At 38.8% G+C, this 65,823-nt stretch overlaps 3 protein-coding genes across 3 annotated transcripts; 1 reads left to right on the forward strand and 2 right to left on the reverse strand.

Annotated features, from left to right (window-relative positions):
- Positions 1-3,741: 3,741 nt before the first annotated feature.
- LOC308689098 (sodium- and chloride-dependent GABA transporter 2-like) lies at positions 3,742-31,546 on the reverse strand. The gene is made up of 15 exons (XM_081362649.1): positions 31,259-31,546; positions 30,080-30,214; positions 29,061-29,201; positions 24,997-25,105; positions 24,162-24,224; positions 23,398-23,527; positions 23,002-23,136; positions 14,167-14,270; positions 13,943-14,067; positions 13,297-13,409; positions 13,066-13,197; positions 12,867-12,969; positions 11,608-11,708; positions 10,946-11,092; positions 3,742-4,489 (listed from the first exon to the last, which is right to left on the reverse strand). Exons 1-15 carry the CDS (start codon positions 31,455-31,457, stop codon positions 4,328-4,330), a joined length of 1,899 nt encoding a protein of 632 aa, XP_081218775.1. The 5' UTR covers positions 31,458-31,546; the 3' UTR covers positions 3,742-4,327.
- Positions 31,547-33,717: 2,171 nt separating this feature from the next.
- On the forward strand, positions 33,718-38,428 carry LOC308689567 (protein mono-ADP-ribosyltransferase PARP11-like). The gene is made up of 8 exons (XM_081363349.1): positions 33,718-33,882; positions 34,358-34,510; positions 34,623-34,743; positions 34,858-34,933; positions 35,051-35,123; positions 35,665-35,792; positions 36,034-36,185; positions 37,283-38,428. The coding sequence occupies exons 1-8, from the start codon at positions 33,832-33,834 to the stop codon at positions 37,597-37,599; spliced, it is 1,071 nt and encodes a 356-aa protein (XP_081219475.1). The 5' UTR covers positions 33,718-33,831; the 3' UTR covers positions 37,600-38,428.
- Positions 38,429-39,761: 1,333 nt separating this feature from the next.
- LOC308689982 (tripartite motif-containing protein 16-like) lies at positions 39,762-57,740 on the reverse strand. The gene is made up of 6 exons (XM_081364156.1): positions 57,027-57,740; positions 56,454-56,549; positions 56,142-56,375; positions 44,202-44,358; positions 44,038-44,097; positions 39,762-41,955 (listed from the first exon to the last, which is right to left on the reverse strand). The coding sequence occupies exons 1-6, from the start codon at positions 57,615-57,617 to the stop codon at positions 41,429-41,431; spliced, it is 1,665 nt and encodes a 554-aa protein (XP_081220282.1). The 5' UTR covers positions 57,618-57,740; the 3' UTR covers positions 39,762-41,428.
- Between the last annotated feature and the right edge of the window lie 8,083 nt (positions 57,741-65,823).

Here is a 65,823-nt window from a genome sequence, read left to right on the forward strand (position 1 = left end):
AAATACTGCATAATTAGACACAAATACTCATTGGGAAGACGATTTGTTTGCAGTGTTAGAGGTTGTGTACAACTTCTCATTGTGCATGTGTGGCCTGCAGATGCGTTAAATCAATGCAGAGGTTATTGAGCTGCATGGGTCCCTGGCATGCACAGATAGCAGGACAACTTTGAGGAATTTCATCTTTTAATACTGTGACAGGGGACATAAATCTACATCACAGGACCTGCAAAGAGAAGGAGAGCGTGTGTATTTGAGAGACAAGAGGGAGGGAATGAGAGATGCTCAGATGACAGTGTTGTGTGATTTGCCACTAACCCTGCAGCAATTTTGCACCTTCAGCAAATTGTCCCTCCTAAGAGCCTCATTGAGTGGAATTCCAATTTCTTGCTGCACTTTGAGATCAGGTCTCTTGTAGAAAATGTATGCTGTCTGGAAAGAGAATGATGCCCCCAAGTGTAGTTAATATGAATTTTTCACTGCAGATTGCGGTCATAAAAGTTGCATTAGGCGTACAAAACACAGAGATTACAGAGGATTTGGACAAAGATCCAGAGCGGTCAGTGCATTTTATAGTCTTATCGTTCCTGTATATTACGTAAGGAATAATTGACGAAAGGCCATTGAATTATTAGAAAAATAATGCACATCCGAGGTGGTAATGGGATCACGATGTGAAGCGAAGTGTTAAATGTCTTTAACTATTGTGCACACTGTAAAATGGTAGATCACTGTAAAAATAAAACACTTTGCAATTCTCTTACTTATAGTTTCCAAACGCTATATGGTGAAAAATTGTAATAGATCTAATGGGACATTTCATAATGGGACAGTAAAATAATGTTAAATGTATAGTCATGTATTTGTGTATGGCATTATAGTATACTAAAATAATTGCCTCAAAAACTATTTCCACGTGTTACTCTATAATGTTATGATAAAAAATAATATTTTACAGAGTCATTGTTACATATGAAGAGTTCAGATGCAAAAGCCTCTAAGTGCCATCTGAAATTTTCTTCTAGAATGATAATTTTTATAAAGCTTGTATATTTAAGTTTAGTAATTTCACTTAAATGACAATTAATAGGTAATTTGCATTGCCATTTAAGTGAAATTATTGAACTTAAATTTACGAGCTTGATAAAAATGATCATTCTAGAGGAACATTTCAGATGGCCCTTAGAGGCTTTGGCATCTGAACTCTTCATATGTTACATGTATACTAATAAATTATGCATAATTACATGCAACAAACCTAAACCAAACCAAAACCTAATCCTAACCCTATAGCAAGTACATATTGAGAGTGAGGAGTTGTCGTCACGGTATAGAGCCCCTCCCCTCGATCCGCCATGTTGGCAGGATTCCAGCGGCAAAACATCATTGTTTACGTGTGCTGTTAACTCGGTAGTAGAGGAGGTTTTCGCAATTCCGCACTGTTTTACCATGCCTGGAAGTAAAAACTGCTCCAGTGTTTGTCACAAGAAGCCAAGCGCCGACATTAGGCATTTCTCAATAGCAAGTACGCAAAGTTCGGACTTCAATGTCAAGTGCAGCTCAGGAGAATGACTCCCGAGGACGCGCGTCACTTAGCTCGCTCTGCTACTCCGGTTATCTCACTCTGTATGTACATTTTAGGGAACAATAAAACGAAATATGTTATAAAACACTACACTGCCTCTTTTCGTTTTCATTTAAAGAAATCTTAAACATTACACAAATGTGGTTCAGGCAACGCATATTTATTATATTCACTACATGTAACGTTAGCATATTTATAACAAAACTTTTTTTTTTTAAATTGTTATATTTAAATTGTTCTTTCCGTTTAAATTTTAAAAATATTAAACTTATTAATATGGTTCAGGCAATATATAATGTGCATTTGTACTCTGATCATCACTGTAATAAAAAAAAATAATAATAAAAAAACTAAACCCTGTCTCTTTTTGTTGAATTTCAGTTTTATCAATAATAGCCATTATAAAAGTAAGTAGCCTATAAGTAAAAAGTACAAGAAGCTATACAATAAGAAATAAAGCAAACGATTCAGTCAAACATACAAAGTCAGCGCTCTAGTCTAATATTACAACAACGGTAAAGTTAAATAGCCTAAATATAAAGTTATGAAATTTCACTTAGCCCTCAGTTTGGCCAGGGAACAAGATTCACAAGACCAAAGATCGCCCGTTAGGTCAACACAAGACGAATTATATGTTATCTTCTCTAAATACCGCTGTTTTGCGCTTAGTGTGAGCTTGTTCCTGTAAGGTCCCTTTTCTTTCGCTTTATCTTTTTGCATTGCTTTACTTTCTTCCTTTTCTTTTTCGTATTCGTAGATCAGTCTGTGTCCCGCTGAAATAATAAATAGCCTAATAATAATAGCCTAATAAATGCGCAAAAATGAAAGAGCTCTGGAATGTTTAGTCGCGCTTCTGTGTAGTTCTGAAGGCGTTGCCCCTGGCAACCGATAGCGTCTCCTTCCATCATGGCCGACAGGCTCAGACCCCGCCCAAATCAACCCAAGTCGGCACGTGACTCCTCACTCTCAATAGTTTATTAATATAACTCAGCACTTAAATGTATGATCACAGCGTCACGGTTGTTTTTGTTTCAGGTTCATGTTTCACCTTAAAATAAAAAGTAACCCTTTTTTACAGTCCTGTTCTACATGTGTATGTATTCAATAACTATGTACTAAACCTGATCATACCCCTAAATATTAAACAATATTAAGTCCAAGTAATATCAACTACATTGTTTTATAAAGTTACATCAACTAGCTATACTATCTTACGTAAGTACAATGAAGTTAAAGCCTAAGCACAGATACTGTAAAATAACCCATCATTTATTTTTAAAGAAAGATAGCGCAAGCACACTTTTTAAGCGATTTATTCTAAAAGAATCAAGAACATACATATTTAACAAACAGTGTCAAAATATAGGGCTAATAATTAACCATAAGAACTTGGTTAACTTGCAATGTCCAGAAACCATCCTAGACGCTCCACCCTTTGAGAGCCGCCTCCTATTGGTCCCCCAGAGTAAATTCCTCCATTAAGCCCCTCCCTTGTGCTATGACAGGCAGTGATACACCCCTAAGCCATCACATGACATTATCTGTTAATTGAATGTCCCTTCAGATTACATGGATGAGAGGCTCAAATGAGGAAAGCTAATGACTAACTGGAAGAAAAAGAGAGATTGAACTCCCAGTACAGGAAATATCATTAACAAATATTCAAGCAATATCTTGATTGTGCATCTGTATTAAAAACTGTTCTTATCAGTTAGTTAGTTGTAGTATTTGGAGGTGGTGTCCACTTATATAGTGTAATAACATAGTAGCAACAAAGAATAGATGGGAAAAAGTCCTAAATCAAAAAAAAAAAAAAAAAAAAAAAAAAAAATATATATATATATATATATATATATATATATATATATATATATATATATATATATATATATATATAAAGAATAATATGTTTTAATGCAACAGGATGAAATACATTTGAATTAAAGGAAACATTTCAAATATGTCAGATATTATATTAATTATAGAAATGGTATATAAAATGTTATAGTGCTTCAGTCACCAATATAATAACAGAGACAAATGAGAAAATGCATATACAAATATAACAAGATAACAATGTAAACAGATCAATTAGAACAAGATAAATTAACATATCTAGAATCTATGAACATGCAAATATGTCACTTAAAATTTCATATATAAAGTTGCAATAGCTAAAAAGTTTTGTACAGCATAAAATGGTAATTTTAAAACTTGAAATATATCAATAAATATATAACCCCAAACTTAGAATACTATGGAAATATTTATTTTTGGCACAGTATTTTTTAGCACTTTATTTACCAAACTATGGTAATATCTCCACTCCAATGTTGTATACTGAGGCTGAACATTATTCTTCAGAACAAGTGTTTTCTTTCTCAAAACATATATTTAATTGTTTTAAATTGCCTTGGCTACATGCAGTAACCCTCAGTTTGAACTCATGGAAACAGTTCTAGTTCTCCTAAAAACATCATCTTGAATAATAATAATTATAACATCAATACCCATAATTATGCATAATATCACAGTCAAATTTTCAGCTGAACCAAATTTTGTTCATTTGACATCCTGAGTGATATTTCATATGAAAAATCTATGCAATACAATTTGATAGTAAGTTTATATTTAAATTAACAAATTGTATTAAAGTCAAAAATATTATTTAATATGAATAAAATGTTATGGCTTTTTATAGTATAAAGTCTTATCTGTAAATAAAATCATCATTCTGCCTTCTCAAACTCCACTGGTGTGTTCTGTGTTTGCTTTCTCTGCTCCATCTTCCTGGATGTGTCGAGATCTCTGTGCTTTAATGATTACACGATTAAACAGTGTGAGGCGTGGACTGTTTGGTCGGAGCTGCTTCAGGTCACCAGAGGGGGTGATGATGTCACGACCCTGAGGAGATGGAAAGGAGATTGAACATTAATTTCCTTAAAAGGGCACTATTATATGGAAGCTTGTTTCCGCCACTGAATAATAAATAAATAATAATAATTGCGACTTTTTATCTCACAATTCTGACTTTTTTTCTCAGAATTGCGAGATATGAAGTCAGAATTGTGACTTTTTTTCTCAGAATTGTGAGAAATAAAGTCGCAATTCTGAGAAATAAAGTCACAATTGCGAGATATAAAGTCGCAACTCTGAGAAATAAAGTCGCAATTGGGAGATATAAAGTCAGAATTGCATGATATAAAGTCGCAATTGCGTGTTATATAGTCAGAATTGTGAGATATAAACTATTCTGTGGTAAAAAAAAAAAAAAGTCCGTCTTGGACTTTATATCTCACAATTGTGAGTTTATATCTCACAATTCTGAGAAAAGATGTCAGAATTGCGAGATATAAACTCGCAATTGCGTGTTATAAAGTCAGAATTGCGTGATATAAAGTCGCAATTGCGAGAAAAAAAGTCAGAATTCTGACTTTATAACACGCAATTCTGACTTTATATCTCGGAATTCTGACTTTATATCACGCAATTGCGACTTTAATTCACGCAATTCTGACTTTTTTATCTCGCAATTCTGACTTTATAACACGCAAATGCGACTTTATTTCATGCAATTCTGACTTTATATCACGCAATTCTGAGAAATAAAGTCAGAATTGGGCGATGTAAACTCGCAATTGTGAGATACAAAGTCGCAATTATCTTTTAAAATGTTTTATTCTGTGGCGGAAACAAGCTTCCAAACTATTATGCTTTTTCATTTTTTCAACTTTAGCTAGTGTGTAGTGTTGCTGTTTGAGCATAAAAAAGATCTGCAAGGTCTTTAAAGCTCAAAGTTCACTCCAAAGGGAGATATTTTATTTAACAAAATCCACTTTCCACGAACTACAACGAACGGCAACGAAAGTACTCGTATGATACACAGTAACTACGCTCGTTAAAATTACAAATTACTTACTTTTAGCTTCTGACCAAGGCTGTTTCTCAATACTGCTTTTACTTGATCTTAGTGCTGCATTCGATAGATCATAAAATACTCTTAGATTGACTACAGAATTTCTCTGGTATTCAGGGACAGGCATTAAGGTGGTTTAGATCGTACCTATCAGACTGTTACTGTTTTGCCTTTTTAAAAGGGAAATACCTAAGATAACGTCAGTAAATTATGGAGTGCCGCAAGGATCTGTGTTAGGCCCTCTGCTATTTTCAATATGCTGCCACTTGTTAATATTATAAGAAAATATGGAATTAGTTTCCACTGTTATGCCGATAATACTCATATGCCGATAATACATCTCATCTTATCTCATCACAACCAGATGAAATCTTTAAATTATCCAAGTTGACAGAGTGTGTAAAAGATATAAAATATTGAATGACCTGTCATGTTCTTCTATTCAGATAAGACTGAGGTATTACTTATTGGATCAAAAACCTGTACACAGAATCTCTTAGAATACAATTTGCATTTAGAAGGGTGTCCTGTAACTTCATCCTCTACAGTTAAAGACCTGGGTGTTATAGCAACTTGTTTTTTGAAAATCATATTTCAAAAACAGCCTTCTTCCACCTTAAGCTCTGGAACATGCTATCTGTTTCTGATGCAGAAAAGTTAAGTTCATGCATTTATGACTTCTAGACTAGATTACTGTAATGCATTACTAGCTGGTTGTCCTGCATCCTCAATAAATAAGCTACAATTAGTCCAAAATGAAGTAGCTAGAGTTCTTACTAGGTCAAGAAAATATGAACATATAACAACACCAATTTTATCATACCTATTAAGTTCCGTATCAATTACAAAGTATTGCTACTGACCTATAAGGCCCTAAATAGTTTAGCTTCTACTATCTTCTGGGCATCTTCTATCGCCCTACAATCCATCACACTCTTTAAGGTCACAAAACTCTGATCTTTTGGTTGTACTAAGACATTTACAAATCTCACATTTGGCTCCTAAACTCTGGAATAGCCTTACTGATAATGTTCGGGGCTTAGACTTACTCGCCCTGTTTAAATCTAGATTAAAGATGCATCTCATAACCTTATATTCCAGATATCGCAGATCAAATGCACATGATTATCTTTGCTTAATGTTATGAACAGAAGCTACGCTAATTATATTCCATTTGCTTTTCTGTTTTATCTTGGGATGCCCATTCTGAGGTAACTAGAGAGTATGTCAGCTCCAGTTTGGATCTCAACACCTGTGAAGAGACTGCGCCAACTCCAGCGAAGACTTTAGATGAAGCAAGCTATGAATCAACATGCACCAATGCTACATTTTTTTTTTTAACAAACATGTATTCATCACTTTAATGAGCTCATTGTTTCAGCCTTAAATTAATACATGTCCAGTCACCTAAAGGATTATTAGGAACACCATACTAATACTGTGTTTGACCCCCTTTCGCCTTCAGAACTGCCTTAATTCTACGTAGCATTGATTCAACAAGGTGCTGAAAGCATTCTTTAGAAATGTTGGCCCATATTGATAGGATAGCATCTTGCAGTTGATGGAGAATTGTGGGATACACATCCAGGGCACGAAGCTCCCGTTCCACCACATCCCAAAGATGCTCTATTGGGTTGAGATCTGGTGACTGTGGGGGCCATTTTAGTACAGTGAACTCATTGTCATGTTCAAGAAACCAATTTGAAATGATTCGAGCTTTGTGACATGGTGCATTATCCTGCTGGAAGTAGCCATCAGAGGATGGGTACATGGTGGTCATAAAGGGATGGACATGGTCAGAAACAATGCTCAGGTAGGCCATGGCATTTAAACGATGCCCAATTGGCACTAAGGGGCCTAAAGTGTGCCAAGAAAACATCCCCCACACCATTACACCACCACCACCAGCCTGCACAGTGGTAACAAGGCATGATGGATCCATGTTCTCATTCTGTTTACGCCAAATTCTGACTCTACCATCTGAATGTCTCAACAGAAATCGAGACTCATCAGACCAGGCAACATTTTTCCAGTCTTCAACTGTCCAATTTTGGTGAGCTTGTGCAAATTGTAGCCTCTTTTTCCTATTTGTAGTGGAGATGAGTGGTACCCGGTGGGGTCTTCTGCTGTTGTAGCCCATCCGCCTCAAGGTTGTGCGTGTTGTGGCTTCACAAATGCTTTGCTGCATACCTCGGTTGTAACGAGTGGTTATTTCAGTAAAAGTTGCTCTTCTATCAGCTTGAATCAGTTGGCCCATTCTCCTCTGACCTCTACTGGATGTTTTTCCCTTTTCACACCATTCTTTGTAAACCCTAGAAATGGTTGTGCGTGAAAATCCCAGTAATTGAGCAGATTGTGAAATACTCAGACCGGCCCGTCTGGCACCAACAACCATGCCACGCTCAAAATTGCTTAAATCACCTTTCTTTCCCATTCTGACATTCAGTTTGGAGTTCAGGAGATTGTCTTGACCAGGACCACACCCCTAAATGCATTGAAGCAACTGCCATGTGATTGGTTGATTAGATAATTACATTAATGAGAAATTGAACAGGTGTTCCTAATAATGCTTTAGGTGAGTGTACATTGTTTAAATTAATACATTATTGCAAACTCTGTGATTTGTATATGCACATTTCTAAAACGTATAACTTTGACATAGTCACCCTTTGATAACAGATCACTCTAAATTGTAATGTAGACACAGGCATTTTCTGTAACGCTGCTTTGAAATGATATGTATTGTGAAAAGCGCTATACAAATTAGGGCTGAACGATATGGACAAAATTTCATATCTCGATTTTCATGCCTGATATCTCGATATCGATACAATACGATATGACTACGTAAGAACTAAAAAAACAATACATTTAGAGTTTGTAAAATACACACTGATGTCTATGGAAGAGGTACTAATAATCCTTTCCATTATAATTCGACACGTTTTATTCATATCAGATACGCATTGTGTAACTTCAGTGTTTACTCTATTCTATTCCCAGTTCACCAGCCACTTACTTTTAAGTATTTCGGGAGAAGTGGATGAATTCACGTGTTGTAAACATAGAGGTTGTAAATCCAACAGATCCGATTCTCTGAACTGCGTCTGCGGCACAAACTAACACGGCGGCGCCCATCGCGCATACAGCTCAACTAACGCGATCGTTATAAAGGTGTTTAAACAACAATATACTTCCACTTGCATGTATTTGACAATCGGAATATCAGATATTTCATGCCATAGCTAACACATTTGTGAATATTCTGAATAAAAAAGGAAAATGACATAAAAGCAGATCATCATTCAGCGCTGTTGCTGCTGCTGTGTGTCACGTGACAAGCAATGACGCGTCACCATGGAAACGCCGCCCCCCTCCACGTCCCTGGTAGTGTGTGCGCGCTGGCTTTAGCCAAAGAGTATAGAAGGGCTTCTATACTCTTTGCTTTAGCGGTGCATTCAAGGGCACTCGTAAAACTGATGTTTGTTATGACTGCCAGAGTTGTATGCAGGGCGAGCGCGGAGAGGGGAAATCTATATCGTCTATATCGTTGCTTTTTTCGATAGTAATATCTTGAAAGTTCATATCTCGATATAGATACGATAACGATATATCGTTCAGCCCTAATACAAATAAGTGTAAATTGAAATGTGAATTGTATGAGAACAGAACTGAGCTGGACTATGACATAACTGTTTTCTCTAGAGCGGCTGTATAGATAAATGAACTAAATGAATAACATTTTACAACAGAAATGAACCATCACTAAGCTTACTTACAGTTTTTTTTTATTCGCTTTGGTACTATTTTCACAAGTTAGGTGTACATTTTCCAAACTCTTAGTCCTAATATCACAACAGATCATCAAAAGTGCACTTTTTTCAAACATTTCATTATGTTTTCAATTGTGTTAGTACAATACACAAAATCACAAAGTATCCTTTCCACAACACAAAATAAGTGTTTCATCTACATAAATGTTTCATTCACAGTGCCTTTCATAAAGCTCTTACTACCAAACTTTTGATTTGCATCTCTTCTTGTTCAGTTTAATACATTTGTCTATTATTTAATCAACATGATCTTAATGGTTAATCAATTAATCATTTGGTACACCTATAGATTTCAATAGATATTGATTCTATATACAGTTTCTATAGAACTTGTTTGCAATTTCTGATATGAAAAACCAAATGTAATGAATTATTTTTACATAAGTGATTTATAGATAATAACCTCCATCATGTTCAAAGTGTGTGAACACGTGTGTGTGTGTGTGTGTGTGTGTGTGTGTGTGTGTGTGTGTGTGTGTGTGTGTGTGTGTGTGTGTGTGTGTGTGTGAGAGAGAGAGAGAGAGAGAGAGAGAGAAAGATACAGAGAAATTTGCCATTTGTGCAAATACTGTAAAGCAGAATAGAGTATAAGGGAGAGGAGACAGTCAATGACTGTAAAACATTAGATTGATCAGAGATGCATCAGTAGAAGGGAGACAGATGGCATCAAATACAGCATTTTACATTACAGTATGAATGCCATGTGATACTGTAAACATGGTAGAGACATGGTAGTTAGATTACTGTAACTCAACCTTCATCTGTAAAGGTCCACTACAGTATATTCAGTCAAATAGTCAAAATCATTTACTGTATTCATTGCCAGCAAACTCTGTTCTAGCTCAGAACATCATGGCTGTGCTTCAGCACACCTTTTGATGACACACTGGATAGATACTATTACAAACATGGATAAAATTACATAAGTTAGGTTATGCACGTGTATTTTCTAATGTGGCATAGCCTGTATTACTGTAATTAATTCAGCAAAACGGTGATTTGAAATATGTATCTTGCATTGTTTGCTGTTGAATGAGCTGACTGTTAAAAGTACTAAATTGAAAGAAGATCATACTGTTGTGTTTCTGTGATTAAACCAAATGTTCTCATTACATATTACAATAATCTTGTGTTTGAAACAATGATTATCTGGACTGAAAACATGTGCAACTGACTGAAAGCATTACATCAGGTTTTGAAAGAATGACTAGCTGTGTTACTAGTGTGATCAGTTTGGATTTTTGTACTAAGAGTTTTGAAAATGTACACCTTACTTGTGAAAATAGTACCAAAGCGAATAAAAAAAACTGTAAGCTGGACTATTTTAGCAAAAATTGATGGTAAAGGGGTACCCTATGCGTTAAAAAGTGACATCAAGATGTCCTAACCTAGCATCCATATGTGACGAAGACGAGTGAGAATGAATCAATATCAGTACTTAAGAATAGAGAACAGATGCTGCGACAGATGGAATTAAATGAAATACATGGAAAAGGAGGAATGAATGAATGAATGAACGAACGAACGAACGAACGACTGGATTATGAACTGATGGGTTGAATGACTGGATTATGAACTGATGGGTTGGATTGATTGATGGCTTTTTCTTACCCTTCTTAAAGAGATGAACAGGAAGATTGGGATGCAGACCATAGGAATGACTGTGAGTAGAGGTGCAAGTTTGTAACTCCAGTGTGGCACAAATTGATCAACTGAAGACACAGATTTACTACCCAGCAGGCTATACAGCAGAGTAGACTGAGGGCAAAAAAGAAACACATTCCTGTACTTTCAAAATGTATACTGGATTCGATAAAGAACTTAATTCACAATGGTAAATCAACTATGTTGTATATGAATGTGCATATTAAACTGAATACTTCCTGAACATACTATATTCTGTAGTTAAAGTACCTTAAAAAGCCTGCATGATCTCTGCAAAACCAGCCTCAAAATGACCACTGAATATTTTTTTTTTTTTTTTTTTTTTAAATAGCTTTGGATAAAAGTGTTAGCTAAATTAGTAAATCTAAATGTATGTAGTTATAGATTGCCACTAGTCGTTTTAAAAGTGTGTTAAAAAAGATCTATAAAAATAAAAGAGACAGAAGACCAAAAAAAAAAAAAAAACTTCAAACAATGAAACATGAAATATTCAATGAAACGTGAAATAATCAATGGAAAATAATGAGAAAACTATCCAGATTTCGGGACAATAAACCAAAAATGTTACCAAAGAGTGAGACAGTACTAGAGACAAAATGTGAACTCACGGCACAGATGAGAGGGGTAATGAAGAGCCAGCAGTACTTCAGCACAGGGAATGGTGCGTATCCTATCATATCTTCAATGTTGTCGTAGAAACGGTTTGCACCTGCAAACCAGTCATTCTTGTGACATTTGTTTTTTCTTGTTTATTTTACACCCATTTCGAAAATGTATTTCTTATTGCAGTTATTACACAGTTTTAGTTTTGTGTGTGTGTGTTCCTTTTAAACCCATCATATACTCACCCTCATGTTGTTTCAAACCTGTATGAATTTCTTTCTTCTGCTGAACAGAAAGGAAGATATTTAGAAGAATGTCAGTAACCAGGCAGTTTCTGGGTCCCATTGACTTCCATAGTAGGAAAAAAATATACTATGGAAGTCAATGGGACCCAGAAACTGTCTGGTTACTGACATTCTTCTAAATATCTTCCTTTCTGTTCAGCAGAAGAAAGAAATTCATACAGGTTTAAAACAACATGAGGGTGGGTAAATGATGACAGAATTGTCATTTTAAAGTGAACTATTCCTTTGAGGACACAAAATGTCCACTTGGACATTTTTGGTCCCCATGAAGTAAACAGATTATAAATGATACTAAATTATGTTTTTTGAAAATGTAAAAATGCTGAAAGTTTTCTGTGATGGGTAGGTTTAAGGGTAGGGATAGGGTTAGCGGATAGAATATACAGTTTGAACAGGATAAACATCATTATGTCTATGGAAAGTGCCTATTAAACATGGAAACCCAACATGTGTGTGTGTGGGTTAAAAATATATACTCACTCAACTTAAACTACTCTGTAAAATTGTTTAAGAATATGTAAATGTTTAATAAACACTAACAATTGATACTTTGCACGTGACGTCAGTTGTACTGGCTGGCGGGCAAGAACGTCATTCTCTAGCAACGAAAACCAGTAAACTAATCACGGATCTTGCCAGGACGTTGCCAGTTTTAATATACAAAAGTTGGTGTTTTGAGGTGTACACGACATGCCAGATAGTTGTTGTGCGATTGGATGCACTAACCGCGTTTGTTGCCCGCCAGATATCACGTGACTGCAAAGTATCAATTGTAACACATTATGAATAGTCATAATACAATGCAATTGCATAGTAATAATTATATAGTGCATTATAATTGTATATATTTGATACTTGTAGTTCAATAAGAATGTTCAATAAGAATAATAATTAAACATACTTTACAGAGAATTGTACGTCAAATAGGTATTTCACAGGAAAGTGTTAATGTCTCCTACCATAGACCCATGCGACAACAATCGTTTCAAAGCAGGCGATAAAGAGCAAGTTAATTCCACTCAGGCCATAGTTGTTCATCACAGTGAACAAATGGATTCCTCCCTACAATATGGCACAAATAAAAGTTAGAGAATATCTATTTATCTGTCTATCTGTCTATCTGTCTATCTATCTATCTATCTATCTTCTTCTTTATACCTTTGTGATGAATGGCAGTCCTAGTAAGAAGCAGATGACGGCGATTCCCAACACCAAAAGCTTTCGCCGCTTCCTTAGAACTCCAGGAAACAGGTCTATGAGAGCTGTGGCTAAACTCTCCACACACACAAACTTTAAAAGACATAAATATAACACTTTACACTTGTGGTCAACCTTAAAGTCTAAAAAATGATATAATATATGTGCATAAGTGATGTTGAATAACTGTACCTGGCTGTCAAAGCCCAGCAGGAGGACCATAAAAAAGAAAAGAACAGACCAGAACTGAGGTCCGGGTAACAGAGAGAGGGCTCGAGGATATGCTATGAAAGTTAATTCAGCACCTGCAAGAAAAGAATCATAATAAAACATTTTTTTTTTAATTAATGTTTCATAACTTTGACTATTAATGCATGTTTTAATTAAAAAAAGAAAAAAAAAGCTTTTTTTTATCAGATTTTTTAAATTTAATTTTAACTAGAAATTACATCAATATGTTGTGTCCAAAATAACATTCAGACTATGCAAGCCACAAGTGTTGGTCTGAGATGCTCTCTTGTGGTCATCACCAACATAGCAAGAGACTATAATACACTAGGGTCTGGCTCACAATTGGATTTCCAATTCATCCCAAAAGTGTTCAGTGAGGTTCCGATCTGGGATTTGTGCAGGTCTTTTTTTTTTTATTTTTTTTTTTTATTAGATTCATTAATTCCATTTACACACACATAAATATATAGTAAGTCTTAAGTGATATGTCAATAAATATGCTAATGGATTTGAAGTATACTTAGTAAATGCATTTTAAGTAGATTTCAGTGTAGTTTTTTTTTTTTTTTTTTTTTTTTTTTTTTTACTAGGGTAATGCAGTGTATACCTGATGATACTACGTCTTCCATGGGTAGACCTAGCTGATGGGCCATGAACCCCAGAATAGAAAAGACCACAAACCCAGCAAAGATGCTAGTGCCGCTATTCAGAAAACAGAGTGCTATACAGTCCCTGTGGAACATAGAAAATACATTAATAAATGATGACTGTTATATGAATCAGGGAGTGAAATGGGTGGGGTGCTGAACATTAATGCAGGAGGTTACTGACTTGTAGCAGTCATTGTTGTATTTGTTATAACTGCCCAGTGCTGTAAGGACTCCTTGACACATGGCATATGAGAAAAACACCTGAGTGCCTGCATCACACCATACCTGCAGAAAAAGAGATGAAGAATGTATATAAGAGCAAATCTTGCAGTTTTAACACTGAAAAAATTGCTTTATGTGTACATGATTTACGCACACATCAAAATTTTTTTCTCCCAGTTAAGTTTCCCTTGAAAAAGTAGTACACTTTAGAATACTTGAAACGACTTATTACACTTGATACTTGATACTTATTACACTTATTACTTATAACTTATAAGTAGCTAGAAGTACATGTTAGCATGCTAATAATCTCACACACACACACACACACACGCACACGCACACGCACATTATAATAGAAAAAAAAAAGAAAAGAAAAAATATACAATTGCGGTAGTATTGTTAGGGTATGTTTGCGATCAGGATATTCATTTTTAATATAATTTGTATAGACTTGGAATGAGATTTTTTTTGTTCCTTTTTTGCTTTATAAGAATGAGAATGTGGAGGGTGGGGGGTGTACTTGATAAATAGGCTTAATTTGATGTATGCAAAATATAATTTATTGTTTTTAATTTAGATTTTGGAGTGAAATTTGCCCCAGGCATTTCTTTCTAAGATTCACATCAGATATTTACTGTAGACTGTTTTGTTTGCACCAATTTGAGCAAGGCACTCCTATATTGGGCCTCTAGTCTGCTGCACATCTGGTTATTATAAGCAGGGTTACAGGGTTGACATCCTTCAATTCGGTTTCGAAATGCAAGTGTTTATTAACTTTTCCAAGATTGTATATACATGATACCCTATCTGCCTATATATTTATACACACTTCCTGTGTGAGCACATTGTCTCTGACGAGTCAAGGGGGACAAAAGAAAGAAAATAAATCAACAGAACAAAAATAAAACAAATATTGCTAAATATTCAATAGTTTTTAAATAATCATTCATTATCACAACATTTTAATGTTTTACAGCACATGTGTCAAACTCAAGGCCCGCGGGCCAAATCCGGCCCGCCACATTATTTTATATGGCCCGCGAGAGCATATGGGTGTCTTAAAATTAGGGATGCAACGAAATTTAGGCTGCCGAAAATTTTCGGCCGAAAATAACATTTTCGGTTTTTTGGCTGAAAGATACTAAAAAGCCGCCGCGCCCCTCCGTGTTCGGCGATGGTTTGACTCTGGCTCAGCGTGTTTTATGACTTTGCGTGCGAGTCCGCTTCCGAAGATGCATAACTTCTAAGCGCGTTCCGCTGTGTGTGTGCGCTGTGCTCTCCGCTCCGTGTTCACAGCGCGTTCTGCTCAATGTTCCGCAAGCAACGTCCTCCGTGTGTGTGTGTGTGTGTGTTGCGAGCTCTGCTCACGCTCACCGGAAAGGCAAAGTCCGCTAAAAAAACGTGCCAACATGAAATTTATCTGGACTTGTTTCTTTTTGCAATAGCACTACTGTGCTGTAATGGTGTGTATAGCCGTGCTGGGCAACACTGGTAAAATTACACGAATCACGATCCTCTCGTTCTCCCTGCTCTGCTCATGCTCTGATAAAATATCTTTGTAGGACTATACTTTATTTTGACAATTGGTCAAAAAATAAATCTGTTAAATCTGATTCTGCTGCATAGAACTGATTGAAGAATAATATATTGATATTTTATATTATTTTAATATAATAATATATTTATTTAAATATATTAAATATATTACATAATATTTAATATAATATGTACCAGTATTATTCACCATTTGTATCACTCCGCTTGTCTGTGTTTGTGCCACTTGCATCATTAAGCCAGTAGGTGGCGACAAGTGACTGTCTTTATGAGTGAACAATTGAACTTTAAACTGATTAGTGCCAAAAACATTGATTAACTCAGGAAAGAAACAAGTAGCTGAAACCAATCTATAATGGTAATATAAAGTGCAAATTTGCCTCTGGACACAAAAAGATTGCACTGGGTTTTGATTGAAATGTAACATCTATGCAAAATAATCCTTGAAAGATTTCTTATTTAAGGCCATTCTTGTTTTGAATATGTGATTGTGTATTGTCAACAATAAGCAGAAACATTCTGCATTTCCATTTTGTAGTGTGGATCATTCATTGCAATATTTATCCTCATTCTCATTTTTAAGAATCTGTTATCTTGACAAATAATGTATGCTACTGCCCACTGACATGCTTTTAAAGCTATTGTTATCCAAATTTTTGGCCTTTAAACACCTTAAAATGCACATATGTAGGTCCGAGAAATCCAAATTTTCTCAGGGGAGCATGTCCCCGAACCCCCCTAACTACCTTACATTTGAATGAGTGTGTCTGTGTGGTAATGTGTGCTGGTGTGGCTATAGTATAATTTTTGAGCCAGTTTACCCCTGCATATACAATAATACATTATTCTCTGTATCAAATCATTATTACCCAGCCCCTCATGTTTCGGGCTCATCCCCTTATGTTTTTAAAACCTAGAAACACCCCTGCAAATGCATATACAATATTTGTAACTTAAATAAGTAACAATCAAATAAACAGACAATATATTAACATTTTAAAAGTCTTACAGTTACAACCGGCCCTTTGAGGGCAGCCATAATGCTGAAGTGGCCCTCAGTGAAAATGAGTTTGACACCCCTGTTTTACAGCAACACCAGTCGATGAAGTTTCATAGGAAGACATCTTTTTTATTGCCTCCTTTAAGCTTATTGTGTTCTCATTGAGGTCCCAAGCAGGGGGGAGATTGTGATTTCGAAGATAAACTCTGAAATCTGGTTGTGATTCTGGTGTATCTCGATTTTCTTCCAAAACAATGCTTTGAAGTGGCACTACATTCTAAAAAACGCTGAACTTTTTCAGTGAGTACAATTGCTAAATGTGTGTACTGGGTCAAACAAAAGACAAACTAGAACATACATATTTTTTAGGTGTTGTTGTTAATTAATAATTTGTGGAAAAAAAAGATCTTCTACAAAATATTCTTGGTTAAACTTTATTTTAAGGTGTCTTCGTTACAGTGTAATTATACATTTAAAGGTGGTATCAGTGATTTCAGGCCCAAAAATATTTTGATCACATTCATCTAATCTTTCCTAACGATCCGCTAGCTGCCCACCCCATAAGCATGCCGTCAAAAAAACGCGTCTCTGTAGGCAGCCTAGGCTCTGAGATCTGCACACAAAAACAAATGGTTTAGCCAAACACCCAAAACCAAAACAAATAGTGTTCCAACCAATCACTGACAGGGGGAGGGTGTTGTGAGGTTTTGAGCCAGCTTTTTCTTCAGCTCTGACTTCGCGTGCAGCTGTGCACGAGCACAAAACCTCACAACACCCTCCCCCTGTCGGTGATTGGTTGGAACACTATTTGTTTTGATTTTGAGTGTTTGGCTAAACCATTTGTTTTTGTGTGCAGATCTCAGAGCCTAGGCTGCCTACAGAGACGCGTTTTTTTGACGGCATGCTTATGGGGCGGGCAGCTAGCGGATCGTTAGGAAAGATTAGATGAATGTGATCAAAATATTTTTGGGCCTGAAATCACTGATACCACCTTTAAGTGCTGAGTAATATCAATTAATAACATGTACTTACCAGGGCTGGGTATTGACACAAATTTCACAATTCGATTCGATTTCGATTCACACGCTTGCAATTCGATTCGATTTCGATTCGATTCGTTTCAATATTGATTATTTTGGATATCAGGTACAATACATGGCAAATTTTCTCAAGGAAAACAAATTTATGGGAGTCAGTTGCAGCCTAGGCTTCATTAGCCTACTATAACATTGAAGGTAAAAATGTACTGATTTGTATACAAACACTTAAATTACACATTTATTTTTATAATAAAGATATATGAAATATAAACATTTAAATGGTGGCTGTCATAAAAACCTGCCAGATTTATTCAAACATGCATTAAAAATTGAAGAACATTAAAAATTATAATGAATATGTAATATGGTGCATATATTTAGCAAAATGCTCCTCTTTAGAGTTAATTTTTCTAGCTGACTAACGAGTTTATGGTCACTGGATATGGTTTTTCTGAGGTAAATGTGATGTGACATGACATTGTTTACAAGCTGATTTTCTGACGTCTTTCCACGGTTGAAACACTCACATGATACGGATTTCGATAAGTTGTACTCTACCTTTTAACACCCTTTCAGATGCTCATTCATGTTTATTTCGCGCTGTAACTGGTATTATTAAGGCGGAAGAGAAGATCATGTGCGCTCCGCACTGCTGCTTCTCTTGAGCTGAGCTGTGTCAGAGCGATCTCACGCCACAGCGCCAAAACGGTATTTATGTTTTTGAATTTCGTAAGAAAATGGAAGTAATTTGAAATCTGAGACTTTGTTTCATATCAATAGTAACAAAGCACAAAGATTATTGCGATTTATTGGATGGGATGCGTGCTACAATGTTACATTCATTCATCAACTGAAAACAGGATGACCAATCGATTCTTGGGATTTAAGAATCGATATCATTTCGTAAAAATGAGAATCGATATTTTTTACCCAGCCCTAGTACTTACTGTAGGGTTAAGATTATGGTTAGTTGCATGCAATTATGTATAATTTGGTTAGCATGTAACATGTAACAAAGATACTGTAAAATAAAGTGTTCTTATTCTTATCATTGTCACAGTCATTCATTCATTGTGCTATTCTGTTTAATTTCTAGTCATGGTTTTCTTTGTCTCTGTTAGTTAATTATTAGCTGTCATGGTTTCTGTTTACTGTCTCACCTGTTCCCTGTTCTGTTAATGATCTTCCTTTGTGTATTTAAGCCCTTAGTCTACCTCAGTTTTATTATTCTGCACTAACATTTATGGTTTACGTGCAGTGTTGTTACCCTTTGTGTTTTATTAAAGTATATTTTATCGAGTGTGTGTCTATGGAAAGTCCCCATAAAACATGAAAACGCAAGGTGTGTGTGTGTGTTCTAATTCTATTCCTATTCCCAAAATAATCTTTTTATGCCCATCTGCTAAAACATCAAATAGCATAAACATATATTCATATTAGACTCAAAAATGATTTCCGAAGTCCATCAGGCACAACTGTTGTGAGTGGCATGAGGAATACTGAACGGAGGACACACTAAAACAACAATTTGACTGTTACATAACCCAGAATTGAAGATTTGTTATCTGCTTCTTCACAACCTTATTTTTTCAGATGCCTTGTTGAATACAACAAACTTCCCTACTGTAATGCATATCCAGAACAAACCCCACGGGACAACCATGGCTCCCCTCCAAAACCAAAAGCACACCTCCCATGCATTCCATCGCCTTTGTGCTTCATTTTCTCATCAAACTTTATTTTGTTTGCAGTAAAAGCGAAGAAAATGCCTCTCTATGATAATAACTATTTATAATGAGAATGTTGTCACTTGCATTGTGAAAAGAATTCCTGTAGATACTTTCCAAAAACAAAAGATATTTTATATCTTTATAAGAGATATTTTGGTCTCCATGCGCATCTGTTTTCCCTTCTAGTTCTACAGACCCAGTGATAGCAGCTATGCCTGAGGATCACAGAAACAAACCTCCCTGTCTGAAACCATTACAAAATCATCACAGTCAACAACTTCTTAAGACCATTAATAGGTCATTTTCATGGAATCAATTACATGGATTCCGATCCAACCAAACCACCCTCATGAGCCAGATTTACACATTTGAACCAATGCTACATCAAAGAAACAGAATAGGATATACTTACAAGTCAACATAACAGTATACTGTTCCATGTGTACTGAAAGTGTACTGAAAGGTACATGACAGCTTATGACAAATTTCACTTGTGCTTTTTTTTTTTGGTATTTGGTGTCAGGGTTCTGCCACTTCTGTCTGTTTATTCTTGGTTTGGTGACACTGACACTCCTATTGTCTTGTCATGGTGATCCTGCGGTTCTGAGTTCACTCAGGCCGTGCATTCCTGCACTTCAGTCTAATTTGGTTTTGGTTCTGTGAGCATTCGCTTATTCTCCATGTGCTCTGGTCTCATTGTGTGCCAGTTCTTCTTTGAATGTGCCACTCAAGTCCGGTCTTGCACTGCCTGATCCTGTTTGCCTTGCACAGTCCTGCCTTGGGTTAGGGTCAGGATAAGGTTAGGGCAGTTAGGGTAAGCCCATTATGATCTGGTGGCCCCGATCCGGAACAGAGTTTTCAGGCTCTCGTCATCCAGGGTGCTGGTGAAGGCAATTTTTACAAACTCCCTTGAAAAACAAAACAAAAAAATCTTTGCTCTCCTGAGCAAGGATGATTATTCTAACCCCATCATCCATTACGGGCGGTCTGTAGTTCTGTTACGGGTTGCGAGTGCAGGCAGACGAAGACGATAAGGCTGAAGGCTCCAATGTAAAAGTTTAATCACAGATACTGTATACTTTCAAAGGCACAGACAGGCAGGGTATTCACTCAAAGCACGAGTATACAACAACAACTACAGACAAAGACTAACTGAACTGAAGGGAACTAAATACTAACACTGATGAACAGAAACAGGTGAGACAGATAATGATAATTAACAGGACACAGGTGATTTAACTGAACTGATAACAAGAAGCGGGAAAACTGAACAAGACAGACATGTGACTGGTGACAACAGAGGAACAACACAGAACAAGCGTAACAGCTGCCACAGCCAAACTTTTCCAATGAGCATTGTAATTGTGTGTAGCAGAAGAGAAGGCAAGAGTAGGCAAATTTTGGGACAAACTAAACGTCATAAAATTGGAACTACTTTGTCGCATAGCGTCCATCCAGGCTGTCAGTCAACTTGCCACAGTTAAAATCCTCATACAGACTCCTCATTTAATTTACACTACTTAATTTCTTCCAACCAACTATGAAAATGTGGGTCTTTCATGTAGAGAATTGTTCCAGTTTATTTTGCATAATGATGCATTTAACAGTTAATGGCCAAATGTTTCTCTCAGTGCTCAAGTTGAGACCAGCTCGCTCAAGACCGAGACCAAAAGAGGGTCTGAATAATTCAGAGAGTACAAATATGCTTTCATGTGGTAGGGAATGAACTGAATGAATGTTACAGGAACCTCTGCAGTACACAAACAGTGTGGTCCCATCCAGAGACACAATAGCACAGAGCAGATTATATACGCACGTCTGCATAAACTACAAAATGTATCCGCAGTGTTGCTTCCGAGTCCATGACAAGACCAAGACCATGAAAATATGCTCTTGGATTTGAGATGGTAACTCTGGCCCTCAAAATCAATTTAGCTCCAGCCTTAATAAAACACACCTGAACAAGCTAATCAAGTTCTTCAGGATTCCCAGGCTGCATTCCAGTCCACTTTTAGGGCGCTTTCACACTAGCACTTTTGGCGCGCACCCGGGTTCAAATGACGTCAGAGTTCGGTTCGTTTGAATGATGTGAAAGCTGTCTTCCGAACTCTGGTGCGCACCCGCGAACCGTATTCGAGTCCGCTTAAAAAGGTGGTCTGGGGTACGGTTCATGTGAACTCGGGTACGGTTCGCCGCTGATATGAACACAATCGAACCAAACAGCGGAAGTGAACCGCTATTGATGACGTATAATGTGGTGCGTGCCTGCGTGCGTGTGTGTTTAACAACTGTAAAAGGGTCTAACGTTATACACTTACCTTGACGAAAAGCGGGATTGACCAGAGAATGTCTAATGACGCACTGCAAGCAGAGAGATGATTTCTGCTTGCCTCCACAAAAATTGTCTTCGGCGGAACGGTCGGTCTTTGGAACAATTTTAATACTTTTGATACTACAGACGCAAGTGTGTTTCTGTATCTTTTATTTGAAAACAAAACCAAAGGTTCGAGAGAAAAAAAAAAAAGAACAAATGTGAAGCGAAGCAAATCTATCCATTTTGACGCCTTTTCATAACGGTTACCAAGCAACACGAGTATGCGCCAGCTGCAGCTTGATGACGCAAGCGTACCGCGGTTCAGATACAAATAATAATGTGAACACAGTCCATGGGGGGCAGGGGGAGGGGGGAGCAATCGAACTCGGGTTCAGAACAGGCAATCGAACCAAGTTTGAAAGCACCTTTAGACACGCACTTGCGAACTTCCCTAAGCACTTCCCCTCGGGGGAATCCCTGCTGCCATTTTGAAGTGCGTTCCACTTCGTGAAGTGAACGAGGGAAGTTTATATGGACAGACCCTCGCTCCCTAGATTTTGAACGAGGGAGCGAGTCTACTTAATACTGTATGTACACTTCAGGCCGCTCTATATACCACAATGCAACATGCTTGTGACGTCAACGCATATTGCGTTTAATTTACCCCACCACAAACAACTCTATGATATATTAATTATAAAAACAAAACAAAAAAACAACTCAAACACACCTATATACATATAGAATGCTGCATGAAACAATTTCGTAAGGGGAAAAAACTAATAAATAAATCAACCCCATAGTGGATTCTAAGTGATCAAGGGCTTAGCACGTTCCATTTCACATCCGAGTGAATGAGACAGAGGGAAGTTAGCGAGTGAAGGGCATGACAATTTTGGACTGGAACGCAGCCCTAGAAAGCTACAGACAGGTGAGTTTGATTAGGCAAACCCTGCAGGACATTGATTTTGAGGGCCAGAGTTGCCCAGTCCTGCATTAGAGTGTGCATGGATCTGCACTTCGAAAACCTTCTTGGGTATCTTTGGGGTATCATTTCAACATACCATAATTTGTGACATACTAATTCTAATCTCGGACACTATTTAGGGTGGATAGCATGTGGATACGGATGCAGGAATTGTGTTCCACTTACATCAGGACTGGAGAGTTTACTGATGTCAGGATACAGGTAATATGAAATCCCAGTTGCAGCCCCTGGCAGAGTCACTCCTCTGATGCAAAGGATGAACAGCATTAAGTAGGGGAACGTAGCAGTGAAGTACACAACCTGTGAAACATTGACACACGTAAGTGTTCTGGGCTGTTTTTAGTTTGATAGTATTGGGTGGTTTGAGTGGTTACTATGCTGTAGCTAAAATGTTTTGAATGACTGTTAGCATGCTACAGTACTATTTGGTCTTAGCTCCTTCAATGTAAGTCTATGGGTTTTCATAGCTAGTTTTTGTTTATGATGAGTACAAAATATGACATTGTTTTCTCTTGATTATTTCATTAGCAAACAGTTGTATACTCATGAGCATCAGCTGACCTTGCCTATGGTATTCACTCCTTTAAAGATGCAGAAATAAGAGATGACCCAAGCCAACAGAAGACACATGGAAAGATCACCATTTACGCTCCCCAGACCACTGCTGTTTGTCCCCCGCAACATACGATGGCTGAGGGTACACAGACACACACACACACATACATATATTATGAACAACACATTTTCATTTTAGTTCCATGCATGTCAGAAAGTTTTAGATTTATTTGCTAGATACAGATTTATTTTTTCTGTGATTTAGTTTTGTGGGGGTTAGTTTTGGAAACTGCACAAACTATAAACACGTTGTTTTCATCATGTTCTCTGGCTCAGTTCTTCAGCCCAGATTTCTCAATTCCCCTGCATGGTGAAACTTTAAAGGTCTTTGTCTCACAGATGTTGGATGTTTTTCATTTTGTCCCACCCTCTATAAGGGTAGGGGTTATCTCACTCATAGTCCAGGACTTGGGAGAGAACTAACACTAAATTATGTGAATTTTCTGACATTACCAAAAAGTTTCTAAAGTAGCTGACTTACACTAAAGCAAGTTTAACATAGTTAAAATGGAAAATGTGCATTTTCCTGCTTATATATATACTATATCATTACAATAAATATGTAGTACATTATTATGTACTATACATGTAGGATATTCATTTAATTATAAATGTTTACATGCATAAATCCAGAAGATAGATTTAGGTTGCTGAGAAACAAAGAAATGTGTGTACAGTATTTGATATGTTTAGGAAATTATGTATCTTACAACCAGTACTCTTGTTCTTCGGAGGTCACAGTAAAAGTTGGCCATTCTGATTCATTTTGGAAACTGATGAAAGAAAGACAAAAAGAGAGTGAAAGGCTTTGGTGAACTCAATGGCATTCTTCACAAAAGCAACATTGTATCTGTTTCTGAATTATAATAAGTTATCTACACTAAAATCTCTTTCTATTAAAAAAATGAAGTTTTCTGTTCTTAGCTGGTATAAGATGGTCTAGTTGGTCTCCAAATAATGTTTAAAGCTACTTTCTTTAATCAGCACATTAACAGAAAACATAAAGAGCTATATATTATCATGTATAGAACATACAATATTGGATTTCAGTGAAATGTTGACTCTCTAGGCCATATTCAAATACACCTGCATCTATATGTGGGTTCTTTTCATTTTCCTCTTACGTAAGTCCAAACAAAGAATACATATTTTTTTCTAAATGCATTAAAAAAGGGACTTTGTTTAGGGAACTTTTCCTACAAGTTTGTTTGTAATCATCTAAAGCCTGAACTCAAAGAACATCTTTCATGACCATATAAACATCGGGGAGACCCACAGACAGTGCACGTGTTTTTATCAACCCGATCTCACAGCAATTCGTACGAATTTTACGAGGCTCACTCGTACGAATTCGTACGATTTTTGCTAAATCGTACATATTTTACGAGTTGCCCAATTCGTATGAATTCGTACCAATGATCTACCCCTGACCCCGCCCCCAAACCTACCCATCACTGGGGTGTAGACAAATCGTACAAATTCGTACGAATTGGTTGTGAGATAGCGTTGGTTTTTATTTTGTACTCTGTTGTTAAGTGAGGTTACCTCATGCTGTAGTTGTCACCAAATCTGTACGTCTCATTGTACAGGAAAGACCAGTCAGCATCAGGTCTGTGCACACCTGTGTATGTAGCACTTATATTTTGGCAGTCCACTGTTAATAAAATGGGAGATCAAAGTGAACTCAAAATTGATATGGGGATGAAAATCTGTATTACGTAATTGTGACTTTATTTCATGAAAATTTCATCTTTGGTTCTTGTAATTGCGACTTTGTCTCAGAATTGTTTATTTCTTGTGACTGCGGCTTTACTTACAATTGCGACTATTTCTTGTAATTGTAACTATGTGTCTTATATTTCAACTTTACTTCTTACAAATTGTGACTATTTTTCATTGAGACTATTTTTTTGTAATTGCAACTTTTTATCTCACAATTACAACTTTATTTTACGTAATTTATATTTTCTCTCAATTGTGACTTTATTGTAATTACAACATTAATTCTCATAATTGTGACTTATTTTTTGTAATGTGACATCACATATCACAACTGCAATTCTATAACAATGTGACTTCATATTTCACAATTTTTTCACAATAATTGCAACCTTAGTGTCACGATCCACACTCAAGGAGACAGGTAGATCCAATAATGCAGTATTTATTTGGGGTAATCCGTACTCAAAATCCAGTCCAGGCAGAGGTCATAACCAGGGTAGCAATCAAACAAAAACATAAACATAAACAAAACAACGAGCAATAACAGACTAGAAACAGAACTCAGAAGTGGCGTGATAATTACAAGGACTCCGTGACACATACTAAAACAGACAGGGTTATATACACAGGGAAATGACAATGCTAATGGGGAACAGGCTGAGTGCAATGATCAGTGATAAGGGACAGCTGAGTGCAATGAAAAGACAAGGATCATGGGGGATGTAGTTCAAGAGTGTGATGGACACCGTGGGGAAGGAGGACATCTAGTGGTGACCCAAGAAACATAAACCAGACACTGTGACATAACCCCCCCTCTACGGAGTGGCTACCAGACGCTCCAAGACGCTCCAAGACGTGACTGACAAAACAAAGTTCAGGTGGGAGGTGGACTGGTGGAGGATCAGGGGGAGGGATGGGGGGCCAGGTCCATGGAGGGAAACGGGGACAGGGAGTGGCAGTCCATCTGGCAGCCAGGTCAGAGACGACAGTTCATCGGGCGGCCAGGGCGGAGACTCTCCCTCGGGCGACCAGGGCGGAGATTCTCCCTCGGGCACCCAGGGCGGAGCGGACAGTCCATCTGGCGGCCGGGGTGGAGACTTTCCCTCAGGCGGCCAGGGCGGAGCGCGCAGTTCATCGGACGGCCGGGGCGGAGACGACCCCTCGGGCGGCCAGGGCGGAGACGACCCCTCGGGCGGCCACGGCGGAGACGACCCCTCGGGCGGCCACGGCGGAGGAACAGACACCGGCTCAGGAACTGGAACAGACCCCACCGGCTCAGGAACAGACACTGGCTCCGGCTCAGGAACAGACACTGGCTCCGGCTCAGGAACAGACACTGGCTCCGGCTCAGGAACAGACACTGGCTCCGGCTCAGGAACAGACACTGGCTCCGGCTCAGGAACAGACACTGGCTCCGGCTCAGGAACAGACACTGGCTCCGGCTCAGGAACAGACACTGGCTCCGGCTCAGGAACAGACACTGGCTCCGGCTCAGGAACAGACACTGGCTCCGGCTCAGGAACAGACACTGGCTCCGGCTCAGGAACAGACACTGGCACCACCGGCTCAGGGGCCATCTTGTCCGGAGACACAGGCTCGGCAGCGGCCATCTTGTCTGAAGACACAGGCTCGACGACGGCCATCCTGTCTGGAGACACAGGCTCGGCAGACGTGACGTGAACAGGCTCGGCAGACGTGACGTGAACAGGCTCGGCAGACGTGACGTGAACAGGCTCGGCAGACGTGACGTGAACAGGCTCGGCAGACGTGACGTGAACAGGCTCGGCAGACGTGACGTGAACAGGCTCGGCAGACGTGACGTGAACAGGCTCGGCAGACGTGACGTGAACAGTCTCTGTGGCGGCCATCTTGTCCGAAGACACAGGCTCAGGAACAGTCTCTGGCTGGGCAGACGTAACGTGAACAGTCTCTGGCTGGGCGGAACTCAAGTGCTTCCTCCAAGCGTGCAGAACCGCCAATGCGTAAAACCCAAAGACAGTTCTCCTGGCCGTGGCAGGACTGATGGTGGGCTGCTCCAGGACGACCTCCGGGACGACAGTGGGCTGCTCGGGCACTGCCTCCGGGACGACAGTGGACTGCTTTGGCACGGCCTCCGGGACGACATGCTTCCTCCATGCATGCAGAACTGCCAATGCGTGGAACAGGAAGACAGCTCTCTTGGCCGTGGCAGGACTGATGGTAGGCTGCTCCAGGACGACCTCCGGGACAACAGCGGGCTGCTCGGGCACTGCCTCCGGGACGACAGCGTGCTGCACGGGCACGACCTCTGGGATGACAGCCTCTGGGATGATAGCGGGCTGCACAGGCACGACCTCTGGGGTGAGATCAGTCTCCGGACTGGCAGACTTGCGTCTCCTACCCCCTCTCCGTCTACGACGGCGAGACGGTGGCTCCGACCTGTCCCTCACCAGCCCAGAGTCAAAGGGGGGCCATGGTGGAGAGTGGTATATAACATATATATGGGTAATCACTATTCCCTCTCGACCAACCACTCCTCTGCGACCTCCCCGGGTCCCACGAAAAATGACCAGACGGGTTCCCTCAAAACGCTCTCTCCTCTCCCGCTCGGTGGCTGGGGCAGAGAAGTTGGCGAACATACCGCTGGATCTTTGTGTGTGACGGAGTCCTTCTGTCACGATCCACACTCAAGGAGACAGGTAGATCCAATAATGCAGTATTTATTTGGGGTAATCCGTACTCAAAATCCAGTCCAGGCAGAGGTCATAACCAGGGTAGCAATCAAACAAAAACATAAACATAAACAAAACAACGAGCAATAACAGACTAGAAACAGAACTCAGAAGTGGCGTGATAATTACAAGGACTCCGTGACACATACTAAAACAGACAGGGTTATATACACAGGGAAATGACAATGCTAATGGGGAACAGGCTGAGTGCAATGATCAGTGATAAGGGACAGCTGAGTGCAATGAAAAGACAAGGATCATGGGGGATGTAGTTCAAGAGTGTGATGGACACCGTGGGGAAGGAGGACATCTAGTGGTGACCCAAGAAACATAAACCAGACACTGTGACACTTAGTTCTTGTAATTGTACCTTTATTTATTGTAACTGTGACTTTATATCTCAAAGGCAAATGTATTTCTCATAATAGCAACTTTATTACTCATTGTGATTTTATTTCTTGTAATTGTGACTATATGTCTTACATTTGCAACTTTGCTTCTCGAAATTGTGGCGATTTCTTATGTGACTATTTCTCATTGAGACTAGTCTTTTGTAATTGCAAATATTATTTTTTATCTCACAATTACAACTTTATTTCAAGTAATTGACTTTCTCATGATTGTGATTTTATTTATTGTAACTACGACTTTGTTTCCCGTAATTGCAACATTATTTCTCATTATTGTGATTTTATTTTTTGTAATTGAAACTTTATATCTTACAATGTGACTTATTATCTCATAATTGCATATTTATTTTACATGATTGCATCTTTATACATTAACCACAACTTTTTACCTTGCAATCAGATTTTATTTTTTATAATTTAGAACGTTCTCACAATCAACTATTTTATTTTTTACGCAGATGCATTTCACAAACATTTCTTTCATAGAAAACCATAAGTCTGATTATTAAGAAAAGTGCTAATTTTCCTCAACAAATGTCTCAGCAAAAACAGTGCGGAATGAACTACAGACCAAAAGTTTTGCAGCATGATCAATAGCAGTGATGCTTGCCTAAGCAAAAAGCAGTAGTTGATATTGCTGTATTGAGAGCTGCAATGTTTGTGTCACTGGGCAAGTCTGAGACGGCTTGACTGTGTCTTAAGTGTCTTAAGATTCAGTGTCTTAAGCCCTTATGAATAAAGTTTAGAAATGCATTACATAACACACCTGTGTTCCAATAGTTGTCACAGGAAGTCCAAGGTAGAGTACTCCAGAAACAGTTGAATAGATAAAACAGAGCCCAGGCCAGGATCACAATGTAATAAATATTTACATAAATCACTATAACTTGGGACGCAACACCTACGCCTGTGAACAAAAACTAGTTTGTGTGAGAAAATCCACATGTGCAAAATAATAATCAGTCATCACCATAAATTACAGCAATTAAAGACATGGGGCCCTATTTTAACGATCTAAGCGCATGGTCTAAAGCGCACAGCGCAAGTGCACTTAGGTTGTGTCCGAATCCACTTTTGCTAGTTTAACGACGGGAAAAATGGTCGGCGCTTCCGGTGCATGGTCTAAAAGGGTTGTCCCTATTCTCTTAATGAGTAAAGGGTGTGTTTTGGGTGTAGCGTGCAATAAACCAATCAGAGTGTAATTTCCCATTCCCTTTAAAAGCCAGTTGTGCTCGCGCCATGGCAGATTCACTATTTACATGGCGGAATTTGTAAGCGGAAAGACTTGAACAAGCGTTAGAGAGCAAACGGATCTTGTGTGCGAGGTTAAAGCTGTGTGCGTGCGTGTGTGTGTGTGAGTTTAAAGTGCGTAATAATAACACAATAACAATCTTTTACATTGTAATCCTTTTATTTTAAATATTTCGCATGTTTGTGTGCTTCTGAGCGTCCCTGTGTGTGTAATAAGCAGAGTGTACGCGCGTTGTTAAATAAAAAAAAAAAGACCAGGTTTTAGTTGGTCAATGGCACAGTCTATTTCTGTTGCCTCAAAATAGCAACGTGCCAACAATGTGCCAGAACACACCTCGTTTTCAGACCAGCACGCCCATGGGCGCAAATGCATTAGCTATTTAAACAACGTGGCGCAGGACATGAAAATGATAACTGCGTCAGGCTGAATTGAGCAAAACACACTTGCGTCGCGCCTGGCGCTGCATTGCACCGGATGTATGATAGGGCCCATGGATTTTATTGTGTAGATCCATTTATGAAAGCGTAAGTCACCTTCAAACATGGGGCAGATTTTTCTCCAAGCAGTGATGCCCCCTTCACTGGTGTATTGACCTAACGCTGTCTCAAGGAAAAATATTGGGAGTCCACAAAAGAAGAGAAAGATGAAATAAGGAATGAAGAAAACACCTGGAGAGACCAAAAATGAGATAGTTATTTACCTTATATAGGCTCAAAAGTCTTGTTGCCAGTTGCCGTTATCTTTAAGGGTTGTAACAGAGCATCCCAATAACATAACATGCTCCCCATACTGTAGCTTCTCTGGATCACATGTGAAAAAGGAGCTTAAGGGTAAATGGTAGAAAACGCATAACTTTGACATAATTTGTTCCTCAAGAACTTAAAAAAAAAAACATTTAATAGATAGATACGTTATTAATCCTTCTCAGGAGATTAGATTTGTTAAAAAAGCAGCAACCACATTCAATCCTCGTACACAGACAACATCAATCTATCTACCTTACTACATTAATAAAACTAAACCTTTCACTAAAGCATTCTATACCCTATAATATATTAACTAAAAAACATGCTATATCCTATAATGATAATACTAAAAACAAAATTAACTAAAGCATACAACCCCTATTTTAATAATACTAAAAAAATAGGTAATACAATTTTAGCCTAATCTAAAGGATTCAGTTTTTTAACATATATAACTTGTGCCTATACTTTTTTTTATTATTATTTTTATTAATAATAATAAGACAATATTAATGTGTGTGTGTTAAATTTTATTTGTTTAGTTTTATGAATTAGTTGAGAGAAGCCCAGAGTGTGCACAGCTGCAATCTAGGTGGCTAAAATATAAGTATGAAAATCTAAATATAATATGAGTTAGGGATTTGAATAAAATACAATGGTAATAGGGATGTTTTGTTTGCAAGCCCCAATAAAAAGCAAAAAATGGTCGTATCAGAATGTGCTCAGGGGAACAGTCCATGATGTGTAACAAAAATGAATTCTGAGCATTGCTGAAGAACACAGAGCTCTATTGATTATGTTATAAAGCATTGGCTTCTGCTGGAATTTAAGGTCAAATCCATCTCATGGTGCAGAGGATCAAAACGCTGCAGGCTTAATGCCTCTTTTTTATTTCTTCATTTCTATCATGAACTTCTTCAACAGCCCTAATTTCCAACCTACTCTCTCACACAAACGTTCTCTTACCGCCTCCATTTTTGTAGCACAGGTAAGGGAAGTGCACCACGTTCCCCAGGCCGATAATCTCTCCGGCCACGGACAGCAGGTACTCAGTCTTGTTGGCCCATTTCTCCCTGGCCTGGGGTCTGCTTTCTGTACCCCCTTTCTGAGCCTCAAGCTCCATAGCTTCCCCATCAGCAATGCCTCCGTCTCTAGTCTCCTCCATGGACCTTTTCTATATTTATCTCTCTGTGAGCATTCAGTATATTACAAGGTATTAAAAGTCCATCAGCATGCAGAAAAGTGAGTTTTTGCAAAGGATTCTTTTTTTTTTTTTTTTTTTTTTTTTTACTTTGAACTAATGAATCATAGATGCTTAAATTCAGTAATGGAGCAAACATTTACAACTTAATATTTTTTATTTTGTACCTACAAACCGTTTGTCAGGAAATGGACAAACAGTGAAGGAATGTTTACATGGAATTATTAAATAAATCTCACTCTACAAAGAGAAATGATACATATCATAAACAGTTTTAAATTAATAATAATTAAAAAAAAAAGTCCTTGAACTTACCAAAGTTTGTGAACAGCTCCCTATCAGACATGCACACAGAACGTCAGTGGAGAGTTCAGTATTGAGTTATGCACGCGATAAAGAAGTGGGAGAGGGCGGGACGCAATGGTCGGTCAGGGGTGCACAAGCCATGTGAAACACGCTTCTTGCCAAAATACTGTGCTATGTCTATATCAATAAACGGATAGATAGATAGATAGATAGATAGATAGATAGATAGATAGATAGATAGATAGATAGATAGATAGATAGATAGATAGATAGATAGATAGATAGATAGATAGATAGATAGATAGATAGATAGATAGATAGATGCAGCAACACGTGACTAGTAGGCTGTTTCGTACGAATTCTCACTCGTACGAATTTCGCTAAATCGTTCATATTTTACGAGTTGCCCAATTCGAATGAATTCGTACGAATGACCTACCCTTGATAGTCCAGTCATTTTAAGCCAAAATGGGGGTCAACCTTGAACAAATATGGGGAACATATGTCCTGAGTAAGAAAAATAAAAAAAGCCCCCGAAGTATCCCATTAGTTTCGAAAAAGACCCACATATATTCATACGCCTATCCATTCTTTTGATCACGTGAATAAAGTAAAAAAAAAAAAAAAAAAAAAACCTTTAAGACATCACTACGAAAATTTCTGAGTTGATTACATCAAGACAAAAAAAAAATGTATTACAAGTTTTTTTAAATTGTTTGTTAACATGGACAAACGGTGCATAATCTAATTACGTATACATGTGCTCATTTGCATAAATACCACAACAGATCTAATCATTGGGTCTAGCCAGGTGAAAATGTCTTTTTGAATCTTGACAATTTTTATTTTACCTACCTTTTGTCTTCTGCATTCTCCTTACCATTGTCTCCTGTTCTTCTCTCCGACTCGTCCTCCAGAAACAGTCCCACGGAGTCGGACCCAGCCCCAAACCCCATGTCATGTCTTAAAAATTAATAAAGGCTGCAAAGTACTTCTTCCTGCCGTGTATTAATGGTCATGGGTAGCATAAATGGTGATCCATGGTGATATTCATGGTGATATCTAAAGATGAAAATGTTTACCCGTAAGAAAAATAATGAATACGCCTATTTGGGTCTTTTTCAAAACTTTCCCCTAATGGGATTCTTCAGGGCTTTTTTCCCCCTTGATCAGGACATATTGAGGATACAAAATCAGTTGAGTTTGCTTCTGTTGCAATTTGTTCAACCTTTTTTTCATAAAATGACCGGACTATCCCGCCACTAAACCTACCCATCACTGGGATTAAGACAAATCGAATTGTTCGAATTACAGCCACCTTTTACTCACTCGTATGAGGTTGTAGGCTACGAGTTGGTCGTGAGTATAGCTTTGAATTCTCTGTTCCCTCCAACTTTAGTTTAATGCATTTAAACGCTGACCAAGCCGAATGCGCAATTAATTATGGTAATGGCGATAAGTTTACAACTTTAAAATACAGAAGTTAAAATGAATTAATGTTTTATTACTGCTGCTTGTTGGCAAACAAAAACGATTAGGACAAATGAAATGTGTAGCAAATAAATAAAAATTACGATATTTGATTTTTGTTTAATGGAGTAAAAATAAAATAAAAGGAGTTTTGAAAACAATGTTTGAACTGCCGAGGACGTTTTGAGTTCTGAAACTTAAAGAAAAATGTGTTTCCTCATGACATGATCCCTCTAAAGAAGGAACATTTTATATTTTTAGTAGGCTAAGGCCTGCTGTGACTCAAATGCAAAAGCAATGAATCCATATTATTTAATAGTTGTAGCCTATTATTATAATTACTATTATGCATTTTGAAGCTTATTAATCCATCTATCTCCTACGGTTTTATTTATTATTATTATTTATTTTAGGTTGGGTATTATTATTGAATAACGTTAGTAGTTGAAGGACGCATGACGTCACAGCTGCGAATGCGGAAGTGAAGCGCACAACAACAAGAGATTGAGGAAAACGAAACAGAACCAGTAATCAGACTAGAAACAATGTTGCACGAATTTAGATGAAATCGACATTGTTCAAAACAACAAGAGGAACGAGGCTTTTTCGAAAGGTATTCACAATGCATTAATACTATTCAATGCAAGAAGTATCTTTATTTGATCATTGCAGCATGTTTTAGTAAACAAATATCCTTTATTAATGAGATCGCGACCGGTAAAATCAAATCAGATGAATTACACGAGTAAAGTTTGTAAATGAACGTTGATGTAGGTTTTGAGAAAGCCTAGTCTGAAAGATTAAAATAGTTCAAAACGAAATATTGATGAATGGATGATGAGTATATGGATGGATGGACTGGACCGACGCTAAACGTTTGCATCACTGACACCAAGTCAACGTAATTAGAAAGTATAACTATATTTGATCATTCCAGCATGTTTTAGTTACAAAATATATTGTTTGAACGAGATCGCGTCCTGTGAAATCAAATTGTTTCAGATGAATAATTGCTTGTTATTAATGAAGCATGTTGTCATACACTTGAAAGTTTACCAAATGGTCATATTTGTGTATTTGCTTTACAGATGCACTGTGTGGCTACTGAAAAACATCTGGAGAGCCCAGGGGTCCTCCAGAAGCCCCCTGATGAGGAACCATGTGAGGAGGAAATGGACACATCAGAGACAAAGTGGCACTGGTTTTACCTTGCCGAGTGTGGCGTCTGGCACATGTTTGAAGTATGTACTGCGCTTTATCAAACGGCAGTCTGATAGATTAGACTAATATGAATGACAATTCATAAGTTGCATTTTTGCTGATCACATCATGCTGTTTTCCTTTTCACTACAGGAGGTGCCGAGCACAGGGTGTTCTGTCACCAATGAGCAAATTGAACAAAACTACTGCAAGAATCAGCATGCTTCAATGGACTTCTATACTGCTAAATATACCTATAAATTAGACTTTTCTGGTCAGTTACCTAGCAAAGCCTAGATTTGTGTTATCTAGTTTTGTGGTAATAAATGCCATGAGGGCTGTGATATGCATCTTTACTGTCATTTTCTTAACTCTATCATGTCACTAGCTATGAAACAAGTCAATGTGACTACTGGAAAAGAAAGGCCAATCAAAAGGGCATTGCATTCAGCTACTGACTTTAGGTAAGCTCTTTTATATAGCTTTTATTATTATAATATTTATATTGTACTGTTTTATATTATACATTTGTATTATTTATTACATAAAAAATAAGTATTTTTTAATTTTGTGTTTCACAGATTTATCTGTGATAACCCAGCTCTTCCTGTTCCCAGTCACTGGGAAAGAATTAATACAGAGGAATCCTATCAGGTAAAAAAGTAAAAAGATAAAGTTAAATTAATGTCACAGAATGAATTTTGACTGCACTACACTTAATTACAGTGGTTTGCATCTTAACTAGAGGATTCAATTTTTATTTTTTTTTGTTAATTTGAAATTTTTATTTATTTATTTTTCATCATCTGCTTCTTGTGGTGTGCCTCAGGGATCCATTTTGGGACCTTTATTGTTTTCCCTTTATATGCTTCCTTTGGCCTACATTTTCTTCAGAAATGCAACATTCCTTATCACTGTTTAGATGACAATTGTCAGTTTTACCTTCAGGTAGGACTTGACACTGCTGTTTCTTTTGATGTTTTATGGAAATGCATACATTATATTGACAGTTGGATGGAGGAATGAATAGAATAGGGGGAATTCTAGCATCCCTCCACTGGCTTCCCATTAAATTCAGTATAAACTCATGTTTGTATATAAGGTGTTGTTTGGCTGTGCACCAAAATATATAATAGTTCATAGTGTTTAAATGTGCTTTATGAATAAATGTTGTTGTTTGACTGTTTCTCTCCAGCTTATTGCTCTATGCAGAGATACGTTTGAGTACAAAGAAGTGGCCCGGTTATATGAGAGAACCATGACCCAGTCCATCAGATCCATTCAGAGAATACAGAACCTGGATTTGTGGGAGTTTTTCTGCAGGTTGACTCATTTCCAATATTTGAAACAAACCTGAAAAGGTTTATATTGCAATAATGATTCTGTCAACTCTCTGTCTGCATATCACACTTATTACAAGGTTTCTAAGCAAATACGGTGTTATTAATTGTCATTTTAAATGTTTTTGACTATTTCATTTATGACAGAATCACACTTGAATTTAAATATATTACACATAATATATTTTTAAATATATTATTAAAAAAATGCAAATATATTACAGGAAAAAGGCCCAGCTGAGAAAGATAAAACATGCCGTAAACGTTGAAGAAAAGATGCTTTTTCACGGAACTGGCCACAGTAACATACAGGCCATATGTACATACAACTTTGATTGGCGTCTCACAGGAAGTCATGGTGACGTCTATGGCAAAGGTACAGTCCATGAGTCTTTTTGCATTAAAGGGATGATTCACAAAAGATGACAACTGTGTCATTATTTATCCTCATGTCAGTCCAAACCTGTATGACTTCTATCTTTCATTGAACACAAAAAGTGACGCTTTGAAGAATGTTCACGCTGCTCTTTTACATACAGTGGCAGAGTGGATGTGGATAGGGCTGTCAAGCTCTAACAAGCATGAAATAAAAGTCATTCATACATCCAGTGTCCTGAAGCCAAATTATAATTTTGTTAACTTTTTCACTGAAAATATGCCACCATCCACGATCATTCTGTGGATAAGAACAGCTTAAACATTTGCGTATAAATGATTAAAAATGTATTTATTTCCACAGTTAAAAATATACAGGTTTCGAAAGACATGATGGAATGTAGCTAAATAATGACTTTATAAAAAATTGTTTCTGTAAATACTGCAACAACTTAAATTATGTACATATTTAGACTGCATTTTCTAAATATGTTGTATACGGAAGCCCATTTCTGCCAAATGCTTTTAAGTCATAATAATAAGATAAGTTGCAATTATGACAAACAAGTCGAAATTCTGACGTGTCAAAATTGACATAAAAAGTCTTAATGACAAAAAAGTCTCCCTTTATCGCTATTCACATTTTTGTCTCAAATATGAGAATAAGTCGCAATTATGTCATAAGTTATAATTGTCTTTTTGCCATAATTTTACTTTTTGTCATAATTTAGACTATCTCATATCTCATTATGACTTAGTATATCACAATTTTGACTTCGTATCTCATAATTATCTTAGCATTGCATATTTTTTTTGTGTGTGACTTTTTATGTCACAATTCCAGCTTTGGATGAGATAAAAAAAAAATGCAAATGCGAGTTGCAAATAATTATTTTGACTTTTTATATCATACTTTTGAATTTTTATCTCCTGATCATGATTTACTTTTCTTATGGGGTGAAATTTGACTTTTTATTTGAATAAAACTTTAGTTGCCTATTTTTTTTGTCGTAGGGTTAATTGTAAACATTCCACTACTGTTGAAATGTCATTATAGAAACATTTTACACTGTACACATACATTTTTTGTCTTCACAGGAAGCTATTTTGCACGCGACGCAAGATATTCCAGCAAGTTTTGCCATTCGACTAGCAAGCATAACTTTATCCTACAGAGACATGGTATGGCGCCCGCTATTTTCCAGAGTGACCCGCCTTACAAGTGCATGTTCCTGGCCCGGGTTCTAGTTGGGGAATACACACTGGGTCACCCCCAGTACTGCAGACCTCCTTCTAAAGACACAAGCATTGCCAACTTTTTCGACAGCTGTGTGGATGATATGATAAACCCTAAGATCTTCGTTATATTCGACAGCAACCAGATCTATCCGGAATACCTAATTGAATTTTACTGATGTCAAAGACCAAAAGAAAGTCAGCATAAACTTTGTTAACGGAACTTACCGTACCGTGGAGTTGTGTGAGTTTTAGAGCAGAGTGCTGTAACAGTTCTGAGGACGGTTACTGCAAAAGTGCCTTTGGTGAAAAACTATGAAATATAAAACTATGTACTGTGACTAGGAGACTGAAAAAAAAAAAACATATATATGGGTAATATATTTATTGTTTAAATGGATTATATCAACTTGATGTTTTTCATAACATTTATTTTAATGTTGAACTTGGAACCAGTTTTTCCTCTTAATTTTCTTTTTTCATTTAAAAAGGCCATAACTTGTATCATTTACTTGTGTAATATCCAGAAATCCTGCCTTGTGGAAGAGAAAAAAAAATATTGGCAAAAAGTGATTCCATAAAGACTGAATTCTCAGTTTATGTTTTTCAAATTTGCACATGTAACATTATTAGTTTTATTATTCCATAATCTACCTCTCCATAATTCTACCTCTTGTTGTGTATTTTCAAAAACAAAGGCAAAAATCTCTCGTTAAACATTCATTTTATGGAAATCAGATGACATATTAGTCGCGATGAAACTAAGTTAGTGACAGATCTTTTCTTCCGTATTGTGACTTATAGCCTATCCGAGTGAAACAAATTATTGAAGAAGAAGCAAAAATGTAGTGTGGGGACTTGGTTCTATCCATCGGTTGTTGATTGGGTGGAGGCAGATCTCTTGCAGTCCATTGGAAGATTGGATGATTGAAGAAGTCTGGCGTATGTCAACAAAGAAAAGTCTGTAATTTCATGGAACATCAAGTTGACATTTTGAATAAAACTGTCAAAAACAAGAAAAGAAAATGAAACATGCATGGATGAATCACTATAAGATTAATGTATTTATAATTAGATTTTTTTCTACTATACATCCCCTGCCTTATAAAAAAAACATATATATATATATATATATATATATATATATATATATATATATATATATATATATATATATATATATATATATAAACATTTATTTGGTAATATACTACTGAGGTCTAATGCCTTGGTATTGTTCTGCTGGGTAGCATTTTCATTTTATGAATATTGAGTACGATGGGCGATGGCGTTAAATCACTTGAATTCCATACAGCCTGATCACACTGAAATCATGTTACAAAGAATGCAATACCATTTTTCAATCATTTTTAAATCAAATCAGATTTATCTCCATATACAGTACGATTCGAATTCAAAATGTTATGTTCAAAGTGATCACTCTGATATCCTAAATAGATCTGTCACATATGAGGAAGAAAGATCGATTCGGGTCACACTAAGCTTGTTTGCCTCTCTACTATAGAGAGTCAAGAATTTGTGAATCTCAAATCAAAATACTAGTATCTCAAAGGTACCTGGATCACATTCTCTGTGCATGTTGGTTGGAATAATCCTAATGGAATACTGGCTTTTGATATTACTTTGCAATCAACAATGCAGTACATACCTGACACGTAAAAGTACGCCAGTTGGGAAAGCAGCCATGATCAAATGAATGAAAAGCAGACAATATACAATGAAACAAAACAAAATGAAACATCATGATTTTCATGGAAATTCCAAGAACACAGCTAGGAGAATTGGATTGGTGGAGGAGAAGCTATTTTAGAGATGTATGATCAAACCTGAGCTGTCTTTGTGGTTTAGTAGAACATATTGAGGGTAAATGTGTGTTAAGAAGGACATGGTTGGAATTCCTGATCTATTCATAAGACTTTTTACCAAATAGTTACCTCCAATACAGAGTTACACTTTTATTCCTCCTCTCAATGAGAGATTAATTAGTAAATAATCCCTAATCATATTTTAGTTTTATAAACAACATGTCTACTTGTAAAATACTGCATGCCTATATATAAAATGTAACCCAGACAGCAACATAGTGTCGGCCCAAATCCGGGCCACATCTGGTACGTGTGGATTCAACGTGTACCAGATGTGGGCCGGATCTGGGCCGACACTATGTTGCTGTCTGGGAAATGAAATTCAAAGAACTTATTCCTGTTTTTTGTTCTTTTTTTAAATAAATAAATACATAATTAAAGCATATTATGTGTAACATACTGACCCAATATATTCATCCATAAAAATGCACACACTTCTTAATTTATTTCCAAAGGATTTATTTGTCACTTTTCAGACCTGATTTATCAAATCCACTGAAACATTATGAATTATTACAGTAGTTTCTCAGCCAATTGTTGTGATATCCATACGGCTGATGTGAAGAGAATTATAGAATTATATTTAGTGTATTACTAGATATTAATATTTTCTGTATTTTTTTCATCCATGGTTGTGCTTAAAATACAGCAAAATGTAGCCTAAATGTTTGATGTATAATGACATTAAAATGTAATGCCAGATGTATTTGTATGCAACTATAAATAACCAAAGAATATATGCACATTCAAGATTATAATAAACAATCATTTTAAGCATAGTTGATTAGGTTTCAGAATTGCACTAAAATGCATAGGCCTACTTGTTGATCCTGGAACAACATTCCTGTCCGGAAATTTTCTCCTAGCCCTATCCCTACCCCTAAACTTAACCCTACCCCTACCCATAAGTTTTCCCAAAAATCAGAGGGTAATGATTGGTGAATAACACTGATGTAGAAGAACCTAACCCTGGTTGTAAGCCGCAACTTGACATAAACTGTAAGCTTGTCCCTTAAATCTGGTTGATTGGGAATGTTGTTCCAGGATCAACAAAGAAATTTATCCAGGAACATGTTGCACTTGGTTAAATCAGGTTGTGCTGTCAGTACATGCTATACTGTACAACACTATACTAAGTATATATTTAAAGTGCTTTAGAATGTATTACACAATTGCACACTTAGCTTTGCTCAAGTGCTACTAAAGTGTCAAAAAACCCCCAAAGTTGAACTTGTTGCATATAAGTCAAATTTTAACAGTAATTCCATATCACTTACATACTGTAAAATAGAGTTGCAACGCCATAAGTCGTTAATACGTAACCCCATAAAGCCTACTAAATCATGTTTCATACACACATTTTAAGGCCTCACTCTTTGCTGAAAAACTTCTAGACAATCTACTACATGCCTGATGTTGTCTGATAGATAGTTTATACTTTTTAGCAAGTAATATGCCTTTTAGTATAATTGTGGTCCATGAGCCCTTTTGCTTTGAAATCTTTACTGGTTTTCATAAAGTAAACATACAAATAAATATATGTTATATTGTTAGTAATATTTCAAGACAAACACTAACTAGACTTACTAGGTATACTTGATTCATTTTTAGAAAAGTCATGTTATAATGTGAGAATCAAATGTGATACATAGGGACGTTTATTTGTACATCTCTAAGTCACCATTGTATTGCATTACATGTTTTGACCCCCACAAAATAAAATAAAAATCCAGAGCTTTGAACATAAACTAAGCATTTAAATATAATCTTACTAAGACATATTATTGAGAGAGAGTGACAACTGATATGTATATGTATTTTAAGTTGTCTATACTGTTATTGTTACTGTTTTGCTCAGTTTGGGCCTATGTTTTTTTTTTTCCTTTTTTTTTTCTACTCGAGTATAATCTCCATATTCTCCTCAACAAAAACATTTTCATTATTTTTAGACTTTGTCCAAAGGTTTAATAAACTGTTCCATTTCAATACATTTTCAAATATTTTTTCTGGACTATTGTTTCATATGTCAGGCTTAACATGGGTAAGTATGTACAGTAAGATACATCAACTTTGAAAGTATACATTACTTTTATAGTAAGCACTCTTTTTAAAAGTACACTTTTCACAAGTGCAATTTTACAGTTGATCCAAAAGAAAGTAAAAACCCAGGATAGAGGGGCTGAGTGAATGTGGTCTGGACTCTGTGGATGAGGGTCATTGTGTCAGAGACGCTGTAGAAGGACAGAGTTCCTGCACTGTGATCCACATACACTCCTATTCTACAGCCGCTGGTTGGTACGGAGAGTTTAATCCGTTTCTTATCGTAGTAAAATAAGCAACCGGACAGACCATAGAACAATCTCCAGGACTGCCGATTAAACCCAAACACACACTTATCGGAAGACCCCTTCCTACTAATGCTCTTATATGACACTGATATACCCACACCACCATCACCACTCCACTCCAATTCCCAGTAGCAGCGTCCACACACACTCTCTCTACACAGCACCTGAAGAGGATAATCAAATCTGTCTGGATGATCGGGATACTGCTGGACTGTACCACTGTCAGCAGCCATTTTGTTTGCTTCAGATAGACGAAGGCTTTTATGCACTGTGTTTGGATCCAGGGTGAGCTGACAGAAATCTGGAGAAAATAAAAGATCTATTACCAAATATATACATTCGAATATATAATTTAACAGTATACACATTTACTGTATACTTTTTTTAATTACTTTTTAATTACTTTTATTAAGATTATTTTCAACATTTTTGTTATAATATAATATAATTTTGTGTCTGTTTATTTGTACATCTGTCCATCCTCATTGTATTGCATTACATTATATGTTTTGACCCCCACAATAAAAAAAAAACACAGAGCTTTGGTCATTTAAATAAGCATTTATCTTACTAAGACATACAATTGGAAGATATTCAGTGACAACTGATATTAATATGCATTTTATGCAAGTAGTCTGCTATACTGTTATAAATATTTAAAGGGGACCTATTATGCCCCTTTCACAAGATGTAAAATAAGTCTCTGATGTCCCCAGAGTGTGTATGTGAAGTTTTAGCTCAAAATACCCAACAGATCATTTTTTACAGCATGTTTAAATTGTCACTTTTTGGTGCTCAGAAAAACGCGCTGTTTTAGTGTGTGCCCTTTAAATGCAAATAAGCTTCTGCTGCACGGCACAGGGGGCGGAGCTTCATGAGCGGAATGATCATAATATCAGAAACTCTCAATAACGGTGTTCATTTCGACCCGGAGTCGGACAATAATGCCCACAGAGCCAGAGTGCTGTATGAAGATGGAACAGGTATAGTTTAGTTCAATTACGGTTATAACGTATTTGTCATCTGCTTGTATATATCCACTATTAATAGCCTACAAGTCTGCTGTTTCGGACCAGGTCCGAATGATGATCAAAAATATACTGATGAGTTTAATAAAGTTTATTGTACATCACACAAAAGATGAAGCGTCAGTTTTACTCCAGAAAATCACTTTAAGAGCTGAGTAAACACAGTATAAGAAGTGCGCAAGTACATAAACGAATTTCGGTAGAGTTGAGGGAGCATTTTCTTTAAAAACAAAATAATTCCACCTCGTCTTCAGCGCTTGCCTCAGATTTCGGGAGTAAATAGAGAGAGAGCTATGTGGATTAATACATCCAGCCACACAACACCTACAACGCTTGGGAGACATTCTCTTTAGTGCAGAAATGGCGGATGTGTAGAACTCGCTGTGAACTCGATCAGGGCGGGTCTATGTTAAAATGGCAGTGTCTGTCAACACCCGTGGGCGGGGCCTGTGGCTTTAGTGCCGTCACTTAAGCCGCATTCTGAAAACAGGTCGTTGGGAGACACAGCTTATGATTTATGGGGATTAATAAAAAAGGAGTGAGTGGATTTTTATCACTATTGGGTGGTTGTGTACACACACTGCCAACACACATTTATGTCCAAACAGCATGCAAAAGTGAATTTTGCATAATAGGTCCCCTTTAATTGCTTTACATAACAAGCTTAGATTATTGTCTGAGGGTATGTTTTACACAACAACGATGTACTAAAAACAGAAAAAAAAAAAAAAATCCTTTGCGTTTTTCGCATACAGGCGGCAATGCTGTCAAAACGATCCCGTTCACACGGATCCACGAAAATGACTAAAAATGCTGTATTATTCATGCCAGGCCAGTAGTTGCGATGTCACTTTGTAATGAAACACTACGCGCCTAAAGACTGAACAGGTAATACGCATGCGTATGACATCACCGTGTTCACAAATTCAGTTTGTATAGTTTTTGTAGTTTACATGGAGACGATAACGGTATCATTTTAGAAAACTTGCTCTTTGAAACCTTTTTTCAAAAGTTTTCCCCCAAAACGCCGTTGTTGTGTAAATGAAAGATTAAAATGCATTAAAAGTTTTGGTGACACTTTATTTGAATGTGTCCTTGTTACACGTTACATGCATTTACTATAGTAACAACTATAAATTAGGCTTAATTACATGCAACTAACCCTAAACCAAACCCTAATCCTACCCTAACCCTATAATAAGAACTGTACTGTAGTTAATTAATAATACACAGTACTTTTTTGTGTAGTTACACTGTAACAACATCACTTTAAAGTAAAGTGTAACCGAAATTTGTAAAACAGAATCAAACAGCTTCAGATTTAATCTCAGTTAAAAGAAAGCATGTGCTCTTACATTGTAAGAATTCATCCCTGGTCTTGGGCTCTGGGGTGGAAATGATCTGGATGTATGTCACTGTAACAAACCAACAGAGATTTCAAGTGTTTTTATGCAATTACATCTACATGTTACATAATGCAGTCTAATATTTGAACACAAATAAACCTCAAGCACTTCACCTCTACCCAATATCATTTCTATCTCCTGTTTGCAGAAATCCTCAAGTTTCTCTCTAAGCAGGGAGACAGATTTTGCCACATCATCAAAGAAAATTGGAGAGGAGGACGTGATGGGTACATCTGTATATTCGGGAGGAACAGAGAAACACTGGAAACTCTACAGACAAAGACAAACACAAACATAACAAACACATAAATTCTACTTTTCACAAAATGAACAGAAGAAATGAAACGTTCCGGGTTACTTGACTGTAACCCGGAACGTTCCCTTTCAAAAGCTACAATCGATGCTGCGCTACTTAGCGCATTGGGAAGAAGAATACCCACGCCGCCGTGCTTGAAAGTGTCTGGACCTCTTACGGTTGTGTAGGTGTGCTCACAAGGACGCAAAAGAAGGCCCTAGACATTAGCTTGTAATGTCGACTCAAGAACGTGAGAGCCCGGAGTGGCATGAACATCCAAACTATAAAATCTTTGGAAACAAACAAATTGCCCTTATCAAAGCACTAGAGGAGGCGGCCACCCTGGTGGAGTGAGCCTTAAGAACAATTGGAGGAGCTTGACCACGCACCTCATAGGCAAGATCAATAGCATTCCTGACCCAATGAGACATGGTCTGCTTAGTGGCAGCTGCCCCTTTGTTACTACCCCCATAACAGACAAACAATTGCTCTGACTTACGCCACTGGCTAGTGCGGTGGATGTAAGCCTGAAGAGCACGACTGGACACAGTCTGTGAGATCTCTCCTGCTCCGGCGTTATGTATGGCGGAGGATCAGAAGGCCCAGAGAGTTACTGGATGTACAGTTGAGGAAGGAACCTTAGGCAGGTAGTCAGGATGAGGATGCAAAATCACTTTCACCATTCCTTGGGCAAAGTTTAAGCAGGATGGCGAGATCGACAGAGCCTGCATATCCCTAATTCTTTTCAAAGAATTTATTGCCATAAGAAAAAACATTTTTAGAGTCAGAAGTTTGTCAGACGCTGATTCTAGAGGTTCAAAGGGGGTCTCAACCAGAGCCTTGAGGACTTTAGCTAAGTCCCATGAAGGGATATTGGTTTTTATTGGAGTCCTCAGTCGTCTGGCCCCAGAACTGAAGTCCAGAACTGAAGCAATCAGCCGTATCTGCATTGTGTACAACACACCACCTATCCAAGACACCCCATTTGCTGGCGTAACTCTTTCTAGTGGAGGAAGCCCTAGCACTTAGAATGGTCTCAATAACGTCCGGCAAAAGTCCAGTGTCTCTCAATTGGTACCCATCAGGGGCCAAACATGAAGGTTCCACAGGTTGGGCCTGGGATGGAATATTGTGCCCTCCACCTGAGACAGAAGGTCCCTCCTCTCCGGAATCGCCCATGGCGAGCTGTCAAGGAGAGATATTACCTCAGAGAACCATACTCTGTTCGGCCAACGTGGCGCTATCAGTAAGAGACAAGACCCTTGTTGGCGAACTCTGGCTTGAACTCCCGGGAGCAGAGAAACTGGAGGAAACACATACAGGCACATTTTGAGCCATGTGTGCACCATCGCATCTAGACCCAGGGGGGCTGGGTGACTCAGAGATAAATAGAGGGGACATTGCGCTGTCTGATGGGAGGCGAAGAGGTCCACCTCCGCTTCGTAAAATCTAGTTCAAATCTGTTTCACTACTTCCGGGTGGAGTTTCCATTCCCCCATCGGTAGTTTCTGTCTGGACAGTAAATCTGCTCCCACATTCAGATGTCCTGGAATGTACACTGCCCTGAGCGACAGGAACTTGTCCTGGGCCCAGAGAAAAATCTGCCTCCCTATTCTGTTCAGATTGCTTGAGCGCAGACCTCCCTGGTAATTTATATAAGAAACTGCCGCTGTGTTGTTCACCCGCACTAGGACATGACAACCTCTCAACTGAGGGAGAAAATATTTCACTTTTATTTGCCTTTGAGGATTGGCCCTTGGATGAAATCCCCTGGCTTTTAGCCACAACTGAAACGGTCTCAAGTGCAACAGCCCCATAGGAATCACCGTGGATGCTGAAGCCATGAAACCTAAACTTTTTTGGTACTGACGAACAGTGCGATCTTGGCCTAGCCTGACTTTGCTCATGGTCTGCCGAATGGTCTCGATTCGAGCGGGAGACGGTTGTGCCCGCATCGTGATGATGATCCAAAGATAAGTCGTTATCTGGGCAGGAGAAAGAACACTTTTCTTGGCGTTGAGTCTCAACCCTAGAGAAACTAGATGAGCTAACACGATGTCTCTGTGTTGAAGCGCCATCTCTTGCGATTGTGCTAGTATTAACCAATCATTGATGTAATTCAAAATGCGAATGCCCTGGAGTCATAATGGAACTAGTGCTGCATCCATGCATTTTGTGTATGTGCGGGGTGACAAGGTTAGTCCGAATGGAAGAACACGAAATTGGTATGCTTCGCCCCCGAAAGCGAACTTCCTGTGTTGTTGCAATATTTCTATGTGAAAATATGCGTTCTTCAGATCGATCGTGATGAACCAATCGTGATGTTGAATTTGCGACATGACCGTCTTGATGGTTAACATCTTGAACTTGAGCACTTTGACTGTACGGTTTAAGCCTCGAAGATCTAAGATTGGACGCAACCCCCCATCCTTCTTGGGAACCAGGAAGTATCTGCTGTAATAGCCCGACTCTCTCTTTGGAAGAGGAACATGTTCTATGGTAGCCTGGCAAGCCAGACCTACCATCAAGATGTTAGGTCTGGCAACTCACCATAGACACGGCTCAATCCGAGGGGCGGGATAAACGGCTGTCTTTCAAATTCCCTCTGCACGCAATAGGACAGCGCTTCAACCAACCAAGGCGTTTTCCCAACAGCGGAGCTAACATTAGTTAATAGATTCAACTTTTGAATCTGGCCGGCAAAACTACGAACACATCTTCCTTTTTTAAGAATGACTTAAGTGCCGTTCTTTTCTCTTTTCTCAAAGAAAAACTTAACTCCAAGTCCTCCAGAGTCGCGGCCAAAGCCGATTTGAAAGACTGTTCGCCAGAAGCAGCAACTCTTCTTTGTTTTCAAGTAGTAGGGAACCGTCGCAACTCTGTCGTCATTGTGTTAAGCCCTTCCCGCCTACTCTATACGCGATGTGATTGGCCTGACCCAATTTAGGTTTTTACAGCTCCGAAAGTCAATGGAGAGTTGCTAGACTACCCTGGCTGCAATATACATTTTGCTGCCGCTAGGGTGCGTCTAGATTTCTAGGCTAGTTCTAGTGTTGTCACTATACTAGAATTTCTAACTTCGATACGATACCTTAAAGGTGCCATATGTCATGTCTGGCAAAAAAAAATCAAGTCATACTCCACATTCCATACCAGATGGGGGCAGTATACCTCCAGAAAGTGAATTGGTCTATGCTCCGCCCCTACCTTCTTAGCTGCACATATACAAGTTAAAATAGGGACAACATCTATTTAGAGTGTTACGCTGCCCGCCTGAAGCTAATTTAGCAGCATATATCAAGTTTGATTTTCATTAGCAATACCACTTCTAGCTAAGTTATCATTAGTCACCAAAAAACATTCGGTCTCATTACACCTTGCAATGTTTTCCGTTACGTTTCGTGCGTCCAGGGTGTGTAAAGCAGAAGCAGCCTGGCCAGCGGCGGAGTATGCGCGATCCGTGAGTGCTGAAGACGTTCTGCACGGCTTTGATGGGTGCGCAGGAGGACACAAATGGGCGGCGACAGCTTCTTCCAGTGGCGGGAGCTTTTTCCTCAGCGCCGTCAACAGATAGAGCGTTACTAAAACTGTATACACCGCCGCCGACTTGAGCTGCAAAGAAGCTCTGGCCGCCCTGTCAAGGACGCTTGTCAAAAAGTACGGGGAAACTTGACCGCTCTGAATATAGTGAGTGAGTGCGCGCGCGCGCGGCCGGGGCTCGCTCTCTCTCTCTGCTAGTTCTTAGAGGCAGAAGAGCGCGTGCGCGCTTAAAATGTCATATTTTGGTATGATCGTTCACCCGCCAGTGTGGCGGATAGCTTTTTGAGATTTTATTTGTGCTTCAGAGCGCGGTTTTTTCCCTGCAGCGGGTGGTGGTAGGGGTCTCTTGCCAAGGGCTTCAGCCATCCTTCCGCTCTCTTCCCTGAACTGAAATGTAGTAGTGGGCTGTAGTTTCCACATCAGGTTCAAGTACGCCCACAAGCCGTGCGAGTTATTCGTGTATTGCATGTTTGGCTGGTGGTTATGTTGCCCGTATACCGCCTCCCATGGCCGAAACTGGTATTACGACACCTGTCGGGCCGTGGCTAGTAATGCTAATGCTAATTAAGGTTGATATCTCTGCAGCACTATAACTTGACATTTTTTTAATGACATCATCGCCCTTATTTCTTCTCATTCTTTTGATGTGTGTAGCTCATTTTTGGGATATTTTTACCTCAATTGTTACATATGGCACCTTTAAAAAATATCGATATTCGATACCATTTTCGATACCACGGAGAAAAAAAAAACTGCCACAATATTAACCTGTTAACCGTTGCCAGTGTGAAGCGTTTTTTTTTATATATAGTTCAAAGTAACTATCAGATTTAATGTTATACCTTGACAAACTATACATCATTAAAAAGATATAAGACTCAAGTTTCAGTATTTGACCACTATTGTATTCTGAGAAACTTATAGCGACAGTTATTTCTTAATTTGTGTCAGGAGTTATGAAATGAAAAAATGAGTCGATACTTTTAATATAAATTATGAGCGTCAGCCGCTTTCATTCATAAAAAAACTCCCGTGCTGTCGTCATGACAGCGATTCACAAAACAACGTCCTTCAGGGCTTTTAGCTCAAAAATATGCAGATTTGGAGAAATATTGATATATTCTCATAGGTTTACATCAGATTTCTATAGACAGGAATAATATTTATTGAATTTATACCCAAATGCGTCGATGTAATCATTATGAGCGCTTGGATACTCTGATACTGTGTTTTTAATTCATACCAATAGCCTGAGGGCGCTATATGCACAATAATAGTCCATATATGGAACATGAAGAAGAGCCATGATCATGTGACATTCCAGGACGTCACTGATACACACAAAGCTACAGAGATCGCGCTGTAACATGCAGATAAAGATGTTTTGAAGACAATAAACATGATTGCAATGATATTTAAGTTACCTGTGTTTTTCAAGCCATGCCAGGTATTTTCATAATAATAGATTATATTTATAATGTAATGCTAATCTATATAGACTATCATTGTGCAGAATACTATACCATAGTATATTTTCTGTCTGATTTTTTTATCTGAAGCCAAATTAAATCACAGAAGATTATTTAAAATACTCGACTTGCGTTATAAAGTAAGTTTGGAGCACAAACATGGTTTTAATCTCAGAAATTGTCGTGTGTTGATGGTGTGCTAAGCTAACATGCTAGCTAGCCCTAGGTGCACCTGCCACTAGCAGTTATACTTTTATGATTTCTTGAATGCTTACTGAAATGTTTCTTTATTCAAGAAATGCATTTGATACAGTTTAAAATGTGAGGTGAACTTTGAGAAAAGAAATTAGGGACTGAAACCCTATGAATAGCCTGTGAATAGCCAGTCGTTAGTAACTATAATGCAGACAAAAGAAATGCATATTTAGAGCCAAAACCAGGCTGGAGAGATGTGAATGTGTGCAGGGGGAGACTGAGACTGAATGGGGATCGTTTGCACCACAAAACAATAGAGACAATATATTGGATAGATGGTTAGAAGATGACAATAAACATCAGTTGCATTTTAGAGTCAAATCAAAATAAAGTCATTTGACATGGTCTTGAAAAACATTTAACTAAATACAGAGTTTTGGACTTATTATCTTCAGATTTTAAACATAAAATGTTTAGACATGTGGCTTTAGGATGTTAAATTAATTTCTAATAACTTTACAAAACTTTGAAGCCATTTATAAAAAAAAAAATTCATTATGACAATAATTAATTCTACATTTACAATAAACTGCCAGGTGTCAGCTTTCAAATGAGATGATACTTGTGCTTTTAGTACAAAGGGTTCATGAACTGTATCTGTTTCAGTTTGGGTATGTCATTTCTGGGGATTTTTCAAAAGTGGGGTTGCAGCTTAGGTTAAGGGGGTATTTTTTTATTTAAAGCTGAATATAACAAGTCTAGAACATGACAATGAGGTATATTTTACAAAAATATTTATATATATATTTATTTATATAGTGCTTGACAAGATTGTGTCAAAGCACTTAACAGTATCAAATTGGAGGATAGTGTCAGTATTGTATAATAATAAGATTAAACATTCAATTTTCAGTTAAAGGCATTTCATTATTGAGTTCAGAGATGTCATTGTCTAGCTCAGTTTAGTTTAATTATATCTGTGTAATCAAATTGATGATAATCGCTAATAAAGGCAAATTGCAGAATTAAATCATATTTTTTTAATAAAGTTAAATAGGCACAAGTTAATTTACATTTGGCCACAGTTAAAATATTTACTTCTAAGATTCCTCAGTCAGAATATATTAACTTTAAGAATTACAGTGAAAAAAATGAGACAACACACTCATAACAACAATACTAGGCCATCTTGGTTAATGTTTCAGAAAAGTTACTGGGGAGTTACAGTTAGTTATAGGGGAATTCAGAAAGAGGTGACCCATTGATGCTGAGTAGCATACAGTTACATGCTGCTAAATGGTCCCCCTGGAGCTTGTACGTTAAGTCTGTTTTCAGAATTTAAAAAAATGAGTGATGGGATATTGATAGCAAAACAATCTTTTGGGTGCCCGCAGCCCGCTTGCAGTGTGAAGCGCGTGTCCGCACTATTCTCCGACATGCCCGCTCGCGGTGTGTTTTTAACGCGTGTCCGCGCTATTCTCCGAAATGCCCGCTCGCGGTGTGTAGCGTGTGTCCGCGCTATTCTCCGACATGCCAGCTCGCGGTGTTCATCAACCAAAAGCCGGTCGCGAGGGCGCCGCACTCGCCATCTTTCCATTCACTTCACTTTTGCTATTTAACCAGAGCGAATGAGACGAGTGCGGTCATGTGTGATGTTTGTCAACGCGCCTTTGGAGAGAAGTGAAAGTGACAGTTCGGCTAGTATGGGAGTATTGATACTTCGGGACATTAGTATTGGTACCATTCAGATATTTCAGTATCGATATTTATCGAAATATCGATATTTCTGACAACACTAGCTAGATCTATGGCCTTTTTGCTCAGAAGAGTTTGTAGCTCTTGTGACAGTACATGCATCAGCTCCGGTCTCACGGAAGTGGAGACCACGCCGTTGAAACGCAGAAGGACGACGAATAAATTAGATCTGTACTGTGCTTAATTACCACACTGAAATGCCTGGCAGAAGTTTCCACACTGTCAGACTCTCTGAGAGTGGTATCAATTTTAACACTTCCTTTTGACGGTATGTTAGATGTTCCGTGTCCTGGATGACCGTGTCATTGGAAACCGCTGCCCACCGAAGCACCAGAGGCGGCGGAGATGGAGAGGTTTCGTGGCCATAATGAGGAGGGGCAGTAAGATATTGTACGCACCCCATCCCGCAGGGGGCTATCCCCACCAGACTGGGCGCCAGACCATCAGGACTTCCTCTTCTTATTGATGATAGTCCTGAGGTCTGGCCTGGGAGATTGCTGGCGAGCCGGTCCCCAATCTTTTTGAGGATGAGCGCAGCTCACCACACTCTGCTTTTTAACCTCCCTAGCTCTTGAAGGACTGGGGAGAGGTTGGGCGGCTGATGGCCCCTCCCCTTGAGTGCGGCGAGGAAGAAACTGGACAAAAGCTTCTTCGTGCTTTTTTACCTCTCTGAACCTGGTGATGGAATCGCCAAACAGGCCAGAGGTAGAAACTGGAGAGTCCAACAAAAAGACACAATCTTTATCCTTTATTCCAGTTTAATTGAGCCACAGGTGCCTCTCCATGCTAACCAGCGCTGACATAGAATGGCCAATTGCACGGGCCGTTTGCTTGGTAGCACAAAGAGACAGGTCTGTGGCTCTACGCAGTTCAGTGAACGCTTCCTCATCGATGGTTCTGTCTGCACTCAAGTCCTTCAACAGGTCAGCCTGGTACGCCTGTAACACTGCCATAGTGTGCAGCACAGCACCAGCCTGACCTGCAGCTTGATAAGCTTTTCCCACGAGGGATGAAGTTGTTCTCCATGGCTTCGTGGGGAGGGTAGGTCTCTTTAACGAAGATGCCGACCCAGGCGAGAGATAGCCCATGAGCGTCTCTTCAACCTGCGGCATCGCCGTATACCCCCGCGACTTCGCACCCACAATAGTCGAAATGACTTTGATAGTTCGTCATGGAGGTCTTCGAAAAAGGGGAGAGACTGATGTTTTGGTCCCTTCCCCCTGCCACCGGACAGAAACTTATCGTCTAGCTTAGATTGTTTGGGGATCTCTTGTTCGCGTGGCCAGTCAAGCTGTAACCTGGCCACCGCACGAGTAACCACCTCGAGCAATTCCTCGACAGATCTACTTTCGCGGGATGAACGCTCAGAGGTAGGCTGCTCGTAGTCTGAACCAAGAGATATTTCATCATCAGCCTGCTTCGAGATCATGCGAGGGAACGTGTGGATCTAGTGACTGAGCAAGCGATAGGGACGGACCCGTCTCTTGCTCATCAGCCAGATCCATGCGGGAGCCCCACGATGATAATGTGGGTGCGGTTTGGAAGTAGCTAAGGCGAGCACGCACCATTTTAACTGTGAACAGCTCACAATGCTCGCACTTGCCCTGCTCCAATGCAAGAGCCACGTGCTCCTCCCCCAAACAAAAAAAACAGTAATCATGTGTATCCAGTTCTGACATAGGACGAGAACATGGAGGGACACAACGTTTACTGTTTTGTTGACTCATTTTTGACTTATAAACTCTTTTTGAGAAAATGAGATTTTCTGCACACTGCCTGATGAAACTAACTCCTAGCAAAGATCTGTAGACAGATATAAATAGATAGAGAGAGAGTTTGACACACACACATGCACAGTATGGCCTCTGAAACGATGCACCTGTGGCTCATCTATTTATAGCCTCGTGTCGCGGGTGCACACTGATAACGTCATCGACCGAGGCTATATTACCTCCGGGTTAATTCTATTGACGTGTTATACACAATATGCACAGCTGGTCACGATTAAAGACGTTCCCGATGCGCTAAGCAGTGCAGTATCAATTGTAGCTTTTGAAAGGGAACCAGATTTCACAGCCATTTTTATACACTGTGTTTAAAGGTAATGTTCATTGTTGTTGTTTTTTTTTTTTTTTTTTTTTTTTAAAAGTAATTAATAAAAGTGACAGTAAAAAAACATTTATAATGTTAAAAAAGATTTCTATTCCAAATAAATTCTGTTCTTTTAAACTGTCTATTTATCAAACAATCCTGAAAAAATCTGTATCATGTATCATTTCCACGGGTCACTTCCCCCCAACAGTCACCCGTGACTGGACTTCTCCTTCTCCACACTGAACAGAGGAGCCTGCTGGAGTATTTGGGATGGGATTATCATTACCAGCCCAGCTCCAAACCAAGGGAACAGCAAGTCCCAATCCCAAAGTACGGATACGATGCTAGAGCCCACCGCAAACAGAGGATCTCAGCCTGCTGCCATGAACGAGCCGGAGCCTACAAGAACGGAGTCATACATCACCCCGGAACTTGAGGCTTGCAAGATGTCTGACCAGGTGTGTGAGCCGACAACATCGTCCGTAACTGTGGAAGTCCTCGTGGACTACCTGAGATTGAAGGAAGATCCCGCCCACACTCCCGCTGCAGAGGGTGAGTTGAAGTTGGCTTCTGGTGCCGTCCAGTTCTCCTGCGTTTCTGCTGGTCCCGCACTGCTTCAAGCCTCCTGCATCTCCTATGTTCTCTCCCAGCCTCCCTCTCCACCTCCTCTTCAAATTCCAGTCAGTTCCTCTGCCCAGTCTCCGCTGTCTCCCGTCAGCCCCTAGGTTCCTCCTCTACCATACCTCTGTGGCGTGGATCCACCTCTGGCCTTACAGCATCCAGCTCCTCCTGGACAAAGGGATCCCCTAGCTCTGTCTCCAGCCGCTGATCCCATCACTCCACCTCGGTCCGTCGTCCAGACTCCCTTGGCTCCTCCCTCCCTCAGCTCCACCTGGGACTATTGGCCTTACTTCTCCACTGGGCTCCCTCGATCCTCTGGCTCAAGCTCGGTTGGACGCTGCCACGCTTGCACAACAGACTTGCGAGCCATCCACTGTGCTCCATCTCTCCACCCCTACGGCTCCGTCTGTCTCCCCCTCACTCCGCCTCCACCTCGGCCCTCAGTCGCTCTGGTTCCACCTCAGCCTTCCGGTACCCTGGTTCCACCTCGGAGGGGTCGTCGCCATGCCTCCATCATGGCCTCTGAAGTCTGCGGTCTTGTGGTGATCCATCAAAATCTCTACCATGGCTCCTTCCTCTCTCGATGGCACCATAGGCTACTTCCTGGCTGGTCTCTGGGTTATCTTCCAGCCCCCTCTGCTCCTGGCTCCTCCCTCCTTCAGTTTTAAGATGTTGTTTCATGCATTTTGCTATTGCTTTGGGTTAAAGGGGTGATATAATGCCCTTTTCACAAGATGTCAAATAAATCTCTGATGTCCCCAGAGTGTGTGTGTGAAGTTTTAGCTCAAAATACCCCACAGATATTTTTATATAGCATGTTAAAGTTGTCACTTTTTGAGGGTTAGCAAAAACGCACCGTTTTCTGTCTGGCCCTTTAAATACAAATTAGCTGCTGCTCCCAACACAGAGGGCGGGGTTTCAAGAGCTCCTGTGTATTAGCAGCTCTGATTACCTCACGCAGACACACATTAAATTATAGAAACTGTTCTGCCTTTTATGTTTAAAGATTGAGAGACTCAAGAAGTGACAACACGCAGAATGCAACAGGATGTCTCTGAATGGTTAGTTGATGAATTTATGTTGCTGATGTGGAGTTAACTATCTTCAATTATCATATTCTGTCATGATAATCTATAAATCGCTCATATAGGAACTGTTGTGAGATGCACACAGAATGACTTTCTATTGCATGTGAAAAGACGGATGCTACAGTTTTAGACTCACAAATGTGCTCAACTACAACAACTCTTCCTCTTCTCAACATGGACTGCATGTTCCCGGGGGCGGGGTTTATGTAAATTTTAGGGTTGGTGATGTCCCTAACCCGTGAGGAATGTTGTGTAGTCCCTCCCAGCCGTTTGTTGTAGTCCTTAAAAAACGATTTCTTTAAAAGCAAATATCTCCCTTTGCTTTGAACTTTGAGCGTTGTATCTTTGCAAATGTTGTTTATGCTCAAACAGCAACATTACACACTAACTAAAGTTAGAAAAGTGAAATCATACTCAACAACCTCTTTAAGATTGTTTGAAGGTCGACACGCTAACATCGCAGCTGAAGAACTGTGCTACCTTACTACTACCTTAAATAAAATAAATAAATTATTCTCCCCACAAGAACTCTGGTCAAGCTTGCTTATTTTACGTATTAAAGAAATCTAATAGATAGCCAAATATAGAGAAATCTAACAGCTTGCTTGCAACAGCCTCACTTGACAATATTTTACAGTTTTACTATTTTTACTGTATTTCTGTGATGTCAATGCTGAAATTGAACAACTGTGGTGTGCATTTCAACGTATTTTGGGCAAAATAATGAAGGCTACTTTTTTAAAGTAGCAAAGAACTTTTCTACTTATTTCTTTTTTCACAAATATCGAGTGTTTACATGCACAACAATATTCTGATAACTATGAAAAAGAAACTTGTGCTAAAAACCCATCACCGAAAGAAAGAATCTTATTCTGTGTAAGATTGTTACTTGCTTACACCATAGTCAGTCACTTAATGATAAAGATTAATTGAATTTAGTAAACATTACTTGCAAATCAGAATTTAACAAAAGACCTGCTTTAAGAATAACGTTACCTGGAGGAAATTGCTGTGATTGTCTGTGTGTGAAAGCTGCTCTAGCTTAGCGTCTGTCCTCCTCAGATCATCGATCTCTTGCTCCAGTCGCCTCAAGAGTCCTTCAGCTCGACTCACTGCAGCTTTTTCCTGATCTCTGATCTGCTGTGTGAACTCAGAACGTCTTCTCTCAATGGAGCGGATCAGCTCAGTAAAGATCTTCTCACTTTCCTCCACCGCTGCCAGTGCAGAGCGCTGTTATACGACACACAGTTCTGACATTAATCCAACAGTGAACACAGATGTTGTTCATCTCATGTGCTCAAAACTCACCTTGTGTGACTTTACAGTCTCTCTCAGCTCCTGAAACTGTTTCTCTTTCTGCTGGATGCTCTTTTTAAACTCAGTCTGTGTCTTTCTCAGCTCTTCCTACAGGACAAAAATGCAATGTGCAAGTTATAGTATAGTGCAAATATTTAAAAATACTCAATTTAATTTGATGTTAGTAAAAAGTGGAATCTAAAGAATTTTAGATCTATAATTCATACAAAGTCTATAATTTTTATTGTTTTACATAGGTTTCTATATCATTTTCAGAAATTACAGTAGCTATACTTGAATAAATGAATGAATGAACCAATGAACAACAAAAAAAGAAAATGTAAAAAATTTAAATCCACACTAATTATTGTGGTTTAGATCATAAATTACTGTCTATAGATATATAGATAGATATATAGATAGATAGATTGATTGATTTAAGTTTTAAAACTATCATACATCTATGAAACGATATACAGTACAATGCTTAGCACTGATAAATAATGAAATATTGATTGATTGTACATAAAAAGAGTAAAGCAGCTAAAATAAATGTTTGCATTAGAATGTATGTGTTCATCATACCTGCTTCTCCATCCTCTCTTCTACAGCTGTTACAGTGTCATGGTTTTTGTGTGCATCCATTCCACACAGATAACAAATGCACTGCTGGTCAGTACGACAGTAGATGTCCAAAAGTTTATCATGTTTACGGCAGATCACCTCCTGTAGTTTGCAGGTGGCATCCATCAAGTTGTGCTTCTTACCTTTAAAAAAATTATCGTGTTGCTCGAGGTGATTTTGACAGTAGGAGTTGAGACACACTAAACAGGACTTGATGGCTTTGTATTTTGTTCCAGTGCAAATGTCACACTCCACATCTCCTGGTCCAGCGTAGCAGTGAGCAGGAACGACAGCATGGAGTTTTGTCTTCTTCAATTTCTCCACCATTTCAGCAAACACCACATTTTTACATATGACAGGTCTTGGAGTGAAGGTCTGTCTGCACTGAGGGCAGCTGTAAACTCCCTTCTGATCCTCCTGATTCCAGCAGTCTGTAATACAGTTCATACAGTAACTGTGTCCACAGGGAATGGTCACTGGATCCTTCAGTAGATCCAGACAAACTGAACAGCTGAACTGGTCCTGAGCCACTAAAATATTGGCTTCTGCCATTTTACAGAGACGTAAAGCAGCAGCTCAATAATCTCTTTCTGTGAATTGACGAGTTTCCTAGTTTCGTCTTTGAGGAAATGAAACTGTGAGGGTGCAGAACTACAGTCAGCTGATAGAGGGCGCTCAAGTCTAAAACACTATTTTCTACTTCAGCCTGTGATTTATGCTCTCCAACTACAGGCACTTTTGTGTCCTTGGACTTTTTCTGTAAATAAATAAACAAACAAATGCACAAATAAATTGTCATTATGAAGTTCATGCTCCCAGTAACCACCAAATCTTGCCCCTGTTTTCTTTTAAAAATGTCTTTACAAGGCTGTTTATTAGCAGATTTTGCAGTTTTATGCTTGTCACCAACCCAGACTGGCCCTCTTTAAATGTTAAAAAATTATATTAAAGGATCGATTTAAAAATATATTTTTTAACATGTTTGTCTTAAGGACAAATAAAATAATATCATACCATCGAAATTCCATATGTATATCACAATTTCAAACTATTTTTCGAATAGTCTGTCCCCAGGTTTACCGTCATTTCCACCTCCCCTAACAAAATCCACTTTAATAGATCCACCTTAGATGTTTTATTTACTTGGTAACCATTAGTTGAAGATGAAACTTCAGGCACATGTGCTCTTCAGCAAGAAAATAAATCAAGGTAACTCAAGCTTTTATACAGAGTATTTTTATTCAGCGTCAATTCCACCTTGGCTGTAGTTCGGTTGAATTATGTACAGCAAATATGAAAATAATTTATTTTTGTTTATTAGGAGTAAACATCATGCTAAGTCCAAAAGTAGCTAATCCTGACATGAGGGTGTGCTAATATTGCAGAAAACTGCTAAAATATAATTTTCACCTCTGAGAAATTATAGGCGTAGCTTTGGACATGATATATGGCATTTTTGTGTGCTATTTGCATGTTCTCATGACATATTTGTGCTTTTGGACTGAGAACTTTAGGCTATAGGCCTATATAACCATTCCAGTACACTCTATATTTATTTTTAATTATCTATATTTGAATGTTTTGAGCAGGTTCATATAATTTGCATATAATTCGTAATCATTATTTTTAAAACTTTTAGGTATACTGTTCCACTCATATATGTTAAATAATAAAATACATGGTTAAAAATATTTTGGACTGGCAATTTAAGTAAAAATAAACAGAAACAATCTTTCCACCATAAACTGTCATTTCCACCACTTTCCACCACTACAGTTAAAAAAAAAAAAGAATAACCAGTGATGTGGATCTAAATGTATTTTAAATCAAGTATTAATAGTTCATTACTTACAATATATGTGTGAGTGTGTGCTGGACTTTAAACTTCGGTTTCAACAAGGACTTTTATTTTGATACTTATTTTGGGGTTTTCCTTAGTTTTCCAATGGTTTCCTGTTTTAAAGAGGAAGTAGGCCATATTCCTTCAGTGGTTTAGTTGTGCAAGGTACTCCATGTGGTTGCAGACATCCATCTTCATCTTGCTTATCAAAGCCCTTTGAAATGCAATATCTGTAAGTGACTGTTTGATTTTGTTAAGTGAGCATTGAGTTCTTTATTGTTGTGTTATGTAATGTAGCACTTAATTCAGTATGTTTGTTACATTTTTTCTACTCAAGTTTGCAAAGTATTAATCTATGCTGTTGATTCAACTGTATTGTTGTTGGTTCTTTGCCTTGTGTGTTTGAGAATGCTCATTTATTTAATGATCTATCTATTTTGTGAAATTCATGTTTGTGTATTTTTCTCTTTGTAGTTTCACACTTTTCATGATTAAACTTCATAAATTGCACCTTCGTGGAGTTTATTGTGGAAGTGTTTAGCGGCTGGATAACTGGATCCATTAAAACAGTGAGGCCAGTGACAGTGAAAAGATAAGCAGCAAATTGGAAAGATGGAGGGGATGCCTGTCTAACAACTGCATCTATCAGAGAGATAAAGGAATATCTCTGTTTGTTAACCTGCACAAAGATCATGTCTTCAAGTGAATCTAAATCATCACTGCGCCATCGCATGCACAAAGAAAGTGATGATGCTTGCTCAAATTCTCAAGCTTCCACCTCATCAAGAAGTTCAACGGCCAGTTTAGCCGTCACGAAAGCTCGTGCAAGGGCAGAGGCAGCCAAGGCAAGAGCGGCTCATGCAAAGAAAGAAATTGAGATTAAAGTGGAACAAGCCCGACTTCAAGCAACACTAGAGGCACTGCAGAAAGAGAAAGAAAAAGATGCGGCCATAGCAGAAGCAGAAATTTTAGCAGCAGCCTTCACAGAAGTAGATCATGTATCAGCATCAGAGTTTTCCAAAGAGATCAGCCTCCAACACACTGCAGAATATGCAAGAGACCAAGCTTCTAGCCGTAACTTACAACGTAGTCCTGAGCATATGTCAGACACTTACAGCCTGGCCAAATTCATTGCACGCAGTCAGTTGGTAACTTCTGGACTGAATTCTTTTGATGATAAACCTGTAAATTATTGGGCTTGGCGATCATCTTTCAAAAGTACTATTGCAGACCTTGACCTTAAGCCAGAGGAAGAGATGGATTTGCTCATCAAATATCTCGGAAGAGAATCATCTGAACAGGTACGAAGACTAAAATCAGTTAATATTAGGCACCCTTTTGAAGGTCTACAAATGGCTTGGGAGAGGCTAGAGGAAATGTATGGTTCATCAGAGGCTATTGAAAGAGCTCTCTTCTCTAAATTGGAAAGCTTCCCTAAGATATCAGGTAAAGATCTGTACAGGCTGCGTGATCTTGGAGACCTGCTTGCAGAGCTGGAGGCAGCCAAGCTGGATGGCTATCTTCCTGGGTTATCTTACCTTGACACCGCTCATGGAGTGAGCCCGATTGCAGGAAAACTCCCTTATAATATCCAAGAAAAATGGATATCGTATGGATCGAAGTACAAGAGAGAACATTCTGTGGCCTTCCCACCATTTTCTGTGTTTGCTGACTTTATTCGTTCAGAAGCTAAAACAAGAACGGATCCCAGCTTTGCCATTTTTCCTTCAGTGCCAGAAAATCGAGAAAGATCAGATAAATTCAGGCAAGCTTCTATAGCTGTTCATAAAACCCAAGTCAACATGTCTGAAACAAGAAATGCTACGGACAGGATATGGACTGTTGATCCTCAACGATATTGTCTCATCCATGACAAGCCACATCCATTAAAAAGATGCAGAGGCTTTAGAGCGAAAAGTCTTGAAGATCGCAAACAGTTTCTTAAAGAACATTCAGTATGCTTCAGGTGCTGCTCTTCTATAGAACATATGGCAAAAAACTGCAAAGCTGAAATCCACTGCACTGAATGTGATAGTGATCGTCATGTGTCCGCTTTACATCCTGGTCCAGCACCCTGGAGGAAAACCGTCTCTCCTGTCTTAGAAGATGGCGGGGAGGAAAGTGAATTAATCAATCAAGAGGTAACATCAAAGTGTACTGAAGTGTGTGGAGCTGGAATGAGTGCTAGAGCATGTTCCAAGATTTGTTTGGTTAATATCTATCCTGTGGGTAACAAATTAGAATCCAGAAGAATGTATGCAATTCTGGATGAACAGAGCAACCGCTCATTGGCAAGAACAGAATTCTTTGAAGAGTTTCAAATCGAAGGATCTTCTTTTCCATATTCACTCAAGACATGTGCTGGATTAAAAGAGACAACAGGAAGGAGAGCAAGTGGCTACATTGTGGAATCATTGGATAAGAGTGTAAGCCTTCATCTTCCTACACTGCTAGAGTGCAATCAGATTCCTAACATTCGTTCTGAAATTCCTACCCCAGATGCAGCACGTCATTTCAGTCACCTCAGGGATATTGCTGATGAAATACCAGCCCTAGATCCAGATGCTAACATCCTCCTCCTCCTTGGTAGGGACCTCATTAGGGTCCACAAAGTCCGTCAACAGATTAATGGTCCACACGACGCTCCATTTGCTCAAAAGTTAGATCTTGGATGGGTAGTTATTGGAGACGTGTGTCTTGGAGGTGCTCATCGACCTGCTCATGTTGATGTTTTTAAGGCCTCCATACTTGAAAGTGGCCGCCCCAGCTTCTTCTGGCCCTGTGAAAGTCAGTTCCATATAAAAGAGCAGTATGGCACCAAGCTTCAGTTTCAAGATCATCTTGCATCAAAAGGTGTAAGTGCTTTAGCAACGTGTGCAAGCGAGAAGCTAGGTCAAACAATCTTTGTTTGTACATCCAGAGATCACAAGCTTGCACTGTCAGCGGACGATGACAGGTTTCTACGCTTAATGGACAAAGAGTTCTATCAGGATGAATCCAATGGCTGGGTGGCTCCTTTGCCATTTCAAGTTCCCAGAAGAAGGCTTCCAAATAACAGAGAGTATGCTTACAACCGTCTATCCTCACTTCGTCATACTTTGGACAAGCGTCCTCAGATGAAAGCTCACTTTCTTGAGTTTATGGACAACATGTTCTCTAACGGACATGCAGAAATTGCTCCCCCACTCAGGAAAGACCAAGAGTGCTGGTATCTGCCTTTGTTTGGTGTTTATCATCCGAAGAAGCCAAACAAGATCCGTGTGGTCTTCGACTCCAGTGCACCTTATAATGGAGTCTCATTGAATGATATCCTACTTAAGGGGCCAGATCTCAACAATACCCTCCTGGGAGTGTTGCTAAGATTTCGTAAGGAGACGGTGGCAATTACCGCTGACATTCAGCATATGTTCCACTGTTTTTTAGTCAGAAAGGATCACAGAGATTTCCTGCGCTTTCTCTGGTATCAAGACAATGACCCTGGTAAAGAAATAGTGGAATACAGAATGTGTGTACATGTGTTCGGCAATCGTCCCTCTCCTGCTGTTGCCATATATGGTTTGCATAGAGCGGCCAAAGAGGAAGAAAAGAACTTTGACAGTGAAGTTAAAGAGTTCGTTGAACATAATTTCTATGTTGATGATGCTCTGAAATCCTTCCCCAATGAAACCACAGCAATTAGTGCTCTGAAGCAAACTCAAGACATGCTTGCAGTAGCAAACCTTAGGCTACATAAAATAATCTCTAATCGACCTGCAGTGATTGAGGCATTTCACCCTGAAGATCGGGCTGTGGATATCAAAGATGTTGACCTCTTCTTTGAAGATACTCCAGTCCAGCGTAGCCTAGGAGTGTCATGGAACTTAGCATCAGATACATTTACTTTCCAAGCTGTTGACGATAAGAAGCCATTCACAAGGCGAGGTGTACTGTCAACCGTAAACAGCTTATATGATCCATGTGGTTTCATTGCTCCTGTTACCATCAAAGGCAGGCTGTTGCTTCGGGAACTCTCAATTCAGGCTGAAGACTGGGATTCTCCATTACCAGATGACATAAAGCCAGAATGGATCAGATGGAGGAACTCCTTACAAAGTTTGCAAGATCTAAAGATACCACGAACTTACTCATCTTTTCCTACTTCTGAGGTTCAGACAAGGGAATTGTGTATATTTGCAGATGCATCCGTGAAAGCTGTTGCAGCTGTAGCTTATCTGCGATCCACATCTCGAAATGGCCAAGCAGATACTGGCTTTGTGTTTGGAAAGACAAAGTTGGCACCACAGCCAGATCTGACTGTTCCGAGATTAGAACTCTGTGCAGCAGTTCTAGCAGTTGAGATCGCAGACATGGTTGTAGAAGAAATAGACTTGCAGTTTAATGGTATCCAGTTCTACACAGATAGTAAGGTTGTTCTTGGGTATATTCATAATCGAACAAAACGCTTTTATGTGTATGTGAACAACAGAATCCAACGAATTCTTCAGTCATCTACTCCTAGCCAATGGAACTATGTCCCATCAGATGTCAATCCTGCAGACCATGGGTCTAGATCTGTATCAGCTGATTGTCTCAGTAGTACAACTTGGCTTACAGGGCCAGATTTCCTTTTGAAATCTCCAACCTTAAATGCCTTGCTTCAAGAGGATTATGACCTTGTTGATCTTGAAGTAGATCCAGAAATCCGACCACAAGTGATTTCATGTTTAACTGCAGTGCCTAATCAGTTCCTGACTCCTGAGCGTTTTGAACGCTTCTCCAGCTTGAGTAGGCTAATCAGAACGATCGCTCGTTTAAGCCACATCTCCAAGTCATTCTCCCATTCAACAAAGGAGCCAAGATGTAGTGGATGGCATCTCTGTAGTAACAGTCCTACAAATGAAGAGTTGGAAAAAGCCAGGATTGTTATCCTAAAGAGCGTTCAAATTGTAGCCTATCCAGAAGAGCTAAGTGATATAAAAGCAGGATACAATCTCTCACCTAAAAGTAGTATACGGAAACTTCATCCTATTCTGGATGACAAAGGTCTTCTGCGTGTTGGAGGCCGTATTGCTCAGGCAGGTCTTGAGAAGGAAGAATGCAATCCTGTGATCATTCCTGGGAAACATCACGTAGCAACTTTGCTTGTTCGACACTACCATCAAGCAGTCAAGCATCAAGGAAGGCATTTTACTGAGGGAGCAATACGAGCAGCAGGGTATTGGCTGATGAGTGCCAAAAGATGCATTGGAAGTCTACTTAACAAGTGTGTGATATGTAGAAAGCTTCGTCGTCCTACAGAACTCCAACAGATGGCAGATTTGCCCGCAGAAAGACTTCAAGTGGCTCCACCTTTCACATATGTAGGAGTCGATGTATTTGGACCATGGCAGGTTGTTTCTCGACGCACCAGAGGAGGCTGCTCCAATTCCAAAAGATGGGCAGTCATTTTCTCTTGTATGTGCACAAGAGCAGTGCACATTGAAGTTGTAGAGACATTGAGCTCAAGCGGATTCATTAATGCTCTGAGACGTTTTTTTGCAATAAGGGGACCTGCTAAGCAGATACGCTCTGATTGTGGCACAAACTTTATTGGAGCAGTGCAGGAGCTCAAGATGAATAAAGAAACTTCAGGCTCTGATCTTCAGAGGTATCTACAACAACATGCTTGTACATGGATATTCAACCCTCCCCATGCGTCACATATGGGAGGCGCTTGGGAAAGGATGGTGGGTATAGCCCGGCGTATTCTTGACTGCATGTTGCTTGAAAGAAAGTCCCTGCATCTCACACACGACGTTCTTGTAACCCTCATGGCTGAAGTTTCTGCTATCATTAATGCACGCCCTCTTGTGCCAGTATCTTCAGATTCTGAAGTTCCTTTAATACTCACCCCTGCTATTCTGTTGACCCAGAAAACCTGTTCGATCCCCCCGCCTCTTGGTGAGTTTACAGATAAAGATCTTTTCAAGGCTGAGTGGAAAAGAGTTCAAAATCTTGCAGAAACATTTTGGACAAGATGGCGCCGTGAGTATCTTACCACTCTACAGAGTAGGCAGAAGTGGCAAGACAAGAAGTCTTGTCTCAAGGAAGGAGACATTGTGTTGATGAAAGATGGCCAAGCAGAGAGAAATCAGTGGCCTATGGCTATCATTGCAAAAACACTACCTAGTAAAGATAGTCTTGTGAGGAAAGTGGAGCTGAAATTTATCAGAGAAGGCATGCAGAAAAACTTTATTCGCCCTATATCAGAAGTGGTTCTGCTTTACTCCCCCTAAGATATTGGAGTACAAAAAAAAACTAAAGTGAGGTCTTTACATACCCCAGGCGGGGAGTGTGCTGGACTTTAAACTTCGGTTTCAACAAGGACTTTTATTTTGATACTTATTTTGGGGTTTTCCTTAGTTTTCCAATGGTTTCCTGTTTTAAAGAGGAAGTAGGCCATATTCCTTCAGTGGTTTAGTTGTGCAAGGTACTCCATGTGGTTGCAGACATCCATCTTCATCTTGCTTATCAAAGCCCTTTTAAATGCAATATCTGTAAGTGACTGTTTGATTTTGTTAAGTGAGCATTGAGTTCTTTATTGTTGTGTTATGTAATGTAGCACTTAATTCAGTATGTTTGTTACATTTTTTCTACTCAAGTTTGCAAAGTATTAATCTATGCTGTTGATTCAACTGTATTGTTGTTGGTTCTTTGCCTTGTGTGTGTGAGAATGCTCATTTATTTAATGATCTATCTATTTTGTGAAATTCATGTTTGTGTATTTTTCTCTTTGTAGTTTCACACTTTTCATGATTAAACTTCATAAATTGCACCTTCGTGGAGTTTATTGTGGAAGTGTTTAGCGGCTGGATAACTGGATCCATTAAAACAGTGAGGCCAGTGACAGAGTGACTTATAATAAACATAGACCTGAGCAAAAATGAAATGCTGTTGGCA

This window comes from Scardinius erythrophthalmus (genome assembly GCF_964197995.2).
Source record: "Scardinius erythrophthalmus genome assembly, chromosome: 4".
Lineage (NCBI taxonomy): Eukaryota > Metazoa > Chordata > Actinopteri > Cypriniformes > Leuciscidae > Scardinius > Scardinius erythrophthalmus.

What these genes read in the sequence shown, in the direction of transcription:
- LOC308689567 (XM_081363349.1), top strand. Translation starts at nt 33,832, where the DNA reads ATGAAATCGACATTGTTCAAAACAACAAGAGGAACGAGGCTTTTTCGA. An exon ending in TTGTGGGAGTTTTTCTGCAG is followed by an intron (nt 35,793 to 36,033) that starts GTTGACTCATTT and finishes AATATATTACAG; the next exon opens with GAAAAAGGCCCAGCTGAGAA. An exon ending in TGGTGACGTCTATGGCAAAG is followed by an intron (nt 36,186 to 37,282) that starts GTACAGTCCATG and finishes TTGTCTTCACAG; the next exon opens with GAAGCTATTTTGCACGCGAC.
- LOC308689982 (XM_081364156.1), bottom strand. Translation starts at nt 57,617, where the DNA reads ATGGCAGAAGCCAATATTTTAGTGGCTCAGGACCAGTTCAGCTGTTCA. An exon ending in AGACTGTAAAGTCACACAAG is followed by an intron (nt 56,376 to 56,453) that starts GTGAGTTTTGAG and finishes GTCGTATAACAG; the next exon opens with CGCTCTGCACTGGCAGCGGT. An exon ending in CAGGGATGAATTCTTACAAT is followed by an intron (nt 41,956 to 44,037) that starts GTAAGAGCACAT and finishes TATTTTCTCCAG; the next exon opens with ATTTCTGTCAGCTCACCCTG.
- LOC308689098 (XM_081362649.1), bottom strand. Translation starts at nt 31,457, where the DNA reads ATGGAGGAGACTAGAGACGGAGGCATTGCTGATGGGGAAGCTATGGAG. An exon ending in GAAGAACAAGAGTACTGGTT is followed by an intron (nt 23,528 to 24,161) that starts GTAAGATACATA and finishes GTGTACCCTCAG; the next exon opens with CCATCGTATGTTGCGGGGGA. An exon ending in TGTTCATCTCTTTAAGAAGG is followed by an intron (nt 4,490 to 10,945) that starts GTAAGAAAAAGC and finishes CCATCTCCTCAG; the next exon opens with GGTCGTGACATCATCACCCC.